Source organism: Ranitomeya imitator, chromosome 2 (genome assembly GCF_032444005.1).
Source record: "Ranitomeya imitator isolate aRanImi1 chromosome 2, aRanImi1.pri, whole genome shotgun sequence".
Taxonomy (NCBI): Eukaryota; Metazoa; Chordata; class Amphibia; order Anura; family Dendrobatidae; genus Ranitomeya; species Ranitomeya imitator.
In genome coordinates, this window is record NC_091283.1 from 534,536,929 (window position 1) to 534,609,017 (window position 72,089).

General features: G+C 44.9%; 1 protein-coding gene across 1 annotated transcript; it reads right to left on the bottom strand.

The window, feature by feature from the left end:
• Positions 1-11,586: 11,586 nt before the first annotated feature.
• Positions 11,587-46,182, bottom strand: AARSD1 (alanyl-tRNA synthetase domain containing 1). The gene is made up of 13 exons (XM_069751874.1): positions 45,961-46,182; positions 39,590-39,695; positions 38,295-38,423; positions 37,442-37,601; positions 35,821-35,878; positions 33,374-33,530; positions 30,162-30,278; positions 28,171-28,301; positions 26,832-26,898; positions 25,958-26,049; positions 24,948-25,002; positions 13,047-13,141; positions 11,587-11,880 (listed from the first exon to the last, which is right to left on the bottom strand). Exons 2-13 carry the CDS (start codon positions 39,626-39,628, stop codon positions 11,742-11,744), a joined length of 1,239 nt encoding a protein of 412 aa, XP_069607975.1. The 5' UTR covers positions 39,629-39,695; positions 45,961-46,182; the 3' UTR covers positions 11,587-11,741.
• Between the last annotated feature and the right edge of the window lie 25,907 nt (positions 46,183-72,089).

Consider the following 72,089-nt stretch of genomic DNA (forward strand, 5'->3'; position numbering starts at 1 on the left):
GACCAAATTTATGCAGAAATATGGAAAATTCTGAAGGGCTCACAAACTTTCAAGCACCACAGTAGACTTGGCAATCTTTGCCACATCTATCAAGCAGCATGGTGCTTCTTAAGACTGTCTTGTCTAAAGCCCCCTCATTCACCTTAGACTCATGTCAGCCATACCCACCATTGTCGAAGAGCTTTGCGGACAGTCTAATGTATATGGGAGCTTCAGACGATTTATTGTTGGAGGAAAATATCGATCCGGCATGTCTCATTTTGGACTGCTGATCGTATTGTCTCTCGAATATAAGCGGCCTCCAGACGTGTGGTGATGACTCTCTCCTAGACAACACAGGAGCGCTCGGGTAAATGAAATCTGTGTATGGGGGAGCAGCTAAACGCCGTGTATGGGGGCGTAAGTTTGCGCTGTCTAAAAATGATGCACCTATCTGTTTCTATGGATGTCTTCTCCCTACACCAAGCACATTGTCAAGATTATTCTTCTGAGACTATACAAAAAATAGACTCTGTGTATGCAGTAATTATGGATTCATCAAAGCATACTTTTCGTAGAGGTTAGAACAGATACACTCTTGCATTGAAAAGATTTATTTTCCGTTCTCTGTTTTGCACAGGACAATTCTCCAACTCTTCCCAGAAGTAGTCCTCCATACTAGTCAATGATTTCTTTATTAACTAAAGGGCATGGACACATTTTGTTTGAATGTACTGTCCTCCAGTTTCTTGGAGCTAGCATTTGGCAGATTTACACCGGTGGTGGAGTAAAAACATGTTTATACTTAAAAGCACAAGAAATAGATTTCTGCTTTGTCTCATGAACATTTTGTTTTCTTTGAAATTTTCCCTAAAACATTCTCACCTAGCGTGCACTCAGAGATATTTCACCTGTCACCTACTTTCTTACACTGTAGATAACTCATTCACTGTCGTTAAAAAAAAAAACAAACAACAATTGTCCTGGCACGTACGCAACAGAAAAACAACTGGACACGCACAAAATTCTTGTACAAAGGGAACCACACTTAACAGCTTACACCTCGTGGAAAAGTTTCAATACATGGTCATGATATTTGTGCCCACATCCCAACAGAAGATGGACAAGTCACCACCAATGAGCTGTAGTCAGCACATGACATTATGGGGCCACTTCAACAAAACTGATGAAGCACACGCTCACGCTGTGCCAGTCTTGATAAAGTACAAGGCGGCAAATTCTTTAAGAGATGCATACCACTTAATGAATTTGGCACACTGTGTCTTCAGGTTTCTTGGTGGTGTGTGAACATGATCATACAGACTTGTTCACTGTGCAAGTAGCCCATGTGTTCCTGTTTCCATAATTGTTCTCTTGTGTCTACAAGACTGGGGAGTTCCACCACTCCTCTTGGGCTATCTGCACAATAGCTGTTCTACCCTGTATGCACACATGGATTTTTCCTCTCTGAACCCTGTTCACACAGGTTATATACAGATGATCAGGTTTTTAAATACATCAGATAGGGATTGCATACATTAGTTAGGACTGCTCTGATAAGGGTATACCGTGAAGATTGGTAGAGCAGCTTAGTATACATTTTTTGCAAAAAACGTATCAACCAAATACCCTGTTTTTTACATCTTTTACTAGCACTTGCGGATTACTGCAACATTTTTTCAAACTGAGTGTTTTTGGTTTTACTATTCTCTTTTGTGTCTTCAGGTTTCTTGGTGGTGTGTGAACATGATCATACAGACTTGTTCACTGTGCAAGTAGCCCATGTGTTCCTGTTTCCATAATTGTTCTCTTGTGTCTACAAGACTGGGGAGTTCCACCACTCCTCTTGGGCTATCTGCACAATAGCTGTTCTACCCTGTATGCACACATGGATTTTTCCTCTCTGAACCCTGTTCACACAGGTTATATACAGATGATCAGGTTTTTAAATACATCAGATAGGGATTGCATACATTAGTTAGGACTGCTCTGATAAGGGTATACCGTGAAGATTGGTAGAGCAGCTTAGTATACATTTTTTGCAAAAAACGTATCAACCAAATACCCTGTTTTTTACATCTTTTACTAGCACTTGCGGATTACTGCAACATTTTTTCAAACTGAGTGTTTTTGGTTTTACTATTCTCTTTTGTGTCTTCAGGTTTCTTGGTGGTGTGTGAACATGATCATACAGACTTGTTCACTGTGCAAGTAGCCCATGTGTTCCTGTTTCCATAATTGTTCTCTTGTGTCTACAAGACTGGGGAGTTCCACCACTCCTCTTGGGCTATCTGCACAATAGCTGTTCTACCCTGTATGCACACATGGATTTTTCCTCTCTGAACCCTGTTCACACAGGTTATATACAGATGATCAGGTTTTTAAATACATCAGATAGGGATTGCATACATTAGTTAGGACTGCTCTGATAAGGGTATACCGTGAAGATTGGTAGAGCAGCTTAGTATACATTTTTTGCAAAAAACGTATCAACCAAATACCCTGTTTTTTACATCTTTTACTAGCACTTGCGGATTACTGCAACATTTTTTCAAACTGAGTGTTTTTGGTTTTACTATTCTCTTTTGTGTCTTCAGGTTTCTTGGTGGTGTGTGAACATGATCATACAGACTTGTTCACTGTGCAAGTAGCCCATGTGTTCCTGTTTCCATAATTGTTCTCTTGTGTCTACAAGACTGGGGAGTTCCACCACTCCTCTTGGGCTATCTGCACAATAGCTGTTCTACCCTGTATGCACACATGGATTTTTCCTCTCTGAACCCTGTTCACACAGGTTATATACAGATGATCAGGTTTTTAAATACATCAGATAGGGATTGCATACATTAGTTAGGACTGCTCTGATAAGGGTATACCGTGAAGATTGGTAGAGCAGCTTAGTATACATTTTTTGCAAAAAACGTATCAACCAAATACCCTGTTTTTTACATCTTTTACTAGCACTTGCGGATTACTGCAACATTTTTTCAAACTGAGTGTTTTTGGTTTTACTATTCTCTTTTGTGTCTTCAGGTTTCTTGGTGGTGTGTGAACATGATCATACAGACTTGTTCACTGTGCAAGTAGCCCATGTGTTCCTGTTTCCATAATTGTTCTCTTGTGTCTACAAGACTGGGGAGTTCCACCACTCCTCTTGGGCTATCTGCACAATAGCTGTTCTACCCTGTATGCACACATGGATTTTTCCTCTCTGAACCCTGTTCACACAGGTTATATACAGATGATCAGGTTTTTAAATACATCAGATAGGGATTGCATACATTAGTTAGGACTGCTCTGATAAGGGTATACCGTGAAGATTGGTAGAGCAGCTTAGTATACATTTTTTGCAAAAAACGTATCAACCAAATACCCTGTTTTTTACATCTTTTACTAGCACTTGCGGATTACTGCAACATTTTTTCAAACTGAGTGTTTTTGGTTTTACTATTCTCTTTTGTGTCTTCAGGTTTCTTGGTGGTGTGTGAACATGATCATACAGACTTGTTCACTGTGCAAGTAGCCCATGTGTTCCTGTTTCCATAATTGTTCTCTTGTGTCTACAAGACTGGGGAGTTCCACCACTCCTCTTGGGCTATCTGCACAATAGCTGTTCTACCCTGTATGCACACATGGATTTTTCCTCTCTGAACCCTGTTCACACAGGTTATATACAGATGATCAGGTTTTTAAATACATCAGATAGGGATTGCATACATTAGTTAGGACTGCTCTGATAAGGGTATACCGTGAAGATTGGTAGAGCAGCTTAGTATACATTTTTTGCAAAAAACGTATCAACCAAATACCCTGTTTTTTACATCTTTTACTAGCACTTGCGGATTACTGCAACATTTTTTCAAACTGAGTGTTTTTGGTTTTACTATTCTCTTTTGTGTCTTCAGGTTTCTTGGTGGTGTGTGAACATGATCATACAGACTTGTTCACTGTGCAAGTAGCCCATGTGTTCCTGTTTCCATAATTGTTCTCTTGTGTCTACAAGACTGGGGAGTTCCACCACTCCTCTTGGGCTATCTGCACAATAGCTGTTCTACCCTGTATGCACACATGGATTTTTCCTCTCTGAACCCTGTTCACACAGGTTATATACAGATGATCAGGTTTTTAAATACATCAGATAGGGATTGCATACATTAGTTAGGACTGCTCTGATAAGGGTATACCGTGAAGATTGGTAGAGCAGCTTAGTATACATTTTTTGCAAAAAACGTATCAACCAAATACCCTGTTTTTTACATCTTTTACTAGCACTTGCGGATTACTGCAACATTTTTTCAAACTGAGTGTTTTTGGTTTTACTATTCTCTTTTGTGTCTTCAGGTTTCTTGGTGGTGTGTGAACATGATCATACAGACTTGTTCACTGTGCAAGTAGCCCATGTGTTCCTGTTTCCATAATTGTTCTCTTGTGTCTACAAGACTGGGGAGTTCCACCACTCCTCTTGGGCTATCTGCACAATAGCTGTTCTACCCTGTATGCACACATGGATTTTTCCTCTCTGAACCCTGTTCACACAGGTTATATACAGATGATCAGGTTTTTAAATACATCAGATAGGGATTGCATACATTAGTTAGGACTGCTCTGATAAGGGTATACCGTGAAGATTGGTAGAGCAGCTTAGTATACATTTTTTGCAAAAAACGTATCAACCAAATACCCTGTTTTTTACATCTTTTACTAGCACTTGCGGATTACTGCAACATTTTTTCAAACTGAGTGTTTTTGGTTTTACTATTCTCTTTTGTGTCTTCAGGTTTCTTGGTGGTGTGTGAACATGATCATACAGACTTGTTCACTGTGCAAGTAGCCCATGTGTTCCTGTTTCCATAATTGTTCTCTTGTGTCTACAAGACTGGGGAGTTCCACCACTCCTCTTGGGCTATCTGCACAATAGCTGTTCTACCCTGTATGCACACATGGATTTTTCCTCTCTGAACCCTGTTCACACAGGTTATATACAGATGATCAGGTTTTTAAATACATCAGATAGGGATTGCATACATTAGTTAGGACTGCTCTGATAAGGGTATACCGTGAAGATTGGTAGAGCAGCTTAGTATACATTTTTTGCAAAAAACGTATCAACCAAATACCCTGTTTTTTACATCTTTTACTAGCACTTGCGGATTACTGCAACATTTTTTCAAACTGAGTGTTTTTGGTTTTACTATTCTCTTTTGTGTCTTCACATTTTATAAGTAGCGTGCACAATTTTTTTTTTGCAACTTTTCAAAGCTTTTATGCCAGTTTCCGGTATAAAAGTTTTGATGAATCGGACCCTAAGTGTTCAGTTTCCCTGCAGTGCCCCCACAGGGCAAATTAAGCATTACAAGATAACCATTAAAATTAAGGGTTGTTTGTATAATGAATGAATAAGCTGGTTCCTTCCGAGCAAGAGGGTTTATCTGTAGACACTCTCCTCTCTAGCAGATTTTTTTGAAATTTCCAAAATAAAAATCCCCTCATTTATACCAGAACAGAGAATGATGATTGCAACAGAGAGATTGGTTTACCCATAAAAATTTGACTAGTCGTACTTCAGCCCGATCACACATCCTAGTATTGAACTGGGACATCAACTGTAGACCAGGCCTCTACCTACACTCGCTCCAAAGTCTTCCAGAACAGTGGATGCCATTATGTCATGAAAGAGGAGACCAACTCCATATACATTGCCACCATTTTACCCTCATATTGCTGGTCATTTGGTGCATGTCATCGATTGCAGAAATTCTTACCGTTTTTTTTTTTTGGTCTAAAATAAAATTCCTTTACTGAGACACTAGTCATTGCATTGTTCCATGATAGCAACCATTTCAAGTTTGAGTGATAACGGCAAAGTTTTTTTTTGTTTTTTATGTGATCACTGACCGGAAGTCTCGAAAAAAAGTCTGCCCCATGAGAGAAATTTTACTTTAGACATCTCAATTTCTAAAATCTTTCTGAGACAATAACACAAACTCGTAATTTCAGGCAACTTTTAAGAAAAAGTGGTCAGTGTAACTATGTTACTATTTTCCACCAACATAGAAGAGGATTCTTTACTGTTAGGGCAGTGAGAATCTGGAATTGCTTGCCTGAGGAGGTGGTGATGGCGAACTTAGTCGAGGGGTTCAAGAGAGGCCTGGATGTCTTCTTGGAGCAGAACAATATTGCATCATACAATTATTAGGTTCTGTAGAAGGACGTAGATCTGGGGATTTATTATGATGGAATATAGACTGAACTGGATGGACAAATGTCTTTTTTCGGCCTTACTATGTTACACCTGCTTTTTCCTCAGCAAGTTCCAACTTTCAGTTCTCTGAGCTATAGGGCAAAGGCTATTAAATCCCTTGTACAAAGGACACAGACATGTAGAAATCCTGCTCTCCTGTCTCTATAATACAGCAGTACTGAACAGTGTAGCTATGAATCCAGCTCCTGGGAGACGAGGCCGTTTCTATGAAGCTGCCGCACTGTCTCTATAGACGGTAATAGAGAGCTGTAATTTGATTCCTCAGTGAGCTGATAGTCTGCCTTGTTTTGACTATGACAGATTTTAGCTGTTTTTCAGAGTGTTCAAAGATTTTAAAAGGAAGAGAAGAAGTGGCTCGTAAGGGGAGAGAAGGAGAAAGAAGCAGATATCGCTGATAAATATATATTACAACTTTTTTTATATTTACTTGTACTATTGATTGATTAAGTTTGGTGAAATGACAGTGATGGTTTAAATAATATTTGCTCACCCTGATGCTTCATTTTAGATGTTAAGTAACAGGGACCAATTCGACAAAAGGTGAATAGTTGTAGTGAGCAGTATTTGGTTGCTTAATTTTAGATTTCCAATTGTATTTTTCTTGGCTTTACTTGAACTTTAATGATTGTTGCTCCTTGCCAAGAACTAAGTCAGAAATATTTTTCCAGTAAATGTACCATTTTGAAAGCCAAAACATAAATGTCTTGTACGTGTACTTCCAGATCTGGTGTTAACAGATCCTGTTACTAATGCTAAATCAGCATCCAGTGTTGTTATTTTTGCCAATAATTGAAGTTTGTCCACTAAAACATTTGGCTACTTCGCTGTGACCCTGCAGGGGACGGCTAGGTTCACTTAGTACCATTTTTGCATCATAATGAAGAAAATTTAAAGCGGGAACCAGATATTTTCTTATGTGATTATGAAACCGGTCAAAGGGTACCACTGCAGGTTCTACATCACACCCCTAATTCAGAAATGCCATTCAGCTCAATGGTGACTTGCTACCTATTTATATTATTATTATTATTTATTGTTATAGCGCCATTTATTCCATGGCGCTTTATATGAAACAACCTCCTTGAAAACTCAGACAGGGTTTGTCTTCATAAGACAACCTCTTATTAAATGGGGCTGAACATGAATGTCATCAGCAGCTCATGGACAAGAGTTGTGGTGGTGTGTCTGGAGATCACACAGATCCTTTTTTGAATAACACCTTAGAAAAGTTCTGCAAAAAGTTTAGACAGATTGCTGAAAGCTAACAGAGAACTTTCTTCAAAAATTGGAAGCACTTCTGAAGACATCTCTGCAAAATACTGTCTTGGAGGGGTTGAATAATTACACAAACTTGTTTTGTAAGTGTTTGGAATATAGATCTCTATGTAGAAATGTGTTTGCACTTTCAACAAGTATTTTTTCTGTGGATCAGTGTCAAACTCCAGGCCCTTCACTTACTCATTTACCTGAAAGATTATTAGGTGGCGATCTACATGTACAATCACTTACTGATGATTAAAAATAAGTCTCTGTGCGGTAATGGAAAATGTACATTATGAACAGATTTACCGAGCTAGTGATTGTCCACAGCAGCCAAGCCTTAATAATTTCAGGAGGCCAATTAACATAATACAGCATTGGTGCCACACCAGCAATGTTGGCACCGCTGTTCCTGATGGTGACGTAACACTGTTGTGTCACATGCTGGCTGCAGCCATCGAGGGGCCGCTCATCAGCTGCAGGCTTCATAATGTCATCTAAGCAGACGTCCGTCCCGATACAACAATGATAATCCGCAGCCAAAGATTTGCCGCTCACTGGCTGCAGCCTACATGTGACAACAATGTCACGCCACACTCTGGGAACAGAAGCCCTGACAGTGCAGGAACAGCAGCGCTGCAGGAGAAGAGTATACACTGTATTTAATTTTATTGGACTCCTGAAATTATTAAGCTGGGGCTCGTCCTATACTGGACAACTCCTTTAAAAGCATTGGACAAAACCTAAACAAACTAAATGAGCAAATAACCAGTAGAAAGTAAAACAATAGTAATAGTGCATGTAAATAACATACAGTACATTGTTTTGATAAAAAAAACAAGGTGTACATCAATCGGGAAGGTACCCAACTTCTGTAAGTTCACGTGTCAGCAGATGTAAAACTAGGTGAGGGCAGAGCAGGACATTGGTTTGACTGTTCACACCTGCCTGTGTAACCACGAAATGAACAGCCACAAAAAAATTACCCCCAAAAAATATTGAGTGCAATGTTTAGGTGCGCATTCACACTGTGACCATTTCACAAGCAGAACTCAAGATAAAAACAAATGAGCTAATACCCTGCAATAAGAAGATAAATAGTACATGTAAATAACATAGGGTACTTAGTAACATTATGCTGAATAAAAAAAAAGTGTAAAAGCCATTCCACCGCGTCAAGGTGTACCCTTAGAATTATTATTATTTATTGTTATAGCGCCATTTATTCCATGGCGCTTTACATGTGAGGAGGGGTATACATAATAAAAACAAGTACAATAATCTTAAACAATACAAGTCATAACTGGTACAGGAGAGAACCCTGCCCCCGAAGGCTCACAATCTACAAGGGATGGGTGAGAATACAGTAGGTGAGGATAGAGCTGGTCATGCAGCGGTTTGGTCGATCGGTGGTTACTGCAGGTTGTAGGCTTGTCGGAAGAGGTGGGTCTTCAGGTTCTTTTTGAAGGTTTCGATGGTAGGTGAGAGTCTGATATGTTGTGGTAGAGAGTTCCAGAGTAGGGATGATGCGCGATAGAAATCTTGTATGCGATTGTGGGAAGAGGAGATAAGAGGGGAGTAGAGAAGGAGGTCTTGTGAGGATCGGAGGTTGCGTGCAGGTAAGTACCGGGAGACGAGGTCACAGATGTATGGAGGAGACAGGTTGTGGATGGCTTTGTATGTAGGATGGTGCCTAACCCTTGCAGTTCACTTCACAATGTGTCAGCAGACGTCCAAATATATATGAGCAGGACATGACCAGGTCCCAACTGCTCACACACCTGCTTGTGGAAAGAAAAAGAACAGCCCAAAAAAACAACAGCCCATTTTCTTTTTTTTGGCTTTGTACAAAACACTAAACCAAACAGGAGCAAGGCTCCCCTTGGGGTACACCTTGCCGTGGTGGGTTGGCTTTTACTTTTGCACTGGCTCAATTTTGGGGGGTTTTAGGGTGAAGAACGGGCAACAACAGAGCAGTAGCGTAAATATCTGATATTACTGTAGGACTTGAGACCACCCCAGGTTCTCTATAGAGCCAATGTAGAATATACATTGAAATCTGCAGATATGCTACACATTCTGTAAGAAACCAAAGATACTAATAAATAAATTCATTCACTGACATTCTATTGAACTATTCACGTATCGTTTTATAGTTGTAGATAGACACAAATATAAAACTTTCCTTCAACACTCAAAATATGATTGGTTGTAAATAAAGTGATACCATAGATTGGGGCAGAAAATCTGACCACTGGGATCTGCACCAGTGAGCAGAATGGGGCACTCTTATTTCACTGGAATGAAATGCATTTGCACTGTGCTCCTTTTTTGCTTTTCTTCCAGCAGTCCCATAGAGAATGAATGGAGCACAGTCAAGCATGCATACTGCCGCTCCACTCTCTTCTGTCAATCAGTGGGGCTCCCAGCAGTCGGACCTCATAAACCTAAAAGTAATTCTGCATCTTTTTCCCAGATGTAAAGCCACTCTTGACCACAGGCTGTGTCTGGCATTGCAGTTCAACTCCATCTCCAAATATAAGGCTGCACTACATCACAAAACACAACCCATAGTCAAAAGTGCTGTTATGAAAAATAAAATGGACCCTATTATTTTTCTAACACTTTATTACCCTTTTAAATAAATAACATACACCATCACATACCTCCCTTCCTATGGATAGTGCAACACCAGCCTAAATGATAGATCTTTGCTCTAGTGCTTTGCTTTTTCTTGTGTATTTCTACTGATACGAATTCACTGCATTTAGTTGCTGATGGGATTTTGTAAGCTTGATATCTTCTGATCCTTGAATCACAGAAAAACCAACAGGGTGGACTAGAATAATGTATGTTCCTTGAAGGCAACTGGGAAACTTAGAAATGCATTGGAGGAGGGTTACCCCCTTAACAACTGCTGATACGCTTTTTAAAGGAGGGAGTTAAGGGGCCTTATCCTATCAGAGTGATCAAAATAAAAAAAAATAGTAAATCAACCCTCACCTTTGTCACCCCTCTTAGCTAGATAAAAATAATAATTTTTTTTTTTTTTTTTTTTATCTTTTCCATTCTTTGCAGTTAGGGTTAGTGTTGGGGCTAGGGTTAGAGCTGTGGTTAGGATTGGGGTTAATGTTAGGGCTACGGTTGTGCTGTTGGGGTTACGGTTGTGGTGTTGGGGATATGGTTGGAGTTAGGGCTGTGTTAGGGCTGGAGTTAAAATTGTGGATTTCCACTCTTTAGGCACATCAGGCGGTCTCCAAACGCGACCTGGCGCCCACCATCGATTCCAGCCAATTTTGGGTTCAAAAAATCAAATCATGCTCCCTTCCTTCTGAGCCCTGCCATGCACCCAAACAGTGGTTTACCCCCACATATGGGGTATCGGCGTACTCAGTAGACAGTGCACAACACATTTTGTGGTTCATTTTATCCTGATACCCTTGTGAAAATAAAAAAGTTTGAGTCTGAAATATTTTGTTATGAAAAAGTGAAATGTTAGTTTTTTCCTTCCACATTGCTTTAGTTCTCGTGAAGCACCTGAAGGGTTAATAAACTTCTTGAATGTGGTTTTGAGCACCATGAGGGGTGCAGTTTTTAGAATGGTGTCACTTTTGGGTATTTTTTGTCATACTGAGCCCCCAAAGTCACTTCAAATGTGAGGTGGTCCCTAAAAAAATGGTTTTGTAAATTTTGTTGGAAAAATTAGAAATTGCTGATCAACTTTTAACCCTTATAACGTCGTAACAAAAAAAAATATATGTTTCCAAAATTGTGCAGATGTAAAGTTGACATGTGGGAAATGTTATTTATTAACTGGTTTGTGTGACACCATTCTAATTTAAGGGCACAAAAGTTAAAAGTTTGAAAATTGCAACATTTTCACCAAATTTCCATTTTTTCATAAGTAAGTCATATCGAAGAAATTTTACAACTAACATGAAGTACAATATGTCACGAAAAAGCAATCTCAGAATCAGTGGGATCCGTTGAAGTGTTCCAGAGTTATTACCTCATAAAGTGACATTGGTCAGAATTGTAAAACTTGGCCAGGTCATTAAGGTCAAAGTTGACTAGATCACTAAGGGTTTGTTAAATAACCATTTATTATGAGTTTTTCGAAGACAGACTGCAATGAAAGAGTCTACCTGTGGAGTTCAGCATAGCTACAAGGTTTACACTCGATGAGTAGTGTCCCCTAGTGGTGAAGTTTGTCTTTTTAGGACAGGTACCAACAGCTTCTTCATTCTTCTTTAGGTGCACACCCATTGATGGCTTCCTGAAGCAGACTCTCCACCTCTCCTCTCTGGCTCATCTTGTTGGCTTTGCCTTGAAAACGACCCTTCTTCCCTGCTCCTTTCCCATCTAGAATGCTAGCAGCTCTGCAATGATGAAACGCGTTAAAGTGTATGGAGCTTTTCTAGATGCTTTTTAAGAAAGCCGTTTTTAGTCATTGCTTAGTCAAGAGCAGCATATCTGACCACCAACATGTTATAATTTGGACCTCATCTGTATTGCAACATATTTTAATGGGTTTGTACAAAATGTAATTGTATTAACTTTTCTCAAAAAGTGGGGAAAAAAACAGCCTACAAGGAAGCACAAGTTTATGAATGGCTCTTTCATTTTAAACAAAGTGAAATGACAACTGACATTTATCCTAATTTCGGACCTCTATGACTGCCCAGAATTTTTCGAACATTCGCCAAGTCATTCTGGAACATCACAATTGGACCACTGATGAACCCATGGGCAAAAAGCAGCCATAAAAATTTGCCCAATACTGCTCTCCCAAACAAAGGTTGACCTTTACTTGACCACTGAGTAAAAGGACAACGCTCCAATTTGGCCTCATGTAATGCCCATAAAAATTAATGTCATGGGCTGATCCACAACCTATTTGGCCAGAGCTTACTATAAGCACAGGCCCAGTTATATAACACATCAGCGCTATCAAGGGCAAAGGGGTAATAAAGAGATAAAAAGACTGGGACTTAATAGCAGTAAATGTGAGCAGTAAAATCATTCCATGCTTTATTTCACAGCACAGAAGTTATCATGGCTGCCCATAAAATCTCACACAATTTTCTGAGTAATACCAGCCTGCTCCTGGCTCCAGATAAAAGATATAGGTCCCGATTCATCAAAACAGACGATGCACATGCCAATCTTTATGAATCAGATGAATCTTAATAAGGGTGTGTGCCTTGTGATGCAAGGTATGCCACAACTTTTCATGCTGTAGAAAGGGTGTTGCCCTGCCCCAGCTATGCCAATTTTGGTGGAGATGGCAGAAACAGTCAGGAAAACGCCAAAAATTGTCATTTTCATACAACATGGTCTGTTTGTAAGTCTCCACACAACAGCTCGGACACTTCAAGGAGACTCAGTACTCTCCTGCCATCCAGAGCATGGTCAAAGGCACCTCACCCAAACGTTACCCTGATTTACACATGGATGTCTGATTGGGCTGATATGAAACGGTTTTCCTTCTTCTCGAGAATAGCGCATTTCAATACATCCCAAGGATAACACTATGAAGACATACCTTGGCGCCACTTGGTCAATGATTTCAGGGGGACCAGCAAGTAAGAATAACCCTGATGTCTTTTCATCTCCGACAGTTAAGAAGACCACGGTGTCCTGAAATACGCAAACATAAGATCACCCATTTACATTTCCTATCAATAAAATGCAAGGTTAAAAAACACAAAAAGGAGAATAGACAATCCCCAGTAAAATCAGTATAAATGTTTAGTGACTTGAAAAGATAAAATAATCCCAAAAAATATTCTAAAACGGCCTTCTCTTAGAGGGATAGTCTACCTGAGAAGCTGGCCTCACTGCTTTCCCATCCAAGTGTTATATAACAGGGGCCCCGATCTAGATCACTGAAGGTCTTTTCTCCCATGGGTACATCTATTACCCATGTTCCTCTTTGACCAACAGTCTCGGTAAAAGAAAGCACACAAGAACAGGGAGATCGGACATTGATCTGTAAACTATCTAGTTATCCTCCACCTTGACAAACAGAATACCCTAAAGTATTACATTTATAGGGAGCGCAATGGTCTCCATGTCTCCTTGTTTTCAATAGAAAATGAGCAAAGAAGTTAGGCACCAGTGACAAATTTCTAGGTGCCCCAACTGCCCAGCTCCTCGCCTGTGCCCAGACCCTATGTAGAAATGCATCTGACGATGGCTACAGCTTATCAGATAAGGACAAACCTCAATGTTAGGTCAGATCTGCGGGGAGTAAGAGGGCGAGTCGGTGGTGTATGTATGGACACACTTGGAATAATATTTTCAATGAAGGAAATATGTGGAGTCAGCATAAGGAGTGGCACTTGGCACAACAGCACACGAGACGTACGGGACTTTTCCTGACTCTTTAGAGTAAAGTAACATCAACATCTACTGATATTGTTAAAGAGGCATTCCGTTTGGAAGAATATGATAGGTGATAGTTAGATCAGCGGGACTGAGACTGCCGAGAACCCCACTGATCATCACAATGGGTCGGCAGAGACAATGCTTGTCCGATCCAGTCATTCTCTAAGGAAGTGCTGGACAAAACCAAGTATGAAGCTGTGGCAGTCCCATAGCGAATGAATGGAATGGTTGTCAGGAATGTGCACTGATGATTTTCTGTTGAAATTATTCTTCTCGAGTGTCACTTTAAGGCTGGAATCACAGTAGCGTATGGCATCGGATGCGATATGCTCGGCTCCATCTCTGCTGGGAACATGACAAAGTGTCAGTGCTCTGATCCTCTCACATCAGAGAATCGAAGGACATGTCTGGAGGAGACAGAGAAAGCAATTTCTCCATCTCCATTGCCTGTCTCTGTGTATGGGATGACATCCGAGTGCAGTCCGAAGTTTCACACGCACCCATAGACTTGTATGGGTGCAAGTGAGCCGAGTCTGCATGGGAAAATAATCGCTGATCTGCACTTCCCCATAGAATAACACTAGGCCAAATGCTATCCGATAAAACATCACATAGCACTCGGATGTGAAATACACCAGTGTGACCCAGGCCTAAATCTATTACTTTGATATTAAATACTTCTGGTAATCATTACAATATTATGGAGAGATTGTCCAGAATTAGAAAAAAAAGGTTTCGTTTCCATAAACAGGACTTCCCGTCTGTAGGTTTGGTCTGCTATTATGAATCAACTGCCTCCAAGTGAATGGGGCTGAACTGCAGTCTCATACGCAGCCCATAGTTCGGATTGTAGCTGATATGAAAAAAATAAGATAAAAAAAAAATCCTAGTTTTTAATGTTAATACTATTAATAAAAGTACTGTATTTTCTTAACAATAAAAAAGCTAGTGCTTGAGTGGAGAGCAATCTGCTGCGTAAATAGGTGGTTTGTACATTTTGGCAAGCAGAGTAACAGTCCATGTGGGGGGCTATAAAACCACATGGGCTGTGCCAGAACTTTCCCAGAAACAGATATAAGATTTTTTGAGTGTGGGGTGGTTCGGGGACTTATTGTGTGTGGTGGGGGGAAGATTTATTCAGAGTGTGTGTGGAGAGATTTGTTCAGCGTGTGTGATTTATTCAGTGTGTGGGGGAGGTCAGGGACTTATTGTGTGTCTGTGTGGGGGTGGGGATTTATTGTGTGTGTGGGGGATTTATTCAGAGTGTGTGGGGGGGTCAGAGATTTATTCAGAGTGTGTGTGGTGGGGATTTATTCAGTGTGTGTGTGTGGGGGGGATTTATAGTGATTGTGGGATTTATTCAGAGTGTGTGGGGGGGATTTATTCAGTTTGAGTGTGTTTTATTCAGTGTGTGGGGGGGGGGGGGTCAGGGATTTATTGTGTATGGGGATTTATTCAGTGTGTGTGTGTGATTTATTCAGAATGTGTGTGAGTGGGGGGATTTATTCTGTGTTGAGGGGGGTAGATTTGTTGTGTCTGGAAGGGGGTGGATTTATTCTGTGGGGGGGGTGAGTGGGGAGATGGGTGTTGACACAGTGAGTAGCAAGGGGAAAAATGTGTGCTGAGACAGTATAGGGAGTTGGGGGGATGTGTGCGGAGGAAATATGGGAGAGGGAGGGGGTAAATATGTGAGGAGACAGTATGGTTAGCAGTAGGGACGTACATGAGGAGGGGGGAGGAAAGTGTGAGTTGGCACATAATAGAGACTGAGTAGTGTGGGGAACAGTGTATGGGCACAGCGAGGAGCGAACAATATGCCAAGGAGGAAAAATGTAATGAAGGGGCACAGTATAGAGACTGGGCTCTATAGAGGGGACACAGTATGAGAGGACAGTGTGAAGACAGGGCCCAGTATGGAAAGGAGAGGGCAGTGTGGAAGACATGTACCATAAGAGGGACAGTGTGGGGTCATATTTTGTGCAGGGAATATAGTGAGGGGCAGTTATTTGTTTAGGAGCTCAGCGAAGGGCAGATATTTTTATTCAGGAGTATTATAATGACAATGCTATCTTAATGGATATTGTGTGGGGATGTGCTGCAGAAGACCAGAGAAGATGGAAGTCGGCAGAGACACCTGTGGATGAGAAGAGTCAACACGGCATCTGGACAAGATGAAAAGAAAGAGATAACAACTCATCTATCAGGTACCTGGATGTAAATGTTTTTGTGTACTGGCTAATTCTCATATTGTTATTTATGTAAGGAGAATTAAAGGAGCTGTCCAGGTTTGTGATGAGTCTGCAGTTATTCTATGCGACTGCAGACTTCTGAATTCTCACAGTGCGCACTGCAGGCTGTCAGGATTCTCTCCTGCCATCGATTTGCATACGTGTAGTCATGTGCTGACTAGACATGTGTGGCCTCACTCAATAAAAATGAATTGAGCGAGGTTGGACACGTCTAGCCGGAATGTGGCCAGAAGTATACAAGTCACATACTTGTGCTGACATGACCGTCCACTCTGGCCACCAACAAGGGAGAATCCTAGAAGTGTGCAGTGCTTGCGCTATGAGAGTTCAGAAGCCTGCAGTCACATATAGTGACTGCAGACTTTCATCTGAAACCTGGACGAGTCCTTTAAATTTAAAATGAAGCCCTGTAACCAATCCTGACAGCATGTAATATCCTCACTATCAGGATTCAGCTCTGCAGGTTCCAGTAGTCATCACATAGACACTTCACTCATATGCGATTTTGATAGTAACAGTCACGTGACATCGAGCGTCTCTTCCTGCCTGTTTTTCACTGAACATTGAGAGAATTAGGGTGAGCAGCTTGTCGGCACGTGACTAAGTGTACAAATCGCATATCTGCTTGGGGGTGAGGGACGCCAAACTGAGTTCTTGCCCCGGGTGCTAGAAAACTTAATTACACCTCTGGGTGAGTCTTAGGTGTATACAAGCTCTGGGCCCACCAGGCTGTGAATTTGGGGTCGTACTTATCTAGGAAAAAGATGAGCAAATATTTCTTCTTAAAAACAGTTCACATTTTGCAGCCACAGAAAAAAAATTATAGAAATGATTGGCTTTGCCATATTTGAGATGTCAATCCGCAAAATATTTTTAGTTTTGGAATGATTGAAAAAAATCCTCCTATCTATCTGGAGTCAGACATTTCTATTATTTTACATCATGTACTGTAATTCCTGGCATTTCCATCCTGTACTAAGTAGACAATGCCTCCTAGTGGTCAAATAGTATTTGTTATAATCCAAATATGGTTCAAAAATGTTTAAAAAAAAGAACCTATCTTGGCTGGGTAGGATCCATACAGTAAAAATGGTGACTCTTCCTCGGTTTTTGTACCTTTTTAGATCCCTCCCAATACCGATCTCAGCTAAAACTTTTGCAGGCCTCCACGCTACGATCTCTAAATTCGTATGGCAGAACAAAAGGGCCAGAATCCCCCAAAAATGAATGTTCTTCCACAGAAGACATGGTGGAGTCTCGCTCCCAAATCTATCGCTTTACTACACAGCAGCACAAATAACACAACTAACGAATATCTGCGCCCAAAATAACAAACCAAGGTGGGTTCACTTGGAGTCACATCTTATTAAGCCGCTTTCATTACCAGGCCTAATGTGGTCTACGGGAAAAATCCCCAAAGAACTTTTTATAACAGCTCCTTATACAGCCCACTCTTTCAGTTTATGGAGAAGAGTTAGATTCAAACACTCGTTGCAATCTGATCCCTCACCTTTGACCTCTATATTAGGTAACCCGATGTTCACTCCTGGTCTCGATCAACATTTATATACATGGTGGATATTGAGGGGGATTACCACAATTAAGCACCTATGCAACCCTTTCAATGTCCTGATGGATAGAGCAGAGTTCATAAGGAAGTTTGAACCCCCGATTAGAGAAACAATGCACATAAATCAGGTCTTACATTTTGCAGGTGGTCTAACCCAAGGTAAACGTCCCGTTCCCGTCTCCGGGTATGAAAAAAAGTGCCTTTCCGATCCAACGGGAAGAGGGACGATATCTTTGCTTTACTCAATTATAAACCCACCCTATGATCAGGAGAAATTGGGATTCATGGGACAGTGGGAGGAGGAGTTGGGTGTCGAGCTGCCGGTGGAGGCTTGGAGGAGGTGCTGCGACACGCTATCTAAGGGCAGTCACCAATCATCATTAGTAGAAACCTCGATCAAGGTCCTTCATAGGACATATCTTGTGCCCACTAAACTCCATAGCATATTCCTGAATGTCTCAGAATTATGCTTTCGGGGATGTAACTTAACTGGGGATATGAAACATATATGGTGGACATACCCAGTGGTGTCCAACTTATGGCAACAGATAAATCTGCTAGTAGACCAATTGGCTGGGAGAAAAACCAATTTGGATGCCTCTGTTTTTCTGCTTGGGGCAAGACACCCGACTCTTCCTAAAAACCTATTTAAGTTGGTTACTTTTCTTTTTACGGCTACTAAAATACACATTGCTTCGAAATGGAGGTCTCCCACATTGTCGCTACCAATGGTCAAGGAGAGGATGACTAACATCATGTTTTATGAACGCATTGAGGCTACCAGAAATGATATGTGGGATCAGTTTTTTTAAGATATGGAGCCCATGGATGGACTTGCAGCCTAATTTACTCCTGAGTCGGACTCTACGTCTGTCCCCATAGTGATTCGATCTGTGGGGACAAAGTTTGTTACAAATTAAAATGTAAATGCAGACCCCCTTACCCTCCATGTTTATTCCTTGTGTTGTCTTTGTAGTGTCCCCCCTTACATCCATGATAGGTATGTGTTCTTATATTTCTCGTTAATAGACTCCCCTGCGAGGGAGCATACTCACATTTAAACTATGTTTTATAATTGTTGAATGTTGAAATTTCAATAAAACTTTTGGAAACTAAAAATGTTTAAAAAAAAAAAAATCAGGACAGCCCCTCCAAAAGCCAATACGTGTGGCATCTGCATTGTTAGTAGCGATGAGCAAAAAGATTTTGCTCTGCTCATCTCACTGTTAGACCAGACCTGTCCATACATCCCCCACAGTTATCAGCAGCATCTATAACAGAAAAATGACAATTTGCCCAGCAGGACATAGGCACATTACTTACCAATAACTTAAAGGGGGCTTTTAGTATTTTTGAATATGAGGCCAAGACCGGCAGGTAATTGCTAACTGACCACTCCATACCGCTCTGGGTGTTAGGAAGGATTGGTCACTTTTTATTAGTATTTGTATACTTATCCTGTTATACTTAGGCGTTATCATTTATATCGTCCTGTAATTCAGGCCGTTTGCCTCTTGAAGGAGTTATTCAGGACTTTTCATATTTTTGCGTATGAAGCCAAGAACTGCTAACTACCTGCCTGTTCTGCCTGGGGACGATTTCTGTCAGCTCGGAGCGGTCACAGACCTCTACTGCTGCCGATTCTGCGGCACATCAACAGAGCAATGGATTCTCATCTGTTCTGTGGACAGGGGTGGTGCCACAGGATTGGAGGACGGCTCACATGGTACCGACATTGTAAGAAAGGTGAGAAGGTGGATACGGGCAACTACCGTCTGGTAAGCCTGACATCAGTAGTGTGCAACATTTTTTAGGGCATTATAAGAGACTAGATGGTGGCCCGATTCTAACGCATCAGGTATTCTAGAATATGTATTTATGTATGTATATAGCAGCCACATAGTATATAGCACAGGCCACGTAGTATATTGGAGCCATGTAGTATATAGCAGTCAAATACTACGTGGACTGTGCTATATACTATGTGGCTGCTATATACATACATATTGTAGAATACCCGATGCGTTAATACATGCCACGCAATATATAACAGTGGCCACGCAGTATATAACACAGCCACATACTATATAACACAGCCAACGCAGTATATAGCAGCCACGCAGTATATAACACAGGTGACGTAGTATATAACACAGGCCACGCAGTATATAACACTGGCCACGTAATATATAGCACAGCCCACGCAGTATATAGCAGCCACGTAGTATATAACACTGCCCACGCAGTACATAACAGTGGCCACGTAGTATATAACACGCAGTATAGAACATAGCCCACGTAGTATATAGCACAGCCCACATAGTATAGAACACTGCCCACATAGTATATAACACTGCCTATGTAGTATATAGCAGCCACGCGGTATCTAACACAGCCCATGTAGTATACAGCAGTGTGGGCACCATATCCCTGTTAAAAAAAATAATTAAAACAAAAAATAGTTATATACTCACCCCTTAGATCCAGCGAAGCTCCGGCGATACGCGCACAGCTGCCGCCATCTTCCGTTCACAGGATGCATTGCGAAATTACCCAGATGACTTAGCGGTCTTGCGAGACCGCTAAGTCTTCTGGGTAATTTTGCAATGCATCGCCGGGAACGGAAGATGGCGGCAGGCGCGAGCGGCTCGGAGGACTACGGAGGGTGAGAATAGCAGGTTTTTTGTTTTTTTTATTATTTTTAACATTACATTTTTTTTACTATTGATGCCGCATAGGCAGCATCAATAGTAAAAAGTTGGGGACACACAGGGTTAATAGCAGCGGTTACGGAGTGCGTTACCCGCGGCATAACTCGGTCCGTTACCGCCGGCATTAACCCTGCGTGAGCGGTGACTGGAGGGGAGTATGCGGGCGTTGGGCACTGACTGCGGGGAGTAAGGAGCGGCCATTTTCTTCCGGACTGTGTCCATCGCTGATTGGTCATGGCTGTTTTGCCGCGACCAATCAGCGACTTGGATTTCCATGACAGACAGAGGCCGCGACCAATGAATATCCGTGACAGACAGACAGACAGACAGGACAGACGGAAGTGACCCTTTGACAATTATATAATAGATGGCCTGCAGAAAAATGTTGTATATACTAATATAATAACTGACAACCAGCACGGATTCATGAAAGCTAGGTCGTGCCTAACCAACATGATGGGTTGCTATGAGGAGGTAAGCGCAATCTGGATGTTGGTGGCTGATGTGACTTATTTGCACTTTGCAAAGGCATTTGATACTGTACCACATAACAGCCTTATACTGAAGCTACAGAAGCAGGAACTTGGGGATTTGTTCTGCTCATTTCTAATTGTTAGACCAGGCCTGTCCATACATCCCCCACTGTGATCAGCATCTGCAGTAGTGTTCAAAATAATAGCAGTCCAATATGACTAACCAGATTAATCACTGACTTTGGTATAAATTATATTACCACATGTCAAAAATTTACCAGTTGGTGCAGTAGATTCTAAGAAAACCAACAGTCTCAGCATTCATGATCTGCATGTTTTTGAATCTGTGTATTAGAATAATTAATTGAAAGGGGGTGTTCAAAATAATAGCAGTGTGGAGATCAATTAGTGAGGTCAATCATTCTGTGATGAAACAGGTGTGAATCAGGTAGCCCTTATTTAAGGGTGAAGCCAGGACATATTGTACATGCGTTTCTCCTTGAAAGCCTGAGAAATATTGGTCATTCGAGACATTGTTCAGAAGAACAGCGTACTTTGATTAAAAAGTTGACGGGAGAAGGTAAAATTTATAATGAAGTGCAGACAAGGATAGGCTGTTCAGCTAAAATGATCTCCAATGCTTTAAAATGGAAAGCCAAACAAGAGAGACGCGGAAGAAAACGGAAGACTACCATTCGAATGGATGGAATAATAGCCAGAATGGCAGATGCTCAGACATGGATCAGCTCCAGGATAAATAGAGACAGTCTCAATTTACCTGTGAGCACCGTGACATTTAGAAGACGCTTGTGTTACGCTAATCTGTTAGCAAGAAGTCCCATTGTTAAAAGAAAGACATGTACTGAAGGGGATACAATTTGCCAAAGAACACGTCAACTGGCCTAAAGAGAAATGGAGAAACATTTTGTGGACTGATGAAAGTAAGACGACCCTCAAACTCTGCATTCAAGCCACAGTACACTCTGAAGACAGTGAAGCATGGTGGTGCAAGCATCATGATATGGGCATGTTTCTCTTACGGACCTATTTACCGCATACCAGGGATCATGGACCAGTTTGCATATATTAAAATGAAGTGGTCTTGTTGAATTACGCTGAAGAGGATACGCCCTTGAAATGGATGTTTCAACAAGACAATGACCCTAAACACACTGTACACAAGCAAAATCTTGGTTCCAGTCCAACAAAATTGAGGTTATGGAGTGGCCACCCCAATCCCCCAGACCTTAGTCTGATAGAACACTGGAGGGTGACATCAAAAATGCCGTTTCTGAGGCAAAGGCAACAAATGCCAAAAAACTGTGGGCTGTAATCCAAGCATCCTGGGCTGGGGTAACAGTTGACATCTATGCAACATAGATGTGAAGCAGCTCTAAAACACTGTGGGTGTGTACAACTAAATATTAGGTTAATGACTCACAGGAATGCTAAATCGTCATAAAAAAAATACATATTCTGAGTTTGTAAAGACAAATGCAGACGCTGCTATTTCAGTTTTTTATTTTCTGTAAAAAGGATCTACATTTCTCTTTAGTTTAGAAATAGAAAACAGTGTGCAATGTTCTCAACGCATGGAGATAAAAACTAGCATAAAGATTTTGTGATTAACTCATGTTTTTGAACACACTGCTATTATTTTGAACACTGCTGTATCTATCACAGATAATTGTCAATTTGCCCTCAAGGAGGCAAGCACATTTCTTATCAACAACTTAAAGGGGACTTAATATTTTTAAGGAATTGGCTAAATGACAGGAAATAAAGTCATCATAAATAGTACATAGTCAGCAGTGGGGACCACAGGGATTTGTGCTAGGAATGATTCTTTTTAACCTCTTTATTAATGACCTTGTGGATGGAATTGAGAGTAAAGTGTCAGTCTTTGCTGACGACACCAAACTGTGTAGGATATTAAAATCTGCCCTTGACATTACAATATTACAAAACGATCTGAATAAGATGACTGAATGGGCGAACATTTGGCAAATGAGATTTAATGTAGATAAATGTAGAGTAATGCACCTAGGAAGGAGTAATACTATTGCTGCATGTACATTAAATGGGACCATACTCGGTGTTACAGAACCCCCCAGCACCAAGAATGTTATGCAGTATATAGTATGTATAATAGGTTCCATGTGAAATGCATCAGTCCACAGGCTGCATCCCTGGGCAGAGGGGACAAGATATTCTCCTTCTGACCTCCCCCCACCTTTGTAATTCCCACAGTAAATACCAGCAGGCTCCGGCCCCCTGCGGCTATTGTAATGTATGTCTGGCCAGCTGTTTTCCTATTGGCCTGTCCTGTGTATCTGTGTTATATATTCTGTGTTCTGAAAATAAAGTGTGTTCTTTTAGACTGGAAATACGTGGGGTAGCAGACAGCTTTTATATGCTCTCACGTAACCAAGGAATTCCAGCCAGCATCCTTCATTCAGAATCCAGCAAAAGCAGCGTGGACCTACTAAAAGAGGTACCCCAGCTTGTTAGACCCCGTTACACTCGGGACTACAGAACAAGAGAAGGACTTGGGTATTCTGGTTACAAGCAACCTGAGCAGCAGTACTCAAGGTCAAGCAGCAGCCGCAAAAGCAAACAAGATTTTAGGGTGCATAAAAACAGAGATAAAATCCTGTGATCCCAACGTATTGTTACCCCTTCACAAATCACTGTTGAGGCCACATCTAGAATAAGGGATCCAGTTTTGGGCTCCACATTTTAAAAAGGATATTCAGAGTCAGTTCAAAGGTGGGCAACTAGATTACAAGGGTTGGAAGGCCCTCATATGAGGAGAGGTTGGAAAAGTTGGACTTGTTTAGCTTAGAAAAAAAAAGACACCTCAGAGGGGATATCATTTATATGTATAAATATATGTGTGGTCAGTACAAAGGACTGGCGCATGACTTATTCCTTCCAAGGACCGTACTAAGGACCAGAGGGCACTCACTATGGGTGGAAGAAAGGCGATTTCGGCAGCTAAACAGGAAAGGGTTCTTTACAGATAGAGCAGTCAGACTGTGGAATGCCGACCACAGGAGGTAGTAATGGCAGACACTATAGCAGCTTCTAAAAAAGGCTGGATGATTTCCTCAATACACATAGCATTGCGGGTTATAGTTAAATTAGTGACGAAATGTACAATTGGTGGAGGAAAGTTGAATTTAATGGACCTAGGACTTTTTTCAAACCTATGTAACTATGTATGTAACTATGTCATGCAGATTGTCATCCGATATCCCGCTGTCCATCAGCATGACGTCACCAGAGATGACCCATTGACAGAGCAGACCAGAATGGGAAGAGCTGCTTTGTTGTTGAGGGGTGAAATGAAGCAGCGTAATCGCCGACTGAGATGACAGAGACACTCTAAAGGAAGAACAGGAAGGTAGTTAGCTAGCAACCACCTGTCTGTAAGTTCTTAGCCCCATACGCAAAAAAAATAAAAGTCCTAGATAACACCTTCAAGAGGTAAACAGCCTGAATTTCAGAATGAAATCAGCGATAATTGGCTAATTATAACAGGAAAAGTATACAAATGCTAACAAAGAAAGCCACAACTCCTCCCATCATCCAGAGTAGACTGGGGCATTATGGAGTGATTGGGCATTTATTCATTAGGCTATAATTGTGGGGGGTTTTTATGGCTTCTTGCAAGTGAGAAGAAACATTGTGGAACTGCTCCAAACACAAGCAACGCCAAGCAAAAGCAAAATACTGGTAGTGATAGGTGCTTAAATTTGAACACATTAAAAACCCAATAAATGTTCATTTTTTCTAATGATAAGCTGTGCATGCAGAGAGAAAAACTGATTACTCTGCCCACACAAGGGCAAATATGGGCTGGCACAGCGTGGTATCACCAGGACACCTAGACCGTTCAGAATGAGGCGATACAACTGTCGTGTGTGCATATCTCATTGTATGTGTGGGTACATGTCATTACTAATACCGTTTCAGGGCACAAGCAGTGGTGGGAGCGTTTTTTTGCTATAAATCCTACTGATAGGTTTCATTTAAGGGAATTTTACTCACCTCTGTGCCAATTTCATTTGCGATAATATTCATAAACTCGTTATCTCCTTCTTTTCTGTTCAGGAAATGAAATAAATTTATTAGGCCAGTGTTATGTAATACAAAACTAAAGGGGCCGTTCCCTTTCAATTGATGTTCGTCCCCCTTTGAGATTTTATATATATTACAGATTATTGCGCAGAATCTCAGGCAGGGGAGGTAGGTCATAGAGAGTAGCGTAACTAGTCCATCAGAGACAGAGGTCAGTGGGGAAATCATGAGAGAGGCAGGAAAGCTGGAAGAGCACTGTCCGCCCCCTGGACTTACAATCTCAGACAGAATGGAAGAAGCTGTTCTCAGTGGGCCAGCATTCACTAGAGGCTAGGAGGAGGCCATGCATCTGAACTATGGAGTAACGTCCCCAAGGGGTGGGGGAGCACTGACGAGCAGCTCCACAATCACACTAACAGCGCAATGGATACTAGCTTTACAGTTTATATGTGAAACCTTTTTTATCTTCTCAGTGTTCCCCTTTAAAAACATGTTACTAGTATGGGAACAGGTGCTGTTGGGTGGGGGCAGAATAAAGAGGGTGCAGAATAAAGAGGGGGTGGGGCAGAATAAAGAGGGGTGGAGGCAAAATAAAGAGGGTGCAGAATAAAGAGGGGTGAGGGCAAAATAAAAAGGGTGCAGAATAAAGAGGGGTGGAGGCAAAATAAAGAGGGTGCAGAATAAAGTGGGGTGGGGGAAGAAGACAGTGGGGTTGGCGCAGTATAAAGAGGGAGCAGAATAAAGAGGGGTGGAGGCAAAATAAAGAGGGTGCAGAATAAAAAGGGGTGAGGGCAAAATAAAGAGGGTGCAGAATAAAGAGGGGTGAGGGCAAAATAAAGAGGGTGCAGAATAAAGTGAGGTGGGGGAAGAAGACAGTGGGGTTGGCGCAGTATAAAGAGGGAGCAGAATAAAGAGGGGTGGAAGCAGAATACAGAGGGGTGGGGGCAGAATAAAGAGGGTGCAGAATACAGACCACTCACCTGTGTAAAGAAAATAGTTTGCCACTGTCTGGGCTGTTTTTAAAGCTCTGGGCCGTAAGGACAGCAAGATCTCTCAGTAAAGTTAGATTATTCTGAAAGATGAAAACTTCATGAGAACATTTAATGTCCACACAATCATAACCAAAGTCATTAAAGAAAGTCTCCATGTCCCATTCCTCTGCTATTCCTCCTGGAAATGTATGAATAACTTGAGTGTTAGCACTCTCCTCGTCAATAGGAGGTGCTACACACTCTGACACTGCCAGTTTTAACTGGGCAGTGTGAAACGTAAAAGACAAGTGGAATGGTAGTGCCCAGATATAAAAAAAAAACTCATGCATTTCCAGAAGGAACAACAGAGTAAGGCACGAGTAACACGTTCCAATACAAGATACTTCAGCACTGGTTTTTCACAGGGAATATATCGTACGTATTTACTGAAAGAGCCGTCTTTTCACATTCGATTTTGTGCAGTAATTTTTTCATCTCCCCGTGTATCTGCAGAGGGCTTGTAAGCACATGCTCCAGACAAAACCCCACTGAGATAAAGCAAACAGATTTCACAAATTTCTGCAACGTTTCTCCCACATGGGACTGGACCCGAAACAGGGTTTTTGCTGAAATCTAACAGAATATGGTTTCACAAAAATCGTTGTCTTTCATTAAAAAAAGTCACCAACCTACTAATATTGATGATACATGCATGGTGCTGCCATATAATGTGCATACCCTGGGCACAGCAAAGTATCATCCATACCGCCATCATATTTATTTATCATGCCGCTACATCTTACATTTTTTTCTACCATGGATGTAAAGGAACGATAGTTATCAGCACTTAATATAGTTTGGTAAAAGCCCACCATGTCTGTACCTTCTGGAGAGTTTTCACAGATTTCTGCAGTTTCTCCACGGCTTCAATGTGCTCCTCAGGACCATTCCTGCCAACAGCAACACAGACAGCAATGTAGCGTGTGAAGAAGGGCAAACCATGAAGATAAACGAAGACTGTCAGATTTACACAGACGATCATTAACATCATATGTATGGTAGGACGAGACGGTGAGGGCAACAGATAACCGTAATCAAATATAGAGTGTATACACTAACTAGGAAACTCACAGATCATACACATAAAATCACTATTTATTTGTATCAATTAATAATCGAAAAAAACAAAAGCAGAAATAAAAAAAATCCCCAAAGATAACATAACTAGTAGTCAGGCTGCCAATACCCTACCCTGATCCCTGCCTGTCAGCGGAGGTTGGCACCCTCTTGTACGCAATTGGCACCCCGCTCCCTGGCGGCTCTCCCTAGGCGTCCCTACCAGTGTAATATGACAAACAAAAACCAGGAAAAAGACAGCTTAAGTAAACTGTAATAGAATATTAAAGCCTTATCCACTGGACAGTTGTACAAACAACCCCTCAGCACAGGAACGATCAACTGATGTGTATTCTGATAAGTAAATGATTACAACAGGGCCTCATCACCTCTATCACATTGATTTTGAAGCAATCAAGGTCACCCCCATGGTGTTCCCTAATATGTCTCGAAATTGGGGTGTCTCACGCATTCAGAATATCTCCAATGTGATCTCCTACCATCCTCCTAAATTCGCGCTTAGTTTTCCCCACAAAGTCCAGAGAACAGGAACATTAATAAAGATCTATCACACCAGAGGTGCGGAGGTGGCAAACTGTCTACACTGAAATGTCTGTTTGGGCACTTCACTTCTGAACGTGTTGGTTACTTTAATACATTTGCAAAATTTGCATCTGCCGCACTTAAAAGTCCCAAACGACCTGTTCTCCAGCCACGTGGGTGATGTCCTAGGGGAGGTGTAGCAACTGTGTACCAGATGATCTCTGATCTGCCCCTCTGAAATATTATAGACGGAGAGAGGGGTATTAGATCAGCCAGATTCAAAGCTGCCCTCAGGATAGCCCAGGGGTGATTCAAAATCTCTATGATCTCCTTGGCCTTATCGTCAAACGTACCTATACTGCGTTAAACAGAATCAACTGCTTCCTCTTTTTGGGTCTCAGTAGCTCAGATCTATCACATGATGCAGCAAATGGAAATGACTCAATGAGTGTCCTCGCTGGGTGACCATATAATCCCCCTCTTTCGCACACCATTTCCTATCCCCAGCGGCAGTCAGGATAACCCCTTACAATAGGGTGTCTCGGGCACATCACAGCGCTTACTTTAATAGGGCTGTCAGACACTTCTCCACACTGTAGCTCCGGGCGGTGTACTTCAGGACCCTCTCTCCTGTTAGGAATACTAAATTAGTCTTGTTCTTCTTTCCTTTTTCGGTTCCTAAAATCTTAATGACCTGTGGGAGTTCCAGAGGACATATTAACAGTTACCAATCTGTCACACATATGGCTCTTCATCAATGTGATGTGTAGTGAGCGGCTTCAGTTCCGGGCATTACAGAATAGGAGAAGACATGAGGAGCACGTACGTGATCCTCTTCCCCTCTCTGAAGCCACTCTCTATACTTCTGGGTGCATCAGTGATGTGAGTGGCTGCCACTAACAGGAGGCACTGATAACAGGGGGAAGCCCCAACAGTGTGAGCGCCGCCGACTCCTTCATAGCCAGTGGCCACACACACCATCACGGTTAGGGCTGCAGCAGCGCTCACTCTGGCCATGTGAGCACAATATTAATCAGAGTAACTGAACTGTTCAGCACTGAGTGCACAATACAGAAAGGGGAGGAACAGGTGCCCCGAGCCATTGCTGAACAGGGTCCTGTTAACACTTTTCACAAGCATGAATGCTTAAAGGGTATATTCGGGACTTCGTGAAAAACAAAAAATGTGCCTAAACACAACCTACCTGCCTGTTGTGCCCGGGGCCTTTCAGCTGTCTGTGCTTAGTTCACATCAACAGAGCGGCAGCTTGTTTTCCACTCCGCACTGTCGATGGGGTGGGCCTTCAACAGCATTCGGATTTACAGGAGTATCCCCACTGCCTAACTGGGGGAGCCAGCTGTCAATCAGAATGGTGTCAGAAGCCAATTACCATCGACAGAGCAGAGAGGAAAAGAAGCCACCGCTGTGTCGACATGATTGAGCAGAGGCAGCTGAACCCCTGGCAGGAGTGGTCTGTGAACTGTGCAGCCGCTGCACTGAAATCCCTACTTCTGAGAGAAAATAACTTTTTCAGCCTCCAGCTTTCAGTCAAAGTCGCGGCTTCAGTCACCGCTCAGTATAAAGTGAGTGGTGGCTGCAATCATACCCTGGTACTGACAGCCAGCTCTACAGTACATCAGTACAGAGTCGGTTGTCAGTCAGTGCTGGAGCATGGTTACAGCCACCACTCACTATGCACCAAGGAGTGACTAAAGCCGTGCCGGCCATGCCTCTATGACTGAAAGAAGGAGGCTGACTAAAATTTAATTCCTCCGGGAATCCCGGTTTTCAGTGATATGACAACACGGCTTTAGAACACTATTAACCTCCAGATCAACATCATATCTGCAGTTATTAGCCTTTGGGGACAAGACAGTTCCCTTTAAAGTGGTTGTCTCATCTTCATTATTCACAAGTGCACCGCTGCTACGGCCCAGCTTTCTGTTTGCAGTGGCGGTGCACTCCTAAACATAGACAATTCAAACCAGCAGCATGGTTACACTGCTGTTCTGAACTGAGCGCTCTCCCATGCTGTTAGTAGAGGAAGCTTTTGCCTCTGCAGCATGGGAGAAGCGCAGAGGGACTTAGGCTGGTAGGATCTGGCCAACTTCAGAGTGGGCGTTGCAGGCTCTAAACCTTAAAACCAGCAAGCGGCGTGCGTTTCTTGCCTAGGTAACCGGTTGCTCTGGGACAACAGGGTGATCGGTAACCTATTAAACCAGCTGTAAACGCTAAAATGAATAAGTCCTTCTGTTCTTGAGAATAAAGAGGATTTTTAAAAAGTGGTGAATTGCTAAGTTGCTGGTTAATACATGCACTTTGCAATTGTTCCCATTAATGAAGATAAGACAACTTCATACAAGGGATGATAGTTTAGCTGGTAAGTGATTGTAATCTCTTCAACTAGCGGGTATTAGGCTTAGAAGCGCTAAGAAACACTGTTCTAGAAGATGCAGCAAGGATGTAATAACAACAAGTACATAAGAGTAGCCTCTTCTATGGAGTCTACATGATGCCCAGTCTCACGGAAGTCCTGTACATTAATTCCTCTTACCTGTAGATCACTCAGATTAGCTACATGGGTCCCACAGCACATATTAGCATCAATGCCTTCCATGTCGATTATTCTCACCGGTCCAGCATGGTCATCAGGTAAACCTCGACTTCTGACCTAAGGAGGAGCAAGACAGAAGTACAGATACATCTATAATATAACGCTGGGAGCGTCACTCTGTCCGAAGCCTCTATAGACTGCGCAAGCGCAAGCGCCGGCGCAGTCTGGGCCTCACAGAGCGACGCTCCCGGGAGATCGCGGTGTGCGTTCACACTGAACGCACACCGCGATCTCCACCGCAGAAGCAGGGACCGCCAGGAGGGTGAGTATCGGCCTATATTCACCTGTCCCCGTTCCATCGCTGAGCGGCGCCATCTTCCCGGTCTTCGGCCTGTGACCTTCAGTTCAGAGGGCGCGATGACGCGCTTAATGCGCGCCGGCGCCGCCCTCTGACTGAACAGTCACAGCCAGAGGACCAGGAAGATGGCACCGCTCAGCGCTGGAACGCCGGACAGGTGAGTATAGGAAATGCTGGGGGGCCTGAGCTGGCGGCGATACCGGCACCTGACCCCCACAGCGCGCCGGTGTCCCCGCCTGCTCAGGCCCCCCAGCACTCGGCGCCGAGCGGGTCAGAGGCAGTATGGGGACGCAGGATGGAGCAGCACATAAGGATGGGGACGCAGGATGGAGCAGCACATAAGGATGGGGACGCAGGATGGAGCAGCACATAAGGATGGGGACGCAGGATGGAGCAGCACATAAGGATGGGGACGCAGGATGGAGCAGCACATAAGGATGGGGACGCAGGATGGAGCAGCACATAAGGATGGGGACGCAGGATGGAGCAGCACATAAGGATGGGGACGCAGGATGGAGCAGCACATAAGGATGGGGACGCAGGATGGAGCAGCACATAAGGATGGGGACGCAGGATGGAGCAGCACATAAGGATGGGGACGCAGGATGGAGCAGCACATAAGGATGGGGACGCAGGATGGAGCAGCACATAAGGATGGGGACGCAGGATGGAGCAGCACATAAGGATGGGGACGCAGGATGGAGCAGCACATAAGGATGGGGACGCAGGATGGAGCAGCACATAAGGATGGGGACGCAGGATGGAGCAGCACATAAGGATGGGGACGCAGGATGGAGCAGCACATAAGGATGGGGACGCAGGATGGAGCAGCACATAAGGATGGGGACGCAGGATGGAGCAGCACATAAGGATGGGGACGCAGGATGGAGCAGCACATAAGGATGGGGACGCAGGATGGAGCAGCACATAAGGATGGGGACGCAGGATGGAGCAGCACATAAGGATGGGGACGCAGGATGCAGCAGCACATAAGGATGGGGACGCAGGATGGAGCAGCACATAAGGATGGGGACGCAGGATGGAGCAGCACATAAGGATGGGGACGCAGGATGGAGCAGCACATAAGGATGGGGACGCAGGATGGAGCAGCACATAAGGATGGGGACGCAGGATGGAGCAGCACATAAGGATGGGGACGCAGGATGGAGCAGCACATAAGGATGGGGACGCAGGATGGAGCAGCACATAAGGATGGGGACGCAGGATGGAGCAGCACATAAGGATGGGGACGCATGATGGAGCAGCACATAACAGGATGGGGACGCAGGATGGAGCAGCACATAAGGATGGGGACGCAGGATGGAGCAGCACATAAGGATGGGGACGCAGGATGCAGCATGAACATAAGGATGGGGACGCAGGATGGGAGCAGCACATAAGGATGGGGACGCAGGATGCAGCAGCACATAAGGATGGGGACGCAGGATGCAGCATGAACATAAGGATGGGGACGCAGGATGCAGCAGCACATAAGGATGGGGACGCAGGATGCAGCATGAACATAAGGATGGGGACGCAGGATGGAGCAGCACATAAGGATGGGGACGCAGGATGCAGCATGAACATAAGGATGGGGACGCAGGATGGAGCAGCACATAAGGATGGGGACGCAGGATGCAGCATGAACATAAGGATGGGGACGCAGGATGGGAGCAGCACATAAGGATGGGGACGCAGGATGCAGCAGCACATAAGGATGGGGATGCAGGATGCAGCATGAACATAAGGATGGGGACGCAGGATGGGAGCAGCACATAAGGATGGGGACGCAGGATGCAGCAGCACATAAGGATGGGGACGCAGGATGTAGCAGCACATAAGGATGGGGACGCAGGATGGAGCAGCACATAAGGATGGGGACGCAGGATGCAGCAGCACATAAGGATGGGGACGCAGGATGCAGCATGAACATAAGGATGGGGACGCAGGATGCAGCATGAACATAAGGATGGGGACGCAGGATGCAGCAGCACATAAGGATGGGGACGCAGGATGCAGCAGTACATAAGGATGGGGACGCAGGATGCAGCAGCACATAAGGATGGGGACGCAGGATGGAGCAGCACATAAGGATGGGGACGCAGGATGCAGCAGCACATAAGGATGGGGACGCAGGATGCAGCAGCACATAAGGATGGGGACGCAGGATGCAGCATGAACATAAGGATGGGGACGCAGGATGCAGCAGCACATAAGGATGGGGACGCAGGATGCAGCAGTACATAAGGATGGGGACGCAGGATGGAGCAGCACATAAGGATGGGGACGCAGGATGGAGCAGCACATAAGGATGGGGACGCAGGATGCAGCAGCACATAAGGATGGGGACGCAGGATGCAGCAGCACATAAGGATGGGGACGCAGGATGGAGCAGCGCATGACAGGATGGGGACGCATGATGGAGCAGCGCATGACAGGATGGGGACGCAGGATGGAGCAGCACATGACAGGATGGGGACGCAGGATGGGAGCAGCGCATCACAGGATGGGAGCAGCGCATGACAGGATGGGGACGCAGGATGGAGCAGCGCATGACAGGATGGGGACGCAGGATAGAGCAGCACATGACAGGATGGGGACGCAGGATGGAGCAGCACATGACAGGATGGGGACGCAGGATGGAGCAGCGCATGACAGGATGGGGACGCAGGATGGAGCAGCACATACCAGGATGGAGACAATATACCAATATAAATGCTCGCCACCCGGGCGTAGAACGGGTTCAATAGCTAGTTTCTATATAAATGAATATGAATCAGAGTCCCCATCACATTAGACTATATTATAGATGAAGTCCCACATATTCATCATGTGGCTGGATCTGCATGCTTACTTGGTTAAATTCATCATCGTCAGTAGTAATCACTCTCACAACGACGGGCACGCGCTGGCGGATCTTTTGGTTTACCAGAAGTTCTACAGCTTCAACCTGTTGGTTTGTCATGGTTGGCGTGTCCAGTTCAATAGAACTGCGCTGTCGTCCCAGCTCCCTGTCATTTGAGGAAATGTGGGTAAATTAACCACAATTTAATAAGCTTGGCTCTTGTGCTCAAAGTGACATTAATGCCATGGAGAATGGGTGACTATTCCACTCCCTGTGCCATCACTAAGGTCATTAGCATCAAAGAACTGAACCAAGACCAACAAGCCAGCTGCAAAAATAGGGTGAAGCTTTGGTTTATAGAACCAGTATTGCCCATCGCGTTTGCTTGCCTAGATACCTATGCTTTAATGTGCATCTATCATGAGTCAGATGCACATTTAAAGGGTTGGCCAAGATTTTAAAAAAGCGTGTTTTTTTTAAACAGTCAAGAAAGTCTGCAGTCACGCTACAGTATGTGACTGCAGACGTGTGTAAATCTTCACGTCGCACGCAGCATGTGCTGTGAAGATTTTCCGGTGCCAGCGATGAGATAGAATAGTCATGTAACCGTAAGCATGCGATTTGAATACTCCCAGCCACACTCCAACTAGACGTATGCAGCCTTGCTCAATTCATGTCTAGTCGGAATGTGGTTGGAAGTATGCAAACAGCATACTTGCGGTGACATGACAGCTCGGCCTTGTCGGCCGCACTGGAGAATCCTGGCAGTGTGCACTGTATGGATATCGAAGTCTGCAGGCTTTTGTGATAAACCTGCACACCTCCTGTAATTTCACAATCTGTCCATAAGCAAAAATAATATTGTTTGTTTAAATGAAATAAAAACAGATATTTTTCTTATCTGAGACAACCACATTAAATACAGACATTTTGTTGACTTCTCTATAAAGGTTTAAAGAGTAGGAAACAAGTATATTCCCAACACAGCCACCTGAGCCATTGAATTATGGGTCTCTCTGCACTAACTTTATCTACTTAAGGCGTCCTTCCACCTTTGGATGGAAGAGTGACCATACATTTCTCATATAATCGCTCTACCCAGTGCCTTCTTCTGCCTCCTTTCAATTCCTCCAGCTTTACTGATAGCCGCTGCAGTGTCATGGGGAGCACAGTGATAAGTCTAAAGGTACCGTCACACTTAGCGACGCTGCAGCGATACCGACAACGATCCGGATCGCTGCAGCGTCGCTGTTTGGTCGCTGGAGAGCTGTCACACAGACAGCTCTCCAGCGACCAACGATCAGGGGAAAGACTTCGGCATCGTTGAAACTGTCTTCAACGATGCCGAAGTCCCCGGGTAACCAGGGTAAACATCGGGTTACTAAGCGCAGGGTCGCGCTTAGTAACCCGATGTTTACCCTGGTTACCATCGTTAAAGTAAAAAAAACAAACGCTACATACTTACCTACCGCTGTCTGTCCCCGGCGCTCTGCTTCTCTGCTCTGGCTGTGAGCTTACAGCCAGACCAGAGAAGCAGAGCGCCGGGGACAGACAGCGGTAGGTAAGTATGTAGCGTTTGTTTTTTTTACTTTAACGATGGTAACCAGGGTAAACATCGGGTTACTAAGCGCGGCCCTGCGCTTAGTAACCCGATGTTTACCCTGGTTACCAGCGAAGACATCGCTGAATCGGCGTCACACACGCCGATTCAGCGATGTCAGCGGGACCTCAACGATCAAAAAATGGCCCAGGCCATTCCGACACGACCAGCGATCTCACAGCAGGGGCCTGATCGCTGCTACGTGTCACACATAGCGAGATCGCTACTGAGATCGCTGTTGCGTCACAAAACTTGTGACTCAGCAGCGATCTCGCTAGCGATCTCGCTATGTGTGACGGGGCCTTTAAGCATGCCTACAGCACAGTGGCCACCATAGAAGCAGAAAGGAGAATCGATCTGAGCAAAAAAGGCATGGCGAGACAGCTGCAGGTCACCAGGCGGGGTGACTATCCATGAGGATATGGTCACTTTCCAGTGCCAGGGTGCTGGGGCGCTTAAACGAAAGTTTCAGCTAGAGGGTGAAATGTATTATCACATATGGCAGACTTGTTTCAGACACTTCTGTGCCAATCTCCAGCTTTTGAATGGGGCTTGCAGAAATCCCTGCACTTGCTGCAGAAACAATTCAATTCCAATGTGTAGAATGGATTTTGTCACAGAAATGTCTGCAACAAATCTGCTGCATGTGCGCTAACCCTTGTGGAGGAGCAGCATCCGTCCATACCTCAGCCGATCAGTAGGTTAGTGTGCCTTTTCATTGGAGCCAACTGAGTAGGCCGATGTACACAGCCCTCTGCACTTAGCAGACATTGGTAAAAATTGCATAAAAGTGAAAGATTTAATGTCAGAAATGCAAGACGTGAAATAAAGATAATAAGAGAAATGTCTTCCTTACCATGAAGTGGTCTTAAATCCATACAGAGAGTCTGCGATGGCTGTGATGAGGTGCTGGCCTGGAGAAACAGACATTACAAAATATGAGAAGGTAACTACATGGCTTGGGTTGAAGAGCATAGTAACATTGTGATAGGGTGCTGTGCACGAAAGGTGTAAGGTTAAGAAAATCCTTCTTAAAAGGGGACTGTCATTAGCTGAGACAAGAAGAGAGGTTTACAACAGCCTGCAGTCTGCTGAGGAGCTTCAGAGGAAGACCACCAGGAAATTAGAAATGCCACTGTGTCCAAAAACAACGTGTGACACTAAATGAAAGGCTTATTCCCAAGAATGTAACTTACCACCTATCTATAAGGGATAACTTAAGGTACCTTCACACTGAGCGACGCTGCAGCGATACCGACAACGATGTCGATCGCTGCAGCGTCGCTGTTTGGTCGCTGGAGAGCTGTCACACAGACAGCTCTCCAGCGACCAACGATCCCGAAGTCCCCGGGTAACCAGGGTAAACATCGGGTTACTAAGCGCAGGGCCGCGCTTAGTAACCCGCTGTTTACCCTGGTTACCATCGTAAAAGTTAAAAAAAACAAACACTACATACTTACCTTCCGCTGTCTGTCCTCGGCGCTGTGCTTTCCTGCACTGACTGTGAGCACAGCGGCCGGAAAGCAGAACGGTGACGTCACCGCTGTGCTTTCCGGCTGGCCGGCGCTCACAGCCAGTGCAGAGAAGCACAGCGCCGGGGACAGACACCGGAAGGTAAGTATGTAGTGTTTGTTTTTTTTAACTTTTACGCTGGTAACCAGGGTAAACATCGGGTTACTAAGTGCGGCCCTGCGCTTAGTAACCCGATGTTTACCCTGGTTACCAGTGAAGACATCGCTGAATCGGCGTCACACACGCCGATTCAGCAATGTCTGCAGGAGGTCCAGCGACGAAATAAAGTGCTGGACTTTCTGCAGCGATCAACGACATCACAGCAGGATCCTGATCGCTGCTGCGTGTCAAACTGAACGATATCGCTAGCCATGACGCTGCAACGTCACGGATCGCTAGCGATATCGTTCAGTGTGACGGTACCTTTGCTGAGCATTCGGGATCCAGCCGCTGGGCACTCTAGGGATCACCATCTTGAAAGGAGCGGTGGTGCTCATGTTCATACTCAGATCTATTTTTTGTCCATGGGCATGCTGGAGAAAGTCAAGTAAAACACTGCCATTTCCAGCAGTCCCTGCCATTTCCAGCAGTTCCATAGACAATGAATGGAGCAGAATTTGAACATATGCAGAACCAAGTTCCCAGATTCCAAGCCCTGTTCTTCGAGTCCCAGTGGTTGGACCTCGAGTGATCAGTAAGTTATCTAATGTCCCAATAGGGTATATCTTACTATCTTGAGGACAATCCAATAAAATACTTTATTAGCACAAACTCCCCCCATCCGTTCACTGCCCGATGATAAAATAACAGCATGTTGCAGATTGATGAATGATGGAATAGGAGATGATTATTCCAGTGAAAGCCTCCAGTGGAATACTGAGCCTTTCATACATATGTCTGCTGATCAATGGCTAAAGATTAAGCCCAATACCTGCAGAATGCTAATAGATGAATTAGAAGCCCACCTGAGTGTTGCTGCATGTGGTCGAACCTGCGGCTCCAGTCTATCCTCACTAATACTTCAGAACCTGGCTCCAAAGCAGTCAATACAAAATGTACAGCTTCTGGACCTTGTCGGGTGACACGAAGCACTTGGACCTCTCCGATGAATCCTCGGTCATCAGGCTAGTAAAAGAAGGAGAAGAGTATGAGAAAATAAGCTACACATATAGCAAACACATACCCACAACGCAGCTCAAAGCCCCCCATACACAGACTAAAGTCAGCTGAACGCGCCGATAATATCAGGATCACCGAATCATCTGTATGAGGGCCCTACCGACTCTGCCCTGATAGACGATCTCTGGGGAGAGAAAAATCTGACCTGTTGAACTTCAATGGCTGATCCTTTGGTACTCCGTGAAGCCATTGTCAGAGGAGTCTGGTATCTCACAAAGAACTGAGGACAACGCGGACAAGCCGAACGTTCTTGTATATGAAGGAGTCAGGAGAGATAGCTGTAAGGGGGCCTTATAGGGTACGTGTTACCAAACTGACCATTTTAATCTAGAATGTATAAATTATATAGCATTCACCAAATGGCCCAATATTTTATTCCCCAATTGTAGGACATTTTAGTTCCAATTCTAGTGGACCCCACACATGTACTTCATAATAAGCCATATATTCAATTGCCCGTATGACCAGACAGACCCTCAGCAATCAATCTAGGAAGCACCTAACTTTGAGAAGGAATAGTCGCATTATGGACAACGATTGCCCAACAAGGTTCTCTAGATTAGGTCACGTTCCAGGTCACGTAACCCTTGCGTGCAATGTAATGATATCCTTCCTTGGTGTGTGATAATTCATTGTTACCTGTCCTCCGCCTTCAGGGAACAGAACAGTGTCCTTCAGTATGATGTTGAATCCAGACAGCGTCTCCTTCTTCCCTCCATTCTCCGCCTTCAATTGAGCAGGACTGCATGATATCACTTCTGTCAGCAGCTTAGAAACATAAAGAAATGTTTCACAAAGCCCTAAATAAGTCATAATGGCACAAAAGAAATCCTATACTCGGTACTGCTGGTTATACTCATGGAGGAGCTTGATTCAGGGCTACGACCAATGCACCGCCAGGATAATATTAAAATATTAACTGATGTAACTAGCTATCCATACAAAGGTATGGAGAGTTAAAGGGAATCCGTCACTAGATCTATACTTCCCCATCTGAGCGCAGCATAAAATAAGGACAGAGACCATGATTTCAGTGTTAAGCCACTTACTGGGCCTCTTGCTGCAGTTTTGCTTTCTCTAGGTTTCCTTGCTAGGGGCAACACAGCACTTAAAGGGAACCTGTCAACAGTTTTGGCCGATAAGAGACACAGCCACCACCTTTCAGGGCTGATATACAGCATTCTATAATGCTGTATATAAGCCCCCGACCTGCAAGTGATGAAAAATAACTTATTATACTCACCCGGGGTGCCGATCCAGTCCGATGGGTGTCGTTCTTCTTGGTCCGGCGCCTCCCATCTTCTTACGATCCCCATCCTCCTGCTTGCTTCCTATGGCTGACACATCCCATTCCCTACATCATCCACACAGGCTCCCCGGCATCTCGCTCCTGCTCAGGCGTACTTATCAGTCCTGTTGAGGGCAGAGCAAAGTACTACAGCGTACAGATGAAGGAAAAGATCAAAGAGCCCCGGCAACTGCGCACTGCAGGACTGTGCTCTGCCCTCAACAGTACAGAGAAGTACACCTGCGCAGGAGCGCAGTGCCGGGGAGACTGTGTGGATGATGAAGGGACGCGTCATCCACGTGAAGCAAGCAGGAGGATGGGGATCGTAAGAAGATGGGCCAACCCTGGTGACAGGTTCACCTTAAAGTGTAACCGCTTTTTCACAACGGCAAGTTTATCTATGACTTTTTCACTCGCAACTGAGCTGGACTGGATTGGTGGCCCCTGAACATAATGAATACACTGATCGGCAAATAAACAAGGGGCCACATAAGGTGGCATTCACCCCATTAATTTTACTACATGAGAAGTCTTCATGGATGTTGGATTGTCAGCCAGTCCCAAAGCATAGGTGATAACGCTAACCCTGACAATCTAGGAGGGGGAAAGAGTCATCACACAAGCCCCTTTGCCATCACACACTTACCTCTGTAGCGTAGCTGTCCTTCTGACAAAAGAAAGCCATGTTATCTCCACGAGGTGACGTATCGGGTACTGTATCAGGAAGGTAACGTCAGGTTCTGCACGCTTCACTGTGAAGGGAAACACACACATCATGAAGCTCCATGGACGGGTAAAGAAGCAAAGAACAAGAATTGACCAGAGAATCGAAATGATTGTCTCTATTCACACCACCTATTTGTCTTACATTTGGGGAAAGCACCCAACGTACACCCTAACTCGTCCATAGGGATGTAATGCCAGAGGGAGGCACGTTAAGATGTCCTTCTGACCAAACTACAGCAAGAAAAATAGTGTAATGACAAAAACAGAAACTGTCAAGTTCAGGTGGGTTGCTGTGGGAATGAAGAGCCTTGGGATTCCGAATCAGTGTTTATTACCAACGCGTTTCTCTGTCAAACCGGCACCTTTCTCAAGGTATATAAACAGGTGGGTACAACACTTGGGGGCTTTAAATAAGATAAAATGGCTCCAAGAAGCATGAGAGATGCCCCTAAAGGCTTCTTGGAGCCATTTTGGAAGAACTATTTTCCTCCAGCCATAGGCCAGCAGAAGCGGCTTTCACCGCTTTTATAGTTGTGCCTGCACATGTCACCTTCAGGTGAGCGCTACCATCTTTTATACTTTACCGCACGCTATTTTGCGCACGCTTCTTGCCCTCTCCAGAGCTTCTCAAGCAAAATAGTGTAGCAGACAGCTCCTCTCCATCCCACAGGATCCCATAGAAATTGTATCCATTCCAACGCATACGCATTTACATGGAAGGCTACAGACGTCTGATGCTACTGTTAGGCATCCATCACAGCCTCCATCTAACATAAAGGGAGGCCTAGAACTCTGTGATAAAGGGAACCTGTCAGCTGATTCCTAGTTCCCAAATCACGAGCACCATGAATCAGAGCAAGGCAGCTATTCTCTAAAACGCGAGAGTCTACATAATTCGAATGTCTGGCCGGGAACCAAAACCAGAGAGGAGACTAGTCCTAAGCCCTAAGCCAACAACTTAGTGATTGACAGGTCTCTCACTTGTGTCTAGAACCCGTCAATCACCTTCAGTAGCAGATCTTCTAACTACATTATGGGTCTGCGCATACGTTGCATTTTTGTTGCTTTTTTCTGAGTTTTGTTACAAAACCTGAAGATTTCCCAGCACTAGCAAAGTGAAGTCTGATGCACATATTGTTTATTTTTTCCTTGAAGATTTAAATCTGCAGCAGGTCAAGTCTGGGAGAGTTTATGCTGCAGATTTCTCCCATACTAATGAGTGGGGAAAAATCTGTAACAGAAACTAATGTAAAAAAAAAAAAAAAAGCAGCAAAAATGTACGTATTTTTTGTAGAGTTTTCTGCCAACAAATCAGGATTTCCAGCAGGATTTTCTGCTGCAGACCCTGGACTTGAGCAAAGTCAATAACTATATTGTCTCTGAAACACTGGAAAGTTATTCAGTGTTTTTGCTGCAGAATTCACCTATTCGTATGAATGGGAAAAACGCATCAAAAAGGCATGCAAAAACCATGTCAAAAACACATCAAAACGCATAAAAATGCATGTATTTTATGCTGCATTATTCCTGCCAACACATCAATATATGCAGCAGATTTTTCTGCGGCAAATACTGAACATGTGTACATACCCTCACAGAGAAAAGTATACCTGGCTGCACTCATGCCATCAGGATCCGATTCACGCTGCCTGTTGTTTGGGCGCCATGAGCCGGCTGACGGGTTTCCTATAAAATAACCATACTGTATCCAACCTCTCATTGAGCTGTATGACAAACATCTCCAGTTTCCCAGCAAGGATGAGTTCAGGGGATGTAGCACATCTTGTGGAGGCACGGGGGTCAGTAGGTGCCCTGCTCCGCTAACCAAAACCGCATGGACCAGGGATCATCCCAGCAAACGCCCGCTCTCCTTTTAATGTGGGCATAATGCTACTTAGACAACCCAGGTTAAGAGTAAAACAGTGTGGCAATACTTTATTGAACCACAAAACAGGTAAATATCACGTAGGCACAGTCCCGGCCAGCAAAATACCCAAGATGGTGCAAAAATACCGAGTGTCACCCTTCCGTTGACATGCCAGGATAAGAGAAGCTGTGACTTCAGAGCTTCCAGGTTCAACTACCTCACTTGGGGCATGCACAGAGAGGAGGTATCGAAAAGCTTAGGAAGTCCATTAAAGTACAAGGTCAGTTGACTGGACGGTCACAATTTGGCATTTCCAAACATCTCCATGGAGCCAGGTGACCAGTGGGTTCCATTCCTGGCTTTCCCAAACGTATCCATGGGACTCAAGTGACCGGTGGGTCCAAATCCTGACTACCCCAAACGTATCCAAGAATCAGCAATGATCAATGGAGCAGATCTGTATTGTTTTCAGCCGAGGCAGTGGTCCCTTAAGCTGGCATCCTGTAGAATGCCAAATCTGTGTCCCTCATATGGACCCATGATGTTTTGGCAGCTTTCTTGTAAAGAGTCTCCGATTCTTTGAATGACTGGATGTCCTCTGTCTGATGTTACAGAGTCATACGGTAAATGCTTTTCATAGTTAAAGGGCCACTGTCACCCCCTCCAGCCGTTATAAACTAAAAGAGCCACCTTGTGCAGCAGTAATGCTGCATTCTAAGGGTATGTGTCCACTTTCAGGATGGCCGGCGGTATCGCCGGAGCGGCTTAGCCGCTCTGCGCTAAGCCCCGCCCCCTTTCTGGGACGCGATGATGCCGGATGTGTTCACAGCACACATCCGGGATCATCGCTCCCCACCATAGGGCCCTGTGCTATATCTTGCGGCGATGCAGCGTCGCCGCAAGATATACGGACATGCTGCGATCTGAAAAGACGCGCAGCATGTCCGGAGTCGCAGGGCCGCCGCGTGCGTGTTACCACGCATAGTGGAGACGGGATTTCATTCAATCCCCTCCACTATGCTGTAACATCTGGACGCTGCGTGTCTGACGCTGCGGCTCTATGCAGCGTCAGACACGCAGCGTTTCCTGCACGTGGAAACATACCCTAACAAGGTGGCTCTTTTAGTTTTTGGTGCATGTATTCCCAAAATAAAGCGTTTTATAACTTCTCCAAAATACCTGTCTTTATCCAGGGAGGCAGGTCCTCACCCCCCTGCTTGAACCGCCACACTGCCGTCACTCAAATTTTCAGGGGCTCCGGGCGCCGCCCCCTCGGCGCTGTTTTCGCATGAAATCCAGCGCCTGCGCTGTGTAGTACTGTCTCGTGCAGGCGCAGTGAGCTCTGGCCATCTGACGTTCCAGCCAGGCTTGCAGACTGCGCCTGTGCGGGCAGTGCGGCCACCCACCTTGGTAATCCCAGCCACGCAGTGTGTTATGCATTATGCACAGTGCGGGGCTGGGATTCCTGGGCATGCGCACTGCGTGTGTCAGCGGGAGAGCCGGGTGAATGGCTGACACACGCAGTGCGCATGCCCAGGAATCCCAGCCCCACATTGTGCATAATGCATAACACACTGCGGGGCTGGGATTACCAAGGTGGGTGACCGCACAGGCGCAGTCTGCAAGCCTGGCTGTGACGTCAGATGGCCAGAGCTTACTGAACCTGCACGAGACATTACCACACAGCGCAGGCGCTGGATTTCATGCGGCGAAAACAGCGCGGAGGGGACGGAGCCCGGAGCCCCTGAAAATTTGAGTGACGGCAGTGTGGTGGTTCAGAAAAATAACTCCGGCACACAATGACCGCACCACGGACCTCGCTTAGTCGGACCACCACTACTGATACATGTACAGGTTTACTTGAAAAAGGCTCATAAGCCGAAACGTCGAAAAATTACCTGTGGAGTGATGAATATTATTGTTCATTTTTTCTAAGACGTGTGCGGTGCATTAATATTATTTGATACGTCATTTACAACGTTTGGAATTTTCCAATAAATCTTCATGAATTGCATCTGACTTCTATTGTGTGCCGGAGTTATTTTTCTGGACGTTCTATTTTTTCTCCTGAGCACCAACGTGGTAGTGAGCACCTCATTTTTTCCTATATTTCTAGTGTGGTGGTTCAAGCAGGGGGGTGAGGACCCGCCTCCCTGGCGAAAGACAGGTATTTTGGAGAAGTTATAAAACGCTTTATTTTGGGAATACATGCACCAAAAACTAAAAGAGCCACCTTGTTAGAATGCAGCATTACTGCTGCACAAGGTAGCTCTTTTAGTTTATAACGGCTGGAGGGGGTGACAGTGGCCCTTTAACAGATGTCCTTCAAGCCAGCATTCACAGGTAAAGGGGAAGAATGGTGATGAGATCAACTCGCATTGTTTGATTATGTAATCTATTTGAACTGTTTTTCCTCCTCTGTTTTGCAAGTCGACAAACTAGCTGGATTGGACAATGTGTAATCAACATATTAGCAAACATCATTGTTCAATGACCCTGTATCACAGTCTTGCAAAGATGGCAGACAATAACTTGTAGGAGTCGATATAAGATGCACACATTAGCCATTCATCCACATAGACTTATCAATTTAACCTACGAGAAGAGTCAACATTTCAGACTATTGACCAACAAGAAAGAAACACATAACTTCAAAAGGCAACATGTAGATAACAATCTATTCCTCTTGGATTTAAGATAAAATTCTGTGTCATCACAACATCTAAGGTCATTGAGCAGTAATAAAAAGATGGGAGTCAAATTGCCTAGAAACTGAAATGACGCCCATCTTGGTGGTCACACAGTTTTCCTAGAAGCAAATGTCAATAATAATTAAAGGGATTGCCAAGTTTTCTGTTTTAAAGGGAGAGCAAAGCAGGGGATGCCTTAAAGTGATTAAATAAGAAATGCACCTGTTAGTTCCCCCTGCCCCTCCAGCAAAACTACTCTTGATGACCAAGACCACAAAAGCGGTGACACAGGGAAATTAGGGTATCTGCACGTGGTGTATTTAACAGGAGCCTTTTTGATTCACTTGAAAGACTCTTCCTATTAATTTCTATTGCAAAAACCACTTTGCTGTTCAGCATTTCAAGCACCACTCCGGCATTGTTGTTTTTCCAGTGCTGAAGTGGCGCTTTAAATATAAGCCCCCTGCCCCTCGGTCATGTACTCACCCTCCAGTGTCTTGTTTTTGGGCACCGCTCCAGTTCCACCGCGCCATCTTGTGACTGACCACAAGCTCTCAATGCACCTCTATGACAGCCAGAATGGGGCTCCCATAGACTGGTATTGAAAAGTGAAACACTGGAGCTGCCGGCGGCTCACTGTACGCCGGAGACCGACGGGAGCAACACAGGAAAACGATGAAGATGGTGCAGGGGAGTATGAGACAGGGGAATCACATTTAAAGCTCCAGTGGTGCAATAAACAAAGACACAAGTGGTGCTTCCAACTTTTTGAGCTTTTTTTTTTTTGTTTTTTTACTGCTTCAGGTTTTGAAAAAACTCACTTTGCCCAAAGATCATTATTATTGGAATATGCCCCCAAAATCTACACCCCTTTAAAGGGAATTTGAACTTTTTTTTTTTTTTAAATGTTTGGAATTTTTGTTAGTTTACTTTTAAGTGTATAAAATTATCTGGCATAATATTTTATTTCTGGGTAGCTGTGGCCCTGGGCTGCCATTTTCATTTGCTGGTGTGCGAGTGTCAAGACACAAATATAAATTTTTTTAAAAATATTTTGTATCTTAAAAAATAATTAAATTATATTAATACGGTTTTTCAATTGTAGAAAAAAAATCTGTATTTTTGACACATTCCTTTTGAAGGGGTTGGACCTTTCGATTGGCGGCTTATCCGAACGGCAGTCATATGGCCGTATAAGGAGCGAGATGAGAACGCAGGGCACGGACTGGCCGGCGGGTACGCTGACCCGAGCGCGACAGCATCATGTATATCCGTGCCGCCGTCAGGCTGAGGTCAGGAGAGCCGGCGGCCAGTCTCGCCCCCATCTTTACAGCGGCTGACCCTGCCCTTAGGATAGGTCATCAGTACCTGGTTGGCATAGCACCCTGCACCCCCGCTAACCACCTGTTCACAGTGCCAGAGGGAGTGGCATAGCGCCACCAGCACAACAGTGGCCACAGTCAGGTACTGCACTCTGCCCCGTATGCTCATCACTAGGGGAAGGCTATACAGTACCTGGACACGGCCACTATGCAGAGGACACCCGTGTAAGGAGACAATGGGGTAAGAGCTGCACATCCTGGCTCCTGTCCACCATACACAGAATAGCGTCATTGGACAGAAAGCCCCAGTGCTGCCAGCTATGGAAAGGACTGGAAATGTCCTCTATCAGGCACATTATACACAGACACTAGCAGTACTTGCCACCCACCCATACAGCTGGCCCCGGCTCACCCTAGTATTCGCCTCATGTCTATATATATGTATATACAGGAGCTGCCATGCCGGGGATTTCAGCACCGGACAAAAACTACAACTCCCACAATACTTTGCGGCTTCCTCTGCACGGAGGCTGCCTTGGGTCATTTCTCAGCAGACGTCGTGGCGCGTATTTCCTGCCATTGTTGCTAGTGGAGATGGCCGCCGGGAAGGAGAATCTGGGTCTGCCCGCTAGGTGGCGCAGCGGTCAGGCAGGATGGCAGCAATGCGCATACTCTCAGCTGTCGCCTTCCTTATCATCAGCTCTGATAGCTGCTCTGCTCACTTCTGGGCGGTGACTAACCCATCGCCGCTGCCTGTAATGGGACATGAAAGCCCCGGGGGCGGGTGATGTGTCACTGTCAGCGGGTGTGCACATCGGTCAGGCAGCACCGACTGCTCGGAGGCAGATCCCAGCAGCTAGCAGAGGTAGTGAGGAGGCAGGGGACCTGGTCAGTAGCTCTGATGAGAGACAGAAGACCACCAGCCTGATGATGGCGCTGCAGGGCTTCCAGAGCGCAACATGGAAGGAAGTGTACATGTGTATCTTTGTGTGAGCAGGACTGTCTACACAAAAGTGCCTGTACTTGTATAGGCATGTGCGGCGCCCCAGGGTCCTGGTCGCAGTGGTATTGCTTAAAGGGAACCTGTCACCTGAATTTGGCGGGACAGGTTTGCGGTCATATGGGCGGGGTTTTCAGGTGTTTGATTCACCCTTTCCTTACCCGCTGGCTGCATGCTGGCCGCAATATTGGGTTGAAGTTCATGCTGTACCCTCCGAAGTACACGCCTGCGCAAGGCAATCCGCCAAATTCAGGTGACAGGTTCACTTTAACCTCTCGGCAGGGCTTGAGGGCACGTGGCTAGGGCGTCAGAATGCGGGGGGGGGGGGGGCGCACTTGAGCAAGGTTTTTTTTTTTTTTTTTTTTTATAAAGTCCGGGGTCAAGCGCCCCTCCCTGAAGACTTCAAAGTCACCCTCCTCCAGCGGTGCCTGCTGCAGCTCCATCTCAGCGCTGGCAGCTCGTCCTGTCCTCAGCGGTCACGTGGTACCGCTCATTAAGGTGATGAATGTGGACGCATTTTCATCACCGTAATGAGCGGTACCATGTGACCGCTCATACAGGAAGGAAGATGCTGCAGAGATGCCAGGAAGGTCTGCGCCGGGTGGTGAGAGAAAGGTGAGTATGACGGGAGGAGGATGCAGGAGCCTTGCACACAGGGTGGGAGAATGGGGGAGCCGTGCACACAGGGTGGGAGAATGGGGGAGCCGTGCACACAGGGTGGGAGGATGGGGGAGCCGTGTACACAGGGTGGGAGGGAGGATGGGGGAGCCGTGTACACAGGGTGGGAGGATGGGGGAGCTGAGCCATGCATACAGGGTGGAAGGATGGGGGAGCCATGCACACAGGGTGGGAGGATGGGGGAGCCGAGCCATGCATACAGTATGGGGGAGCCATGCATACAGGATGGGAGGATGGAGGAGCCATGCATACAGGATGGGGGAGCCATGCATACAGGGTGGAAGGATGGGGGAGCCGAGCCATGCATACAAGATGGGGGAGCCATGCATACAGGATAGGAGGATGAGGAGCCAAGCCATGCATACAAGATGGTAGGATGGGAGAGCCATGCATACAGGGTGGGAGGATGGGGAGCCATGCATACAGGATGGGGGAACCATGCATACAGGGTGGGAGGATGGGGGAGCCGTGCCATGCATACAGGATGGGGGAGCCGAGCCATGCATACAAGATGGGAGGATGGAGGAGCTGAGCCATGCATACAAGATGGGAGGATGGAGGAGCTGAGCCATGCATACAAGATGGGAGGATGGGGGAGCCGAGCCATGCATACAGGATGGGAGGATGGGGGACGTGTATGAGGAAACAGTACTGGGGAATGGGGAGCTTGTATGAGGAAACAGTATGGGGGAATGGGGGGCAAATATAAGGAAACAGTATGGGGGGATGAGTGCAAACAGTATGGGGAGCGAACGAGGGAATGTGTGTGGACACAGTATGAGTAGCAATGTGAAAAATGGATGTGGACAGAGTATGCGGAGTGAGGGTGATGGGATGTGTGCAGACAAAGTATGGGGAGTCAGGTGAGCAGGCAGTATAAAAAGTGAGGGGGTAAATATATGAGGAGACAGGATGGTGAACAGGGGGATGTGAGAGGAGACAGTATGAGGAGGGAGGGGAATACTGTGAGGAGACAGTATGGGGCAGAAAAGTGAGTGTTGCCGTAAGTGATCCGTTATGCGGAAAAGCTTCCGGATCTGCTGCAAAAGGCTACTTTCACATCAGTGATTTATGGCAAAGTCACTGCGAAGAGTGTCATACTCGCCAAAGGGGGAGGCAGCACTAAAAGTGCCTAGGGCAGCAGAAACTCTAAATACGGCCCTGCCTCTCGGGGAGAGTGATGCTACGTTTGGAGGCAATGAAGGATAACTGCATCCAGGTATCACAAACATGCAACACATTTCACACTCCAGACCACCAGCGGGAGCTTCTGCTCCTATTTATTAGGTCACTCCCCAAATAGGTAAAACTGATCGCCTGTAGGGAAAGTTATATAAACATAAAGATGAATGACCTCGGGGAGATCAAAACATCCAACACCGCGGAGACACCATCACGTGTTTCTCAATGCAAGCAATAAATAGCCAGGTCTTTCACCGGGAAGGAACAATCAAGGGAAGGGCAGCATCCAAAAAGGAAAACCACCTATGCCAAAACATGGTATCCATCCACAGACAGCTGTTTCGGGGTATTTGCCCCTCATCAGTGTGGAGTAGGACACTGGCTATTAGGAGCAGTGCCTAGTAAAAGGACTATAAACATAAGGATGAATGACCTCGGGGAGATCAAAACATCCAACACCGCAGAGACACCATCACGTGTTTCTCAACGCAGTGATCCAGAACACTGCCCCATCCCTTATGGGAAATATGCAAATGCATGTAGAAAAGCCGCGGAGACACCATAACACGGTGTCTCCGCGGTGTTGGATGTTTTGATCTCCCCGAGGTCATTCATCCTTATGTTTATAGTCCTTTTACTAGGCACTGCTCCTAATAGCCAGTTTCCTACTCCACACTGATGAGGGCAAATGCCCCGAAACAGCTGTCTGTGGATGGATACCATGTTTTGGCATAGGTGGTTTTCCTTTTTGGATGCTGCCCTTCCCGTGGTTGTTCCTTTCCGGTGAAAGACCTGGCTATTTATTGCTTGCATTGAGAAACACATGATGGTGTCTCCGCGGCTTTTCTACATGCATTTGCATATTTCCCATAAGGGATGGGGGCAGTGTTCTGGATCACTGCGTTGAGAAACACGTGATGGTGTCTCCGCGGTATTGGATGTTTTGAGCTCCCCGAGGTCATTCATCCTTATGTTTATAGTCCTTTTACTAGGCACTGCTCCTAATAGCCAGTTTCCTACTCCACACTGATGAGGGGCAAATACCCCGAAACAGCTGTCTGTGGATGGATTCCATGTTTTGGCATAGGTGGTTTTCCTTTTTGGATGCTGCCCTTCCCGTGGTTGTTCCTTCCCGGTGAAAGGCCTGGCTATTTATTGCTTGCGTTGAGAAACACATGATGGTGTCTCTGCGGCTTTTCTACATGTAGGGAAAGTTAGTCAGTTGCTGACTGAGCTAAGCTCAGTTAGTTGGTCCCTGACAGGGGTGGGATCCTGTCAGTGAACGAAGGAGAAAGGACATGGAGCTGTGCATGCCCTCAGAGCTGCAGCTCCTAGGAAGAGACATTGAAGGCAGAACTGTATTGCTGTGAGCGTGAAGGAAGTTGTAGCAAATTGAGAGGATACCAGAAGGGGACCAGCCCTACACAGGCTGCCTCCTTCTGAGGCGCAGAATCCCGGTGGCCGAAACACCAAGGGAGTAAGGACCTTTATGCTTTGCTCCAGAGACCGGCAGGACAGCTAATTGCAAGTTACCTGTCCACCCTCCACTCAGGAGGCACGGTGGCAACTTTTGGAGGCCGGGGCGTGCTAGAGTCCCTATAAACAGCCTCAAGCCACCAGTCATACGGGTTTGTCCTATCCTATACTGGGGACAGAGAGAGAGACATTACATCTGTGAGGACCTTATGTGAAGCCATAGGCAGTAAGGAACTACACCACTGCAGTGCAAGGGAAGGCTACTGATTTCCACCTGGACAAGGGGACTCTGGACTTGCCTCCAAACCGGCCGGACTCTGCCTGCCCTGTGATCTGGTGCTCTGGACTGTGGATGCTGAAGCCTTCAGTAAAGGTAAAGAGACTGAAACCTTGTGTCCTCGTTCTTCACTGCGCCTCTCACCATCCACCATGTACACACTGGGAAGCCCTGGGGACATACTTCACCTGTGGGAAGGTATAGCATCTAGCTGCCATAACATCACCCCAGCGGACCCCTTAAAGCAGCGTCGGTCACCCTGATCGAATACCACAGGTGGCGTCGCGAACCCAAACTTTATCCCTTTAAAGACATTTCCCCTTTTACACGGACGTCCCAGGGCCACGGACCGGGTCAGCCACCGTGACATCCCCCTGTGAACCGCAGGACCTGGTACTGAGTACCCCATGGCCCAATCCATCAAAAACGGAAGTATGTTGCTTTCATTTACACAACGCAAGTGCGAAGACTGAACTAAAAGTACGTTTTGAAGGTCAACTTGTCAAACACAACTTCAATCCCACGTATTTAGGCATAATCCTTGATAGAAGCCTAACCTTTAAATCTCACTTGGAAAAGACAGCACAGAAACTGAAAGCACGCAATAATATTATTCAGAAACTCTGCGGATCCTCCTGGGCTTCCTCCACACCTGTCTTGCGAACGTCTACCCTTGCGTTGGTGTACTCTGCCGCAGAATATTGTGCTCCAGTATGGCTTAATGGTTGTCATGTGAATGCAATTGACAATCAGTTGAACAACTCTATGCGCATAATTTCTGGTGCTATCAGACCTACGCCGGTCCACTGGTTACCTGTCTTGAGCCATATCGCACCTGCAAATCTGAGAAGACTCCTACTTAAAGAATACACCAAAGTAGTGAATAATGAAAATCTCCCCATACATCAAAATATCTAAGATGTTCAAATACAGCGACTGAAATCAAGACATCCACCCATCCGAACCGCAATTACCCTGTATGAACATGATTTCAATTTAGAAGAGAAATGGCGTGAACTTTGGGTCAGTGCAGTAGACGGTGAGCCTCAAACGTTTCCTCACTTTCAAAATCCACCAGGCTTCAATCTGCTAAGGAAAACCTGGGTCACTTTGAATCGTATCAGATCAAACTTTGGTGTCTGTGCAGATCTTATGCGCAAGTGGGAAAAATCTAACTCTCCTGCCTGTGACTGTGGAGCTGACCATCAAACAATTCAGCACATTGTCGGGGAATGTCCCCTCAGATCATATATTGGTGACAAGAATGATTTCTATGCTGGAAATGACAATGTTATTGCATACATAGAAAATCTCGATATCCGACTCTGATTTCTATTCCTTTGTTCTTTTCAATCACTGTTTATCGTTTATTCTTATATGATGTTTAACCCCTTCAAGACCCAGCCTATTTTGACCTTAAAGACCTTGCCGTTTTTTGCAATTCTGACCAGTGTCCCTTTATGAGGTAATAACTCAGGAACGCTTCAACGGATCCTAGCGGTTCTGAGATTGTTTTTTCGTGACATATTGGGCTTCATGTTAGTGGTAAATTTAGGTCAATAAATTCTGCATTTATTTGTGATAAACACGGAAATTTGGCGAAAATTTTGAAAATTTCGCAATTTTCACATTTTGAATTTTTATTCTGTTAAACCAGAGAGATATGTGACACAAAATAGTTAATAAATAACATTTCCCACATGTTTACTTTACATCAGCACAATTTTGGAAACAAAATTTTTTTTTGTTAGGAAGTTATAAGGGTTAAAATTCGACCAGCGATTTGTCATTTTTACAACGAAATTTACAAAACCATTTTTTTTAGGGACCACCTCACATTTGAAGTCAGTTTGAGGGGTCTATATGGCTGAAAATACCCAAAAGTGACACCATTCTAAAAACTGCACCCCTCAAGGTACTCAAAACCACATTCAAGAAGTTTATTAACCCTTCAGGTGCTTCACAGCAGCAGAAGCAACATGGAAGGAAAAAATGAACATTTAACTTTTTAGTCACAAAAATTATCTTTTAGCAACAATTTTTTTATTTTCCCAATGGTAAAAGGAGAAACTGAACCACGAACGTTGTTGTCCAATTTGTCCTGAGTACGCTGATACCTCATATGTGGGGGTAAACCACTATTTTGGCGCACGGCAGGGCTTGGAAGGGAAGGAGCGCCATTTGACTTTTTGAATCAAAAATTGGCTCCACTCTTTAGCGGACACCATGTCACGTTTGGAGAGCCCCCGTGTGCCTAAAAATTGGAGCTCCCCCACAAGTGACCCCATTTTGGAAACTAGACGCCCCAAGGAACTTATCTAGATGCATAGTGAGCACTTTGAACCCCCAGGTGCTTCACAAATTGATCCGTAAAAATGAAAAAGTACTTTTTTTTCACAAAAAAATTCTTTTAGCCTCAATTTTTTCATTTTCACATGGGCAACAGGATAAAATGGATCCTAAAATGTGTTGGGCAATTTCTCCTGAGTACACCAATACCTCACATGTGGAGGTAAACCACTGTTTGGGCACATGGTAAGGCTCGGAAGGGAAGGAGCGCCATTTGACTTTTTGAATGAAAAATTATTTCCATCGTTAGCGGACACCATGTCGCGTTTGGATAGCTCCTGTGTGCCTAAACATTGGCGCTCCCCCACAAGTGACCCCATTTTGGAAACTAGACCCCCCAAGGAACTAATTTAGATGCCTAGTGAGCACTTTAAACCCTCAGGTGCTTCACAAATTGATCTGTAAAAATGAAAAAGTAATTTTTTTTCACAAAAAAATTCTTTTCGCCTCAATTTTCTCATTTTCACATGGGCAGTAGGATAAAATGGATCATAAAATTTGTTGGGCAATTTCTCCCGAGTACGCCGATACCTCATATGTGGGGGTAAACCACTGTTTGGGCACTCGGCAGGGCTCGGAAGAGAAGGCGTGCCATTTGACTTTTTGAATGGAAAATTAGCTCCAATTGTTAGCGGACACCATGTCGCGTTTGGAGAGCCCCTGTGTGCCTAAACATTGGAGCTCCCCCACAAGTGACCCCATTTTGGAAACTAGACCCCCCAAGGAACTTATCTAGATGCATATTGAGCACTTTAAACCCCCAGGTGCTTCACAGAAGTTTATAACGCAGAGCCATGAAAATAAAAAATAATTTTTCTTTCCTCAAAAATGATTTTTTAGCCTGGAATTTCCTATTTTGCCAAGGATAATAGGAGAAATTGGACCCCAAATATTGTTGTCCAGTTTATCCTGAGTACGCTGATACCCCATATGTGGGGGTAAACCACTGTTTGGGCGCACGGCAGGGCTCGGAAGGGATGGCACGCCATTTGGCTTTTTAAATGGAAAATTAGCTCCAATCATTAGCGGACACCATGTCACGTTTGGAGAGCCCCTGTGTGCCTAAACATTGGAGATCCCCCAGAAATGACACCATTTTAGAAACTAGACCCCCAAAGGAACTAATCTAGATGTGTGGTGAGGACTTTGAACCCCCAAGTGCTTCACAGAAGTTTATAACGCAGAGCCATGAAAATAAAAAAAAAAATTATTTTCTCAAAAATGATCTTTTAGCCTGCAATTTTTTATTTTCCCAAGGGTAACAGGAGAAATTTGACCCCAAAAGTTGTTGTCCAGTTTCTCCTGAGTACGCTGATACCCCATATGTGGGGGTAAATCACTGTTTGGGCACATGCCGGGGCTCGGAAGTGAAGTAGTGACGTTTTGAAATGCAGACTTTGATGGAATGCTCTGTGGGCGTCACGTTGCGTTTGCAGAGCCCCTGATGTGGCTTAACAGTAGAAACCCCCCACAAGTGACCCGATTTTGGAAACTAGACCCCCAAAGGAACTTATCTAGATGTGTGGTGAGCACTTTGAACCCCCAAGTGCTTCATAGAAGTTTATAATGCAGAGCCGTGATAATAATAAATACGTTTTCTTTCCTCAAAAATAATTATTTAGCCCAGAATTTTTTAATTTTCCCAAGGGTAACAGGAGAAATTTGACCCCAATATTTGTTGTCCAGTTTCTCCTGAGTACGGTGATACCCCATATGTGGGGGTAAACTACTGTTTGGGCACATGCCGGGGCTTGGAATTGAAGTAGTGACGTTTTGAAATGCAGACTTTGATGGAATGCTCTGCGGGCGTCACGTTGCGTTTGCAGAGCCCCTGATGTGCCTAAACAGTAGAAACCCCCCACAAGTGACCCCATTTTGGAAACTAGACCCTGAAAGGAACTTATCTAGATGTGTGGTGAGCACTTTGAACCCCCAAGTGCTTCATAGAAGTTTATAATGCAGAGCCGTGAAAATAATAAATACGTTTTCTTTCCTCAAAAATAATTATTTAGCCCAGAATTTTTTATTTTCCCAAGGGTTACAGGAGAAATTGGACCCCAAAAGTTGTTGTCCAGTTTCTCCTGAGTACGCTGATACCCCATATGTGGGGGTAAACCACTGTTTGGGCACACGTCGGGGCTCAGAAGGGAAGTAGTGACTTTTGAAATGCAGACTTTGATGGAATGGTCTGCGGGTGTCACGTTGCGTTTGCAGAGCCCCTGGTGTGCCTAAACAGTAGAAACCCCCCACAAGTGACCCCATTTTAGAAACTAGACCCCCCAAGGAACTTATCTAGATATGTGGTGAGCACTTTGAACCCCCAAGTGCTTCACAGACGTTTACAACGCAGAGCCGTGAAAATAAAAAATCATTTTTCTTTCCTCAAAAATGATGTTTTAGCAAGCATTTTTTTATTTTCAGAAGGGTAACAGGAGAAATTGGACCCCAGTAATTGTTGCGCAGTTTGTCCTGAGTATGCTGGTACCCCATATGTGGGGGTAAACCACTGTTTGGGCACACGTCAGGGCTCGGAAGTGAGGGAGCACCATTTGACTTTTTGAATACGAGATTGGCTGGAATCAATGGTGGCGCCATGTTGCGTTTGGAGACCCCTGATGTGCCTAAACAGTGGTAACCCCTCAATTCTACCTCCAACACTAACCCCAACACACCCCTAACCCTAATCCCAACTGTAGCCATAATCCTAATCACAACCCTAACCCCAACACACCCCTAACCACAACACTAACCCCAACACACCCCTAACCCTAACCACAACCCTAATTCCAACCCTAACCCTAAGGCTATGTGCCCACGTTGCGGATTCGTGTGAGATATTTCCGCACCATTTTTGAAAAATCTGCGGGTAAAAGGCACTGTGTTTTACCTGCGGATTTTCCGCGGATTTCCAGTGTTTTTTGTGCGGATTTCACCTGCGGATTCCTATTGAGGAACAGGTGTAAAACGCTGCGGAATCCGCACAAAGAATTGACATGCTGCGGAAAATACAACGCAGCGTTCCCGCGCGGTATTTTCCGCACCATGGGCACAGCGGATTTGGTTTTTCATATGTTTACATGGTACTGTAAACCTGATGGAACACTGCTGCGAATCCGCAGCGGCCAATCCGCTGCGGATCCGCAGCCAAATCCGCACCGTGTGCACATAGCCTAATTCTAAAGGTATGTGCACACGCTGCGGAAAACGCTGCGGATCCGCAGCAGTTTCCCATGAGTGTACAGTTCAATGTAAACCTATGGGAAACAAAAATCGCTGTACACATGCTGCGGAAAAACTGCACGGAAACGCAGCGGTTTACATTCCGCAGCATGTCACTTCTTTGTGCGGATTCCGCAGCGGTTTTACAACTGCTCCAATAGAAAATCGCAATTGTAAAACCGCAGTGAAATGCGCAGAAAAAAACGCGGTAAATCCGCCATAAATCCGCAGCGGTTTAGCACTGCGGATTTATCAAATCCGCAGCGGAAAAATCCGCAGAGGACCAGAATACGTGTGCACATTCCTAACCCTAACCCTACCCCTACCCCTAACCCTACCCCTACCCCTAACCCTACCCCTAACCCTAACCCTACCCCTACCCCTACCCCTAACCCTACCCCTACCCCTAACCCTACCCCTAACCCTAACCCTATTCTAACAGTGGAAAAAAAAAATTTCTTTATTTTTTTATTGTCCCTACCTATGGGGGTGACAAAGGGGGGGGGGGGTCATTTATTATTTTTTTTATTTTGATCACTGAGATAGGTTTTATCTCAGTGATCAAAATGCACTTTGGAACGAATCTGCCGGCCGGCAGATTCGGCGGGCGCACTGCGCATGCGCCCGCCATTTTGGAAGATGGCGGCGCCCGGGAGAAGACGGACGGAACCACTGCTGGATCGGTAAGTATGATAGGGTGGGGGGGGACCACGGGGGGGGGATCGGAGCACGGGGGGGGGAATCGGAGCGCGGGAGGGGTGGAACGGAGCGCGGGGGGCGTGGAACGGAGCACGGGGGGGGCTGGAATGGAGCACGGGGGGGTGGAACGGAGCACGGGGGGGGTGGATCGGAGTGCAGGGGGGGTGATTGGAGCACGGGGGGGTGATTGGAGCACGGGGGAGCGGACAAGAGCACGGGGGGGGAGCGGAGCACTGGACGGAGGGGAGCCGGAGCAGTGTACCGGCCAGATCGGGGGGGTGGGGGGGCGATCGGAGGGGTGGGGTGGGGGCACACTAGTATTTCCAGCCATGGCCGATGATATTTCAGCATCGGCCATGGCTGGATTGTAATATTTCACCCGTTATAATGGGTGAAATATTACAAATCGCTCTGATTGGCAGTTTCACTTTCAACAGCCAATCAGAGCGATCGTAGCCACGAGGGGGTGAAGCCACCCCCCCTGGGCTAAACTACCACTCCCCCTGTCCCTGCAGATCGGGTGAAATGGGAGTTAACCCTTTCACCCGATCTGCAGGGACGCGATCTTTCCATGACGCCGCATAGGCGTCATGGGTCGGAATGGCACCGACTTTCATGACGCCTACATGGCGTCATGGGTCGGGAAGGGGTTAAATATATGTTCATACGATTGAATAAAACTGGTTGTAAGGAAAGGTACCTGCAGCTGTTGGAGAGGACAGGGAGCTTCTGACATTGATGCTTCTTAGATTTTTGGGCTGCCTAAAACACAGTAGTGGGGGGGCCTAGAAAAATGGATTGTAAGCCGGCATCTTTTTGTAGTAAAGGTTGTAATTTCCATGCAGCTCGCCTTAGCACCTCCAGATTTGGATTGTAGGTAACCACTAGAGGTACCCGGTTATTTTCTTCTTTAGCTTTGTAATGTAGCAGGTGATTCCTTGATATTCTGGTGGCTCTTGTGATCTGGTTTTCAATTGATCTTGGATGGTAGCCCTGATTCAAAAAGGTCTTTCTGAGGCGACCAAGGTGTTCATCCCTATCCATGGGGTTGGAACATATGCGACTATATCTGATGGCTTGGTTGTAGACAATAGAGTTTTTTATGTGTTTTTGGATGGAAACCGTCCCATTTAAGGTATGTTGGACGGTCGATTGGCTACTGATACAGGGATGTCTCTATTTTATTGTTCTGCAGTTTAATGATGGTGTCCAAAAATTTAATATCAGTACAGGAGTAGTTGAGTGTGGGATGGGATGAATTGATGTTGGGATGAAATTGATTAAACTGTTCATGGAACGTCTTTAGCTGTGGCTCAGACTCCGTCCAGATGATTCAAATATCATCAATGTAGCTGTAGTAGGCCAGAGGCCTGATGGAACATGAGGACAAAAAGTCGCTTTCAAGCTTGGCCATGAAAAGATTTGCATACTGTGGAGCCATTTTACTTCCCATTGCTGTGCCAGTCTCCTGTAGATAGATCTTGTTGTCAAATTCAAAGTAATTGCCGGTGAGGATGAAGTTTCACCACAGAATCTGCATCAGTCCCTTTGTTTTCCCAGAAGAATTTGCAGGCATTTAATCCATCCTGGTGTGGGATATTTAGAGTACAAAGATTCCACATCCATGGTGGCTAGGATAGTTCCTTCTGGTAGAGGACCTATTGCTGATAGTTTATTCAATAGGTCAATTGTGTCCTGAATGAAGCTGGGTGTATCTTTTACCAGGGGTTTAAGAATACCCTCTACCCATCCAGATACCTGCTCAGTAAGGGTGCCCACACATGAAATTTTAATCCTCTGGACGGAGTCTGAGCCACAGCTAAAGGCGTTCCATGAACAGTTTAATCAATTTCATCGTGCCATCAACTTAACACTCAACTACTCCTGCACTGAAATTAATTTTTTGGACACCATCATTAAGCTGCAGAAAAATGAAATAGAAACATCCCTGTATCAGAAGCCAATCGACCGTCCAACATACCTTAAATGGGACAGTTTCCATCCAAAACACATAAAAAACTACATGATGTCTACAGCCAAGCCATCAGATGTCTCGTGTTTGAAGATTGCCTTTTCCAGACGGCGTGTTTCAGCTCTTTCCAAAGATGCTCAATAGGATTTAGGTCAGGGCTCATAAAGGCCACTTCAGAATAGTCCTATGTTTTCCTCTTAGCTATTCTTGGGTGTTTTTAGCTGTGTGTTTTGGGTCATTATCCTGTTGCAAGACCCATGACCTGCGACTGAGGCCAAGCTTTCTGACACTGGGCAGCACATTTCTCTCTAGAATTCCTTGATAGTCTTGACATTTCATTGTACCCTGCACAGATTCTAGACACCCTACTACGTCGGCAATATACTACGTGGACATGCATATTCTAGAATACCCGATGCGTTAGAATCGGGCCACCATTTAGTAATAATAATAATCTTTATAACAGAGCCTCCTCCATGTTTTACAGTAGGGACAGTGTTCTTTTCTTGATATGCTTCATTTTTTCATCTGTGAACATAGAGCTGATGTGCCTTGCCAAAAAGTTCCATTTTTGTCTCATCTTTCCATAGGACATTGTCCCAGAAGCTTTGTGGCTTGTCAACATGTAGTTTGGCAAATTCCAGTCTGGCTTTTTTATGATTTTTTTTCAACAATAGTGTCCTCCTTGGTCATCTCTCATGAAGTCCACTTTGGCTCATACAACGACGGATGGTGCGATCTGAAACTGATCTTCCTTGAGCTTGAAGTTCACCTGTAATCTGTTTAGAAGTTTTTGGGGGCTCTTTTGTTACCATTCGTATCACCCGTCTGTTTGATTTGTCATCAATTTTCCTCCTGGAGCCAGATCTAGGGAGGTTGGCTACAGTCCCATGGATCTTAAATTTCTGAATAATATGTGCAACTGTAGTCGCGGGAACACCAAGCTGCTTGGAGATGGTCTTATAACTTTTACCATGTTTGTCTATAATTTTCTTTCTAATCTGAGACAAAGATTTCCTTCACTTCCTCTGGTCCATGTTGAGTGTGATACACACCATGTCACCAAACAGCACAGTGAGTATCTGTAGCCCTATATACAGGCCCACTCACTGATTCCAAGATTGTAGACACCTGTGATGCTAGTAAGTGGACATACCGTGATTTCACATGTCCCTTTTGTCACATTATTTTCAGGGGTACCATCATTTCTGTCCAGGCTTATTTCATGAGTTTTTTTTTTTTAATTCCGTGGAAGCATGGTTGAAAAGCAATGTCTGACTTTCATTTCTTTTATAAATCTTATAAATCATTTGTTCATTTTCATAGATCTTTTATTTATTATTACTTATGTCAGATTAAAGTTATTTCTGTGACCATTGTGGGTTTTTCTGTCATTAAATGAAGGGTACCAACAATTTTGACCAAGTGTGTATTTACAGCTCTGGCAAAAATTAAGAGACCACCACCTCAAAACCCTGTCATGGGCAGCCCAATCTCCAGACCTGAACCCCATTGAAAACCTCTGGAATGTAATCAAGAGGATGATGGATAGTCACAAGCCATCAAACAAAGAAGAACTACTTAAATGTTTGTGCCAGAAGCAGTGTGAAATACTGATGGAAAGCATGCCAAGACGCATGAAAGCTGTGATTAAAAATCATTGTTATTCCATAAAATATTGATTTCTGAACTCTTCCTGAGTTAAAACATTAGTATTGTTGTTTCTACATGATTATGAACTTGTTTTCTTTGCATTATTTGAGGTCTGAAAGCACTGTTTTGTTTTTATTTTGACCATTTTTCTGTGTCAAAAAAAAAATACAAAATTTATTGCATGGAAATTCGGAGACATGTTGTCAGAAGATTATCGAATAAAAGAACAATTTACATTTTACTCATGCAGCGCCCCAGAGTCCTGGTCGTTGCAGTAATGTCGCTCTGCCGCTAAGGGGAGTGATGTTATGTCTGATTGCACTAAAGGAGTTCACCTGACCAGTTATCACAGCACACATTACACTTCACACTCCGGCCACTAGGGGGAGCAAAAGGCACTATGTATTAGGCCACTCCTCACACTGGTAAAACTAGGGGTTGGATAGAAAGTTAGAACAGAACACAGCCTGGGAGAGATGCAGGGAGGACCTGTCAGGGGTGCGTTCCTGACAGGGGCCTAGCAGAACGAATAGAAAGCAACGGAACCGCGCCTGCACTACCTTGCGGCGGTATCCTAAGAAAGGACAAGAAGAGAAGGATATTGTGGAAAGTGAGAAACGAGATCAAGCACAAAGGAGAGCCAGTAGGAGTCGTGCCTCGAGAACGTCAACTTCCTACTGAGGCGCGTAGCCGGTGACCGGAACACCGAGGAAGTAACTGACTCTATGCCTTACTTCAAAAACCGCAGGACAGTTGATTATAGGTTGGCTGTCTACCATACATCACCTAAGCAGACATAGGGGGCAAGCGTGGAGAGGGGCGTCTCTAGGGTCCCAGAATAGCTCCGAGCCTTCCCGTCAAACGGGTGCGTCCTATCCAGATAATTTGGGGGACGAAGAGAGAGAGAAAGAGGATGAGAACAGAAGTTGTGAGGGCTATCCCGAATGCTCAGCAGGGAAGAACTACAACACACAGGCGCTAGTGGTAGGCACTGATTTCCACCTGCAAAGGGAACTCTGGATGTGCCTTCGGACCGGCCGGTCTCAGACAGCCCTGTTAACTGCACTGGATTGAGGATCCCGAAGTCTTCAGTAAAAGGTAAAGAGACTGCAACCCTGTGTCCTCGTTATTAACTGCGCCTCACACCATCGCCACCTACACTACTGGGAAGCCCTGGGGATATACTTCACCTGTGGGAAGGTATTCCATCTAGCTGCCATTCCATCACCCCAGCGGACCCCTAAGCAGTGTCGGTCGCCCTGACCGAACACCACAGGTGGCATCACGAACCCTTGACAAACTACCATCACTCCTTTTATTGGACGCCCCTTAGCAGGGTCACGGACCGGGTCCAGCCACCGTGACAAACCCAGAGCTGAGACAGAGAGGACTGGTACCAAGTAACCTGTGGCCCTGTGTCTGGGGGCGCTCCACTCAAACATATACCTATAAAGAGAAAAATCAAAGTGAATATTTTTCAGTGGTCTCTTAATTTTTGCCAGAGCTGTATATATACACAGGTGCTTCTCACAAAATTAGAATATCATCAAAAAGTTAATTTATTTTCGTTCTGTTATATATATATATATATATATATATATATATATACTGCACAATGCCACTCCTATCCTGTGCCCTGATACACAGTATGGTATCCGATTTTTAAGGATACATTGCAGTTATTTGGCATAGGAAACTGTAAATGTTAACTAGCTGCTGAGTAATAAATCGAATTACATAAGGACTGCACACAGATGACAAGTAAGGAAAAAATTGTCTTACTGAAAATGAGACTGATTTTTTTTTTTTATACGCTTCTGTAACAGTAGCCAATAGACATTGTTGCACCATGTATCTCGGTAAGGGAGGGTGTAGAGGGGGACTATAAATATAGGAATGATCAAATGGGGGATACAAGAGTGAAGAACACACATGTTGGATAGCATGAAGCAGCTAACACTGCACAATCTGGCTCTTTAATTTGGATTAAAGATTTATATTTTATCAAGAGGAAGCTGGAATATTCGTTTTTTTCTTTCATACATTCCACGTCTCATCAGCACTGGTTCCGTGCTTCTCTTCAGGATCGGTGAGCTGGCTTTTACCTTCTTTTTTTCTATGTGTTACTGATTGCCGTGCACCTGACCCTCTTGGCTCCTTGATTTCGGAACCACCACCCCCACTATTTGTGAGGTTCACGTCTATCCTGGAATTTTTTATTTTTTGTTTCTTGCTGCACTACGGCAGATGTCGCCAGGAACCGCATCCAGAAGGCCGCTCAGGTTTTTTCTGATGCATCACACGTCAATGATGATTCCTCTGATCTTACGGAAATTTTGACACAATTACAAAAATCTATGATCCAAGAAACTAAGATTTGGTGGGATTTGACAACTTTACAAAACTATGTCTCAAAAGACATGATCCCCAGAGGTTTGAGAATAAAGAAAAAATCTACCACCAATTTTAGTGAAGTTTTTTCAAATGAGTGGAATTCAATCCTGAGTACATGTTCACTTAATTTAATGCGTTTAATTATCAAATATGAAGAACTCAAATTATCTGATATACAAAAAGACATTGATAATACTAAAACAAAATTGAGTTCACGCAATGTTTCACTGGATGAGAACATGTTTTTTAAGAAAACAGCATGAATTAACCAAATTAGAGGATGAAATCATGCTCCGAAAGAAGCGCAAATTTCAGCGCGATTTAGAGGACTATGCATCTAATAAAGTATATAGCTGGAATGAATGGGACTCTTTTTCCAGAACTCCTAGATCCATCCTGAGACAGTCTAATCACAAAAGGAGATATTATAAGAGATATGTCAGCTTTAGTTCTCATGAAGGCGACTCTGGTGATAACGGTCTCAGCATGTCTGATACATCTTTGAATGAATCTTCAGCATGCAGTTCCACTAAATATGTCAATAAGTCAAAAACGCAAAAGGCGTGGTGGCTGGAAACACAGAAGGTAATCCTGGTATGCAAACACGCCAAAAGAAGTTCATGCAGAAATGAGCCCTAATAATGTATTAAATCTTTCATCCCTAATTTTTCAGATGAACAATTAAAAATATTATCTTACGGATTAAATTTCGTTCCAGATCATAATTTTAATTTATTCACAACTATGCTGGATATTAAGAAATTTGTCTGCAATCTTAGGCTACTTTCACACTAGCGTCGGAATTCGGCCCGTCGCATTGCGTGGGGCCGAGATTCCGACGCTAGCGTTGTTAGCGCCGCACAACGGGTGCAGCGGATGCATTCTCCGGCGCATCCGCTGCCCCATTGTGAGGTGCGGGGAGGTGGGGGCGGAGTTCCGGCCGCGCATGCGCGGTCGGAAAAAGCGGTCCGTCTGGAGCAATAAACGTTACATTCAACGTTTTTTGCTCCCGGCGATCCGCCACAACACGGCGCAACCGTCGCACGACGGTTGCGACGTGTGTCAATACGTCGCAATGCATCGGTAATGTTACTCTATGGGGCAAAAACGCATCCTGCAAACAACTTTGCAGGATGCGTTTTTTCTCCTAAACGACGCATTGCGACGTATTAAAAAAAACGCCAGTGTGAAAGTACCCTTACAGTGAAAAAGCTTTTTTGGGCTGATGAAGTTGACATTAGTGATAACCAGAGCATGACTAAAGAAAATGAGTTCCATTCCTTGGATTTCCAAGAACAAATCACTTTGCTAACTTTACACGAGCTACAGGGCCATAATGTTTCCTTTCAATCTACTATCAATCTAACGAGCTGAAGTTAAAAAATCCCTTTTTTTTATCCGATTCAATCTAGGGCGGATTGCATGAATCGGTTCCAGGAGGTTCGTGAACGTGAACTTAAAAAACTCAAATATAGTGAACCAGTCTTAAATGTGACCAACAATTTGACAAAGAAACAAAGATGTATCATCAAACAAATACAAGACATGAAGGATATCACTATAAAGATGAGTGATAAGGGAGGAGTGGTTGTTATAATGGATTCCTAAAGGTACCGTCACATTAAGCGACGCTGCAGCGATATAGACAACGATGCCGATCGCTGCAGCGTCGCTGTTTAGTCATTGTGTGGTCGATGGAGAGCTGTCACACAGACAGCTCTCCAGCGACCAACGATGCCGAAGTCCCCAGGTAACCAGGGTAAACATCGGGTTACTAAGCGCAGGGCCGCGCTTAGTAACCCGATGTTTACCCTGGTTACCATTGTAAATGTAAAAAAAAAAAAACACTACATACTTACATTCCAGTGTCTGTCGCGTCCCCCGGCGTCAGCTTCCATGCACTGTGTAAGCGCCGGCCGTAAAGCAGGGAAGCTGACGCCGGGTTAAAAAGGAACTGCAATAACAATAATGCCCTCAAAGATGATTTGGCGAAATCGTGTATTAAATTCAATAAACGCGGTTACCCTAATTGGATGCTAAATAGAGCCCTTAATATAGTGTCTCAGAATATTCAAGAAAATCCTGCTATATCACCAGCAACTGATGATACAAATATAAAGAAAAATATAAAGAAAAATAAAAACATTAATTCAGTTATTAACCAACGTGGTGACAAACCTTTTGTTTGCTTACAGTACAGCCCACAATTCAATGACATCAAAGCTCTCATCAACAAATCTATTCCGATTTTGTATGAGGATCCAATTCTTGCCAATATTTTGCAGGGGGGGTGTAATATTGTAGCAAGGAGATCACCCACTTTGTGGAATATTTTGTCACCCAGCTTGTTTGTTTCGGGCAAACCGCAAACGACATGGCTAAACTGTAAAGGTAGCTACAGGTGTAACCTCCTCAATTGTTCCACCTGTAGACGCATGATTACAACCAAATCTTTCAGTGATTACAATAGTTCAAACATTTTTCAAATACAAGGGTTTGTTAATTGCAATACACGTTTTGTAGTGTACAAAATCAATTGTGTTGCATGCAGTAAATCTTATGTAGGTTGCACCGTCCGCAAATTAAAAAATCGTATTTCGGAGCATCTGTATGATATTTCCAATACAAGGAATACTAATCGTAACATTTCTTCCGCAGCCAAACTTTTTGTTGATCACCATTCACGCGATATCTCATCTTTTCGGGTCACTGGTATTGAAAGGGTAGTCAAACCACATCGCGGTGGTGATCTGCACAGAATTTTACTTACCCGTGAAGCTTACTGGATTTTCTTGCTAGGCACTAGGTTTCCTGACAGCCTTAATCGTAAAAATGAAATTATGTTTCACTATTGATATCTGTCATCTTGCAGCATGCTATTCATTTAATGTTATTTTTCATTTTATGGTGTGTATTTCTTTTGTATGTTTTATTGTGTCAAATTGTATATGTGTTTTTCCATTTTAACACTCACCTTCTAGGACCTGTTGATTACGTGAATCATGTGATTTGTGCAAGACATTTCATTGGTATTTGGGTCCTTATATACCGGTGTTAATGTAGGATAGATCAGCTTGGATAAAGACTGCTGTCGCAGGCGAAACACGTCGCTTTCCCTCACGGGGTTCATGGTGGGTCCCAGGAGCATGTATTGCTATTTTAACCATTTGGATTAAAGATTTATATTTTATCAAGAGGAAGCTGGAATATTGTTTTTTTCTTTCATACATTCCACGTCTCATCAGGACTGGTTCCGTGCTTCTCTTCAGGATCGGTGAGCTGGCTTTTACCTTCTTTTTTCCACAATATCTTTGTACACTTGTAGGTTACAAGAAGTAAGGGGAGTGTAACACGACTATATAGCATATAATCACCGCTGTATCCAGCATTACAGCTCAGTCCTATTTATTGCTTTTAGTTGCAGTACCAAGAAAAGCCGCTACTTTACCTACATAACTGGATCTCTGTTGTGAATTCTGTTGTCAAGCTCCCTCCTGTGGTCATGAATGGTACTTCGGCTGGTTCTGTCCATGGGCTTCCTCTGGTGGTGGTGAGTGAGGCTGCGGCTTCTGAGGTTCCTTCCACAGGTGACGAGGTTAATTCGCTAGCTGGCTGCTCTATTTAACTCCACCTAGATCATTGCTCCATGCCACCTGTCAATGTTCCAGTATTGGTCTAGTTCACTCCTGGATCGTTCTTGTGACCTGTCTTCCCAGCAGAAGCTAAGTTCCTGCTTGTTTTTCTCTGGTTTGCTATTTTTCTGTCCAGCTTGCTATTTTGATTGTTGTCTTGCTTGCTGGAAGCTCTGGGACGCAGAGGGAGCGCTTCCGCACCGTGAGTCGGTGTGGAGGGTCTTTTTGCGCCCTCGGGTGGTCTTTTTGTAGTTTTCTGTGCTGACCGCAAACCTACCTTTCCTATCCTCTGTCTGTTCAGTAAGTCGGGCCTCACTTTGCTAAATCTATTTCATCTCTGTGTTTGTAATTTTCATCTTTACTCACAGTCATTATATGTGGGGGGCTGCCTTTTCCTTTGGGGAATTTCTCTGAGGCAAGGAAGGCTTTATTTTTCTATCTTAGGGCTAGCTAGTTCCTTAGGCTGTGACGAGGCACCTAGGGAGCGTCAGGAACGCTCCACGGCTATTTCTAGTGTGTGTGATAGGTTTAGGGATTGCGGTCAGCAGAGTTCCCACGTCTCAGAGCTCGTCCTATATTATCAGTAACTATCAGGTCATTCCGTGTGCTCTTAACCACCAGGTCCATTATTGTCCTGACCACCAGGTCATAACAGTACAGGTGGCCCAAAGTACTAATGCATCTCAAGAGAGGGATAAGAGAAGTTCTGAGACCATTTTTTTTTCTTTGCAGTGTGTTTTGTCTCTCTTTTCCCCTTTACCTCTGGGTGGTTCAGGATACAGGTGTAGATATGGACATTCAAGGTCTGTCCTCTTGTATGGATAATCTCACTGCAAGGGTACAAAACATTCAAGATTTTGTGGTTCAGAATCCAATGTTAGAGCCTAGGATTCCTATTCCTGATTTGTTTTTTGGGGATAGATCTAAGTTTCTGAATTTCAAATATAATTGTAAATTGTTTCTTGCTTTGAAACCTCGCTCCTCAGGTGACCCTGTTCAACAAGTGAAAATCATTATTTCTTTGTTGCGTGGTGACCCTCAAGACTGGGCATTTTCCCTTGCGCCAGGAGATCCGGCATTGCGTGATGTTGATGCGTTTTTTCTGGCGCTCGGATTGCTTTATGATGAACCTAATTCAGTGGATCAGGCAGAGAAAATCTTGCTGGCTCTGTGTCAGGGTCAGGATGAGGTAGAGATATATTGTCAGAAGTTTAGGAAGTGGTCTGTACTCAGTGGAATGAATGTGCCCTGGCAGCAATTTTCAGAAAGGGTCTCTCTGAAGCCCTTAAGGATGTCATGGTGGGATTTCCCATGCCTGCTGGTCTGAATGAGTCTATGTCTTTGGCCATTCAGATCGATCGACACTTACGTGAGCGTAAAGCTGTGCACCATTTGGCGGTATTATCTGAGCATAGACCAGAGCCTATGCAATGTGATAGGACTTTGACCAGAGCTGAACGGCAAGAACACAGACGTCGGAATGGGCTGTGTTTTTACTGTGGTGATTCCACTCATGCTATCTCCGATTGTCCTAAGCGCACTAAGCGTTTCGCTAGGCCTGCCACCATTGGTACGGTACAGTCGAAATTTCTTTTGTCCGTTACTCTGATCTGCTCTTTGTCATCCTATTCTGTTATGGCATTTGTGGATTCAGGTGCTGCCCTGAATTTGATGGACTTGGAGTTTGCTAGGCGCTGTGGTTTTTTCTTGGAGCCCTTGCAGTATCCTATTCCATTGAGAGGAATTGATGCTACGCCTTTGGCCAAGAATAAGCCTCAGTACTGGACCCAAATGCCCATGTGCATGGCTCCTGCACATCAGGAGGATATTCGCTTTTTGGTGTTGCATAATCTGCATGATGTGGTCGTTTTGGGGTTGCCATGGCTACAGGTCCATAATCCAGTATTGGATTGGAAATCTATGTCTGTGTCCAGCTGGGGTTGTCAGGGAGTACATGGTGATGTTCCATTTTTGTCTATTTCGTCATCCACCCCTTCTGAAGTCCCGGAGTTTTTGTCGGATTACCGAGATGTATTTGATGAGCCCAAATCCAGTGTCCTACCTCCTCATAGGGATTGCGATTGTGCTATCAATTTGATTAGTGGTAGTAAGTTTCCTAAGGGCCGACTGTTCAATTTATCTGTGCCAGAGCACGCCGCTATGCGGAGTCATGTAAAGGAATCCTTGGAGAAGGGTCATATTCGCCCGTCGTCGTCACCATTGGGAGCAGGGTTCTTTTTTGTGGCCAAGAAGGATGGTTCTTTGAGACCTTGTATTGATTACCGCCTTCTTAATAAGATCACAGTCAAATTTCAGTACCCTTTGCCGCTGCCGTCTGATTTATTTGCACGGATTAAGGGGGCTAGTTGGTTCACCAAGATAGATCTTCGTGGTGCGTATAATCTTGTGCGTATTAAACAGGGTGATGAATGGAAAACAGCATTTAATACGCCCGAGGGCCATTTTGAGTACCTGGTTATGCCATTCGGGCTTTCCAATGCTCCATCAGTATTTCAGTCCTTTATGCATGACATCTTCCGAGAGTACCTGGATAAATTCCTGATTGTATATTTGGATGATATTTTGGTCTTCTCGGATGATTGGGAGTCTCACGTGAAGCAGGTCAGAATGGTGTTCCAGGTCCTTCGTGCTAATTCTTTGTTTGTGAAGGGGTCAAAGTGTCTCTTTGGAGTTCAGAAGGTTTCATTTTTGGGTTTCATTTTTTCCCCTTCTACTATCGAGATGGACCCTGTTAAAGTCCAGGCCATTTATGATTGGACTCAGCCGACATCTGTGAAGAGTCTGCAAAAGTTCCTGGGCTTTGCTAATTTTTATCGTCGCTTCATCAGTAATTTTTCTAGTGTTGCTAAACTGTTGACTGATTTGACCAAGAAGGGTGCTGATGTGGTCAATTGGTCTTCTGCGGCTGTGGAAGCTTTTCAGGAGTTGAAACGTCGTTTTTCTTCTGCCCCTGTGTTGTGCCAGCCAGATGTTTCGCTTCCGTTTCAGGTCGAGGTTGATGCTTCTGAGATTGGAGCAGGGGCTGTTTTGTCGCAAAGAAGTTCTGATGGTTCGGTGATGAAACCATGTGCCTTCTTTTCTAGAAAGTTTTCGCCTGCTGAGCGCAATTATGATGTTGGCAATCGAGAGTTGTTGGCTATGAAGTGGGCATTCGAGGAGTGGCATCATTGGCTTGAAGGAGCCAAGCATCGCGTGGTGGTCTTGATGGATCACAAGAATTTGACTTATCTCGAGTCTGCCAAACGGTTGAATCCTAGACAGGCTCGTTGGTCGCTATTTTTCTCCCGTTTTGATTTTGTGGTTTCGTACCTTCCAGGCTCTAAGAATGTGAAGGCTGATGCCCTGTCAAGGAGTTTTGTGCCCGACTCTCCGGGTGTTCCTGAGCCGGCGGGTATTCTCAAAGAGGGGGTAATTTTGTCTGCCATCTCCCCTGATTTGCGGCGGGTGCTGCAAAAATTTCAGGCTGATAGACCTGACCGTTGCCCAGCAGAGAAACTGTTTGTCCCTGATAAATGGACTAGTAGAGTTATCTCTGAGGTTCATTGTTCGGTGTTGGCTGGTCATCCGGGAATCTTTGGTACCAGAGATTTGGTGGCTAGATCCTTTTGGTGGCCATCTTTGTCGCGGGATGTGCGTTCTTTTGTGCAGTCCTGTGGGACTTGTGCTCGGGCTAAGCCCTGCTGTTCTCGTGCCAGTGGGTTGCTTTTGCCCTTGCCGGTCCCGAAGAGGCCCTGGACGCATATCTCTATGGATTTTATTTCGGATCTCCCTGTCTCTCAAAAGATGTCGGTCATTTGGGTGGTTTGTGATCGCTTCTCTAAGATGGTCCATTTGGTACCCTTGTCTAAATTGCCTTCCTCCTCTGATTTGGTGCCATTGTTTTTTCAGCATGTGGTTCGTTTACATGGCATTCCGGAGAACATCGTTTCGGACAGAGGTTCCCAGCTTGTTTCGAGGTTTTGGCGAGCCTTTTGTGCTAGGATGGGCATTGATTTGTCTTTTTCCTCGGCTTTCCATCCTCAGACAAATGGCCAAACCGAACGAACTAATCAGACTTTGGAAACATATCGGAGATGCTTTGTTTCTGCTGATCAGGATAATTGGGTGTCCTTTTTGCCTTTGGCTGAGTTCGCCCTTAATAATCGGGCCAGCTCGGCTACTTTGGTTTCGCCTTTTTTCTGCAATTCTGATTTCCATCCTCGTTTCTCTTCAGGGCAGGTTGAGTCTTCGGACTGTCCTGGTGTAGATACTGTGGTGAATAGGTTGCAGCAGATTTGGACTCATGTGGTGGACAATTTGACATTGTCCCAGGAGAAGGCTCAACGTTTCGCTAACCGCCGGCGCTGTGTGGGTCCCCGACTTCGTGTTGGGGATTTGGTTTGGTTGTCGTCTCGTTATGTTCCTATGAAGGTTTCCTCTCCTAAGTTTAAGCCTCGTTTCATTGGTCCGTATAAGATTTCTGAGGTTCTCAATCCTGTGTCGTTTCGTTTGACCCTTCCAGCTTCTTTTGCCATCCATAATGTATTCCATAGGTCATTGTTGCGGAGATACGTGGCGCCTGTGGTTCCATCCGTTAATCCTCCTGCCCCGGTGTTGGTTGAGGGGGAGTTGGAGTATGTGGTGGAGAAGATTTTGGATTCTCGTATTTCGAGACGGAAACTCCAGTACCTGGTCAAATGGAAGGGTTATGGTCAGGAAGATAATTCCTGGGTCTTTGCCTCCGATGTTCATGCTGCCGATCTGGTTCGTGCCTTTCATTTGGCTCGTCCTGGTCGGCCTGGGGACTCTGGTGAGGGTTCGGTGACCCCTCCTCAAGAGGGGGGTACTGGTGTGAATTCTGTTGTCAAGCTCCCTCCTGTGGTCATGAATGGTACTTCGGCTGGTTCTGTCCATGGGCTTCCTCTGGTGGTGGTGAGTGAGGCTGCGGCTTCTGAGGTTCCTTCCACAGGTGACGAGGTTAATTCGCTAGCTGGCTGCTCTATTTAACTCCACCTAGATCATTGCTCCATGCCACCTGTCAATGTTCCAGTATTGGTCTAGTTCACTCCTGGATCGTTCTTGTGACCTGTCTTCCCAGCAGAAGCTAAGTTCCTGCTTGTTTTTCTCTGGTTTGCTATTTTTCTGTCCAGCTTGCTATTTTGATTGTTGTCTTGCTTGCTGGAAGCTCTGGGACGCAGAGGGAGCGCTTCCGCACCGTGAGTCGGTGTGGAGGGTCTTTTTGCGCCCTCGGGTGGTCTTTTTGTAGTTTTCTGTGCTGACCGCAAACCTACCTTTCCTATCCTCTGTCTGTTCAGTAAGTCGGGCCTCACTTTGCTAAATCTATTTCATCTCTGTGTTTGTAATTTTCATCTTTACTCACAGTCATTATATGTGGGGGGCTGCCTTTTCCTTTGGGGAATTTCTCTGAGACAAGGTAGGCTTTATTTTTCTATCTTTAGGGCTAGCTAGTTCTTTAGGCTGTGACGAGGCGCCTAGGGAGCGTCAGGAGTGCTCCACGGCTATTTCTAGTGTGTGTGATAGGTTTAGGGATTGCGGTCAGCAGAGTTCCCACGTCTCAGAGCTCGTCCTATATTATCAGTAACTATCAGGTCATTCCGTGTGCTCTTAACCACCAGGTCCATTATTGTCCTGACCACCAGGTCATAACAGATCTCGTAGATAATGAAGGGATTGAAATGACCAAAGGCTATGGAATCTCAATCTGATGCTCCATAAACTTTGCCTACAGCCACTTTTGGTTCCGCTGCGCAGCACAAGACCCGGTGACTCTGAAGAGCGGTGACATCAGTAACGTCACCACTCTTCAGATATTCCGGGTCTTGCGCTGAGCTCGGCGACTGTGAAGAGCGGTATTGTTACTACCGTCACCGCTCTTCAGAGTCGCTGGGTCTCGCCAGGTCTGATCTAGTAGTGCGGGTGTGTGATAGACACCTCTCCATTACTTACACCAGGGATTGATAGCAGCTGACATTACGCAGCTGACATCAAT

Excerpts from the sequence above, each read along its gene's own strand:
- AARSD1 (XM_069751874.1), bottom strand. The coding sequence starts at position 39,628 with ATGGCTTTCTTTTGTCAGAAGGACAGCTACGCTACAGAG. Across the intron at positions 35,879-37,441 it reads CCACATGCAGCAACACTCAG|GCCAGCACCTCATCACAGCC; the intron begins GTGGGCTTCTAA and ends CTGTTTCTCCAG. Across the intron at positions 13,142-24,947 it reads CAAATGAAATTGGCACAGAG|GACACCGTGGTCTTCTTAAC; the intron begins GTGAGTAAAATT and ends TGCGTATTTCAG.